Genomic DNA, 72,089 nt, shown 5'->3' on the forward strand with positions numbered 1-72,089 from the left:
CAAAGTATCATATTGGCTTTGCGTGGTTTAGTGAAGTATTTACGACCTTTTTTACATGAAACATAGATTTTAAAATAATTTTGTTAACTTATAAATCACAGAACGGCTCAGCACCAGAATACATGAAAGACTTATCATTGGATCAACCTTCCAGACCGCTCAGGTCTTCTGGTTCTAGTCTAATCTGCATTCCCAGAACCAGAACCAAACATGAAGAAGCAGTGTTTAGCGGCTTCTTATAAATTATGGAGTACTTATTCTTACAACAGGAGCATCTAGTTTATCTATTCAGGAATTACAACAAACTTAGAATCCAGAGAAATTCATACGAGCTTATCCAGAGAAACTGCTCATTACCTTAGATCAACATTATCAGAGCAAAAATCCAGTAATAGTTCATAAATCACAGACTACTTATTCTTAAACATGGGGTTTCCTCTTTCCTTTGGTTTGTTGTATTTCCTTCCAACTCGTGTAAAGCACTTTGAATTGCCTTGTTGCTGTAAAATGTGCTAATAATAAATATACAATAAATAATATAATGCTGACGGAAAAGAGATGTACTCTAGCAAGCCTTCAGAAACTGGTACATAAAATCCTCACTGCTCGCCTCCCAGTCAAACTTCAGTAGTAGGAGTTTAGTCTTTCTTAACCCTCATTCTGCTATTTTAGTTACTTAATATTTAGGTCAACATTAGCTGAGTCAATGAGGAAAGAAATCAATAGCATGACTGGACAGAAAGCTAGAGAGTCTTCTATGATGTGCGGTGGGTGGCCCTCAACCAGCCATTAGCCTCTGGGTGGATCTATGTCTGTACATGCGAGCATAACAGGTCCTTTTATGTGGAGGAAGCCACTGATTATGACAGATTAAAATTTGTACGGCAGAACTGTTGGAGAACTCAGTGCACTTACGTTTGAGATCATGTTGTCCGCATACGCGCAGAAACGGTTTGCTCTCTCACGTAAAATAAATGTCGATTTTGAAGTGTGGTCATTTTTTTTGACCCACCTCCCCTCCCATTGACAGACCAACTAAATAAAAAGCCTGAAGGGGGAAAGTAAAACATGTAGCGCATAAATATGAAATCCTAATTCTTTCAAAATGTTGTCTTAAGCGACTTATCATGGGCCTTAGGTGAACATGTGTTACCAATATAGAGCAGAGGTTCACTCTTCTCAGTAGGCAGCAGAGAAAATCTATTTTTCTCTCACATTTCCTGGTCTGCTTCACAGGCAGTAGCCGTCGGCCTCATTCATAGAACTCCTTTTCAGGCGACTGTCTCCTCCCACAGGGTCAGTAAACTGACCTGTCTTTGTGGACTGTGCCCTCGCTATTTCCACTGACCGCAGATTCGAGCTAACAGGAATTGTGAAAATAATTTTTAAACATTTTTGCTTAATTTGACAAAAATCTGCTTAATGGGAACGCGCTTTTCGATAAAAGGTTTTTGCACTAGGATGAGGTGGTTTTCCGGCTGTATCGAAATGACTGTAGTCCGAAAAACCGCAATGGAAACAATTTTATCTGCATCACATGAGTTATGTAAACAACCGGTGGAAAAGACAAAGAAAGTGACAGGAAGTGATACAAAAATGATGGCGGGGCATGCTCTTTAATGGCTTGTCGTGTGAACAAACGTCCTGAGCTGTGATTTTAACTGCATTTGTTAATTAATAGAAACACAGCAATTGCAAAATTTTGTATTTTTTTTCTACCTTAGTTGAATATCAAAGTTTTGCGCACGTTTGTAATGAATACTAAAGCCACTATGGTGCCAAGTTACAACCCACAACTGCAGTATTTCTCAAGACTTTTGAGATGGACCAACAAAAAGAAGGATCTAAATCGTGAAGTGGAAACAGCTGCGGTTTCAAAAGTCTGTAAAGGTTGGCGTATTGTATGAATTCAGCCCCCTTTTATTCTGACACCCCTAAATAAAATCCAGTACAACTAATGTGATCAGAAGTTGCCTACCTGCTAGACTTCGGTGACATAATCTCAGAACAGCTTGATTTATTCTGTGAAGACCTCAGAGGTTTATTAGAGAATGTTAGAGATTCAAACGGTATCATGAAGGCAAAGTAACACCGGATAGGTCAGCAGTAAAGTTCTGGGGAAGATGAACCCTTCTGTCGGCGACGCTCAGGAGGAACGCTGAAAATGCCACAGTCGAACAGAAAAAGCCGGGCGTTAGGGGGAGGTGTGTGTGTGTGTGTGTCCCATCACACCGTCAGTTCCCAAAATCACACACACAGGATACAAAAAATAAAAAAACTTGTAAAAGCGCAAGTGGGGTCAGTGTGGCCCCGCTGGACTGCACACAGAGAAAAAAAAAAAACAACTTGCGGGGTCCAAATGAGGGTTAAAAGCAGAATTAGGTTATAAAACATCCCAAGCTTTGATCTCACAAAAGGACTGTTTTAAACCATCATCCGAGATGCGTCTGTCCATCTAAATTGTTGAACTTCCAAGAATCCCCAGGTAACTGGAGTAACAGAAGAAATCCACAGCTTAGGAGAATCCAATACCTTCGTGGTGGCACCAATAATAAAAAATTGTTTTTAAATGTAGTGGTTGAGTTGGATCATATTTGGGTAAGAGAAGTGTGTTAATGGATTCTTGTACATTTACCCTACTTGTAAGCAGATACAAAAAGAGAGTGTCACCTGCACAGTGCTTTTCAGCTTAAAACTTTCACAAAAAGTAAAAAAAAACAACAAAACTGAGCTTCAAGTGTGGTCCGCTGCAACTGATTAAGTTGGGTGACTTACACGGTTCTGAAAGCTAATGCTTTATTTGCTCATGCTCTCCCACAGTCTTAGCAGAAGGAGCACAGCAAATGACACAAACAATTGGGCAGCGGGAAGAGTGGGTGGGGTTGTACCGCTAGTCCCTGAAACCACACAAATAAAACTCGTAAAAGTGCATAAAAAGCTTGTAAGGTCCAATGGACCTGGTCTCTTACAAACAAAAGAGGGTAAAAAGTAGTATAGTTGAAATAATTTCACCCGAATTCTTAAAAACAAATGATACAAAGGATTAAGCAGCATTCTTCTTTTTACTTAATACAAAATTAAAGGGAAAGTACTACGTATTTGTGAGGCCATTTTATAGCACAATCAAGTAACCAAGTTGCTTAAATGCCCTATATGTCAAACATACCTTAAAAGAAACAATGCTGTTCCTTCAGGTTATTCGTGAGAACGCTGGACTGAGAAGTAGTTGAAAAGCTCAGCAGACTCACAGTTCCACATAGAAATAAACAGAGCATGGCAAGGCCTAAAGAACAAAACAAACAATACGAAAATGGTCAAAACAGACAAATAAAAACCGAAACGCAAACGGCCAAGGAATTTAAGAGCTGTGGCATTCTTGGCGGTGTCAAAATGAAGACAATCTCAAAAGTCAGCGTCAAAACAAAACTTGTTCGCTGAAGTTCCGTCAGCAGCTTTGTGAATGCAGAAACTGGGTTATCGTTTAAACGCCAAAGGTTCGCCGCATTGACTACCTGTTAGCTTGTTTACAGGGCACTTCTGAATCTGGTCGACCACAAATGGGGGAAAATTAGATATTCTTAGGTGGTTGCAAGAAGGTAAAATACAAACAAAGTTACTCCAACTTACTCTCAAAGCCTTGGTTGCTTTTATTTGCCTTCTTGTGGTTCTGCATCAACAAGCACAGCTGTACATAATAAATGCATGTCCGTGTCGTCGGCGTTTCCCCGCAATTGGTCATCTTGTTTGACACAGATGGGTAAGTTTTCTTTCTTCGTTTTTTGTTTTTTTTTCAGGGACAATAATTAGCAGAAAAATAAAGTCTTAGTCATAACTGACCATTCATAGCCCCTCTAACCACTGGCAAACCAGACAAAAAATATTTAGTTGAACTTACTGCAGTGGTCAAGAAAATATGGAGCCCCTGAAAATGAACTACGGTGACCATGAGAAAACAATTTCTGTGTCATAGCTCAAACGTTTCTACTTTTTCCTCTTACATGGAGCATTTTCTAGGATTCTTCAGTAATATAACAATTTAGAAAATGGAGATTACAAACACTTTGGCAGGTTTTGATTTAAAAATTGTTGGACAATATAACCATTAAAGGCTGTGTCTCATGTATAGATGCAGAATTCGCGTTCCAATTAGGACACTAAAAGTGGTGTCCTAATTGGACACTAATTAGGACACTACTACTTCCGCACCAGAATAGTCCAGGGTGCTCAGTTCAGTTGGGCAGACAATGCAGAAATTTCACATCCGCCTTCGCAGAGCACCTTTAAAAGCAAACCAATCTGCCTGAAGGTCATGTAGTTAAGCAGCTGTTTGGGACGGAATCACAAGACATTGCTCTTTATGAGCAGCAGGTGAGGCAGCAGCATATCCAGCATGCAACTTCACAGAAAACAAAAAAAACACAGAGAGCAAGAAACTGGGATGTTCTGCTGCGAATTCATTGATGCAGAAGATTTGCACATTTTCAGATCACAGTACATTTACGCTATATTGGAAAAAAAAACAACATACAGTGAATAGAAAAGCTTCTGCAGATCATCAACATTGGCTTTGCTTATTGTGTAACAAATAGGCGTTAGGAGGCAGCGAAGTGTTCCAGGTCAGAATCCATTTTAACACACAGTTGTTCTCACATTGTTCTTTTGCAGCCATGTGTTTGCAATAGAACTTGTTTTTTATTCCCAGCTTAATTGGGAAGGGAAAAAATAGTTAGTGTTATTTATTTATTTATTTTTATTTTTATTTTATTTTATTTTATTTCCTGCTTTGCCAAAAAGCACCGATAACGTGGAGATTCATTGTCGCTGCGGTTTCTACAAGGTGCAAACTTTCCCCGATTTGGAGTTGCATGACTGATCCTCACTCGGCCGAAGAGTGATGGATGAGACTGACATTTTAAGCTTCAACAAAGACGTGAAGTCGAGTTTTTGGGGCTCCGACTCCGAATGTTGCAAAAATCGTTCGTGCCTGCGACGATAGTTTGTTTTTGCCAGCATTAGAGCGTGAACAAAACCAAAAAATAGTACTTATGGTGACCAATTGCTGATCAAAAAGCAGAATACACGGAACCGTCACGTGTGCAGAAAACGATGACCTCAGCTCTGAGTCTGAGCATCTGCCTTTTGAGAAGCTGCGAGACTTTGCCTGGAATCTATTAAAGTTGCGAATGGTCTCCGTATGTGCTCTCTTTTCTCACCAGTGCCATCCAACTCTCAGATGGCAGACTGTACGCTCTCTGAAAACAATGCCATGTCGAGTTTTCTCTGCTTTCATTCAGACATGAGATCAACCTGAAAGAGTCGTCTTCCTCGGGGGGCAAGTCTCAGAACGTTTGTGGTCATGTCAGCGTCCCATAAGGTATTGTTGTCGTGCGCAAGGTTGTTATCACAGAGAGAGCAGTTGTGTCATTATCGAGCAAAAGAATAGAAACTGCTACAAGCACACAGCTGTCTTTAGGTCCTCTTAAAAAGGAAAAATGACCTTCAAAGGGCTGAAAATCTCTCCCAGGGAGTATAATTTCGGCTGGAGGAAAAAGTCGGGGTTGCCGGCTGTAATCCAGCTGTGTGCCTTCTTTCACCATGTGGTCCAGTCAGGCTCTGGGTGGTGCCCCTGCATTAAGGACATAATTAAGAGTTTAGAGAGGGCAGTCTAGCTACACCGGCGGATCGTGATGATGTGGGGAGACAAAATATGCCACAGCAGAATACAGGATGCAGGACTATTTGGAGGATTTTGAATGTGAGATCCTTTGAGTGTAAATAGAACAGGTGGGTCCTTGTATACAGTTTGGTTCCTCTGAAAACAGTGAAACTATAAGTTTAGAAGTTTGGTGCTACTGCAGCGTCGAGAACCAGTGGTTACTGGTACTTTGTTTTGTCTGACAGAGCATAAGATGTTTGCCACCAAGCAAAGCTTTGTCCTGCTCAAAGAAAGGCTAAAAAAAATGCCCATTACCATCCTGAAAGTGTCCAGTAGAGAATCATATTCGTCTTGTATGGCTGAATAACTTTGAGGAAAACCATTAAACCCCATGGGGGTCAAATCCCTGGAAAATTACACGAAATTAATCTTGAAATTTTTGTGTTTTTTTTTTCTCTCTCAATTTTTTACATTTGGAGCTCAAAACTGTTTACGTTTTTTGTAAAAAATATTGAAAATGTTTTACTTTTGGAGCTCAAAAATTGCTGAGTTTTTTTTAGAACATTTCTGAGATTAATATCCTATATATATATACTGTACAGTATGTGTGTATATATATATATATATATATATATATATATATATATATATATATACAGTACAGACCAAAAGTTTGGACACGCCTTTTAATTCAATGAGTTTCCTTTATTTTCATGACTATTGACATTGTAGATTCACACTGAAGGCATCAAAACTATGAATAACACATCATGTAGAAATATGCACTAAACAAAAAAGTGTAAAACAACTGAAAATACCCCTTATATTCTAGTTTCTTCAAAGTAGCAACCTTTTGCTGTGATTACTGCTTTGCACACACTCTGCATTTTCTTGATGAGCTTCAAGAGGTAGTCACCTGAAATGGTTTTCACTTCATAGGTGTGCCCTGTCAGGTTAATAAGTGGGATTTCTTGCCTTATAAATAGTCGTGAAAATAAAGAAAACCCATTGAATTAGAAGCTGTGTCCAAACTTTTGGTCTGTACTGTATATATACGTATATATATATACTGTATATATGTATATACAATGACATTAAATACACCATATATATATATATATATATATATATATATATATATATATATATATATATATATATATATACTGTATGTATATATAAAATCTCCTGGTGTCCTTTTGAACTCTCAATCAACTTTAGTAAGTGCATGTCTGGGTTGATTGTGAACCTACCTATCTCAAGATAAACTCTGCCATTTCCTCAACATCACATGTTATCAAATGCTTCTTGTAAAATGCTAATCAAACAAAGACCGACACTGGTCATATTATTTGCCTCTTTGTAGACTCCGATCACCTGCAGTGGTTAGTGGTTAGCTCAGAGCCTGCGATCCTGCATAGCACCGTTATTACAACCCACGTAAACAGAGTGGGCATCCTGACTTTATCTCTCCTCGTTGAGCACTGCTTAGACATTAGCACAAAACGTGCATTTAATTTCAGTCCGCCAAAGCTGCCTGTTTAATGCAAACTGACTGTGCGCATACGACAGGAGACATAAAAAAAAAACCATGTGCTGTAAGTAATTTCTTTTTTGGAATCCAGCAATAACATTTATTGCATAATAACATAACGTGATGCATCTGTTGTCCACTTGAGAATAGGTTTAGCTTTTCAGTTCCTTAATTCATTGCACCTGTCGACAAGATAGCCGGGGATCAACTGATTTAAGCACCATGTCTTGTCTGCTGTGGCTGACTGATAGATGATTGATTTCTTCAGCGATTTCGGAAACACCGACTGGATCTCTGGAACAGTATAGCCATTAATTTGACATTTGTTTACAATTCAAAAGTGTTGCTCATAGTGTTTGACAAAACCAGTATTTCTGAGGAGCTGGCCTAGCCAGACTAATCTGTTGAGCAATACGTTTTCTTAAACGTTGGACCACTATAAAGGCTGCTTTTATAGTGATCTGAAAGGACATGCTGCTACTTATGGAACTCTTTTTTTTGTGTGTGGAGTGTAGTCAAATAAAAATTGGTTTAAAAAAATTGTAAAGTCATAAATTCAACCCAGTTTTTCAACCCATAATTCTGCCAGCACAATGGTGGCTTAATCCACGCTGTGTTTTTCCAAGACGTTTCCATGTGGGCTAATGGAAATCCATGCCATCCCAGCACAGAGGGGCCCCCATTCATTGCCTGTATCAAAGAGTCCATTTATAGCTCTGGAAAGCTGGACATGACCCGAGTTTACTGTCTGAGGTGTATCAGCCTCCCATCAGCATTCAATCGGGGAAGTCCAGTGGTAATCCAGAGCTGATAGCGCTTGCGGGAGTCTTATTGGAGTACAGAAGCTCTGGAGATTATTTAGTGTACTGGATTCAAATGCAGAAATGCAGCTACGACAGCCCTGAAGAGGCTTATTTTGCTCCTGAATACCACTATCTTGTTGACAGGTGCAATTAAACCACAATTTAAAAATTAAATAATGCCAGGTTGTTTATGGAGTGTAAGGTCAGTTGAGTCAAAAACCTTGGCAAACCACTTCAGTCTTTCACACAAAATCCAGACCCCAGATCTGTTGCAACCTGAGTAATGAACCCAATGACATCAACATGGAAGTTCTGTGCACTCACTCCAAACAGTTCAGGTCTTGAACCATCCAGAAGACCCTGAAGAGACAATCCACATTCTAAAAGAATCAGGGAATGTTGCTGCTTCTCTTGTTCAAAACTTGCATCTCTTTGAGGCCTTCATCCAAAGGTCTTACTTAGGGCTGCCTGCTTAAAAATTGTGCAGTTTAAGAAAGCTGCTTTTCCTTTGTTCCAAAGGAGCTAGAGGGCTTACATTAGGCAAGCAAGGTCCACAGGGAGATATTCTAGAGTAGTAAAGCTGGCACCTACTGGGATACCTTTCAGTTGGTTCTTTTGAGAAAACACTAAAAGTGCTATGTCTGACACCAGAAGCAAAATGATGCCAAGCACACAGTCACAACACAGGTTACTAAGCACCTCTTCTGTATTTTTGCTCAAATTATGATCACACCACTTCTTCTTTCGTCATATAGATAAATGTACATAACTGCGTAAGATTTACATAGCAGCACCTAAGACAACACACATTTGTTCGTCACATGGTAAATGGTCTGTATTTGTGGAAAAAACTTGATCTATTCCAGAAGACCCAAAGGTACTTCACACGTCATTCAGTCATTCACACACTGAATCATGTGGTTTCTACCTTGAAGCCTCAGCTGCCCTGGGGCCGTGCACCGGCACCATGCGCCCCCTCTGACCACCACCAGCAGGCAAGGTGGGTGAAGTGTCTTGCCCAAAGACAAGTAGAGACATTTTAAAGCCAGTTCTTCCTTTTAGAGCTTAAAAAATTGTCAAAATAAATCATTAAAAGCCTAAAAATTACCAGCATTGGTTGATGTAAAAATTCTGACTGACTCTAGCGGTCTCAAGATGAGAGCCTCATGGCAAACATCTCCTTCAGTGGCAGCTTTGCACTTTAGAGTGTCTTGTTGACTGAAGCAGACGCCTTACTTGGAAGTTATTAGGACAGCTTGCTTACATATAGAGGTACAAATGCATTAACAAACCTTAATCAAATTTTTTGGAATGTTTTTTTTTTTTTTTTTTTTACATCTCTTTCATTAAAAGTCTTTTTATCTTTTTAACCATTCCAGCTGGAAACACATTTAATCTACAAAAAACGACAGGGAACTAACTGACTTTGTGTCTCCTCCGCTCTGTTAAACATCATGTTTATTTCTGTGTAATATCTCATTCCTTTTACAATATAATATCACTTTTTACTGGTGAGCATCCCTCTCTGGGTGAGACCGGGGGAAGACGAGAAGGAGGGTCGAGTGCCCGCCGTTCCTCCCATCACCTGTGAAATTTCAGAGCCAGGCCGCGGTGAAAGAGGGCTTTGTGTCGCCCTGCGGAGGAATGCCCTCGCATTGCTCGTCTAAGAAAGGGCTTCATCTGGGCTGGAATTTGGAGGCATCTCGAGAACCGTAAGGGAGACTTTCCCCGGGGGGGTTGGGGAGGGTGTGAGGGTCAAAAGACGGCCATGATTTTTGAGTGGACAGGAAAAGCAGAGCTTTTCTGTAACCGTTGCATTTAGATTTTGGTAATAATATCATCTAATATCTAAGTGCCAAGAAGCGGACAATTTCTTCTAACTTTGGGGACATCTTTATCTGTGTATCCAATGAATATATAAACTAATTATAATTGAATTCAACTGTAGCGGGCATGATTCAGTACTAATGAAATTGTTTACTTTAGCTCACTTAAGACTTCTAGCAACAAATTGTGGATGGATCCCTGTTGAATGAATGCTTCAGGTCATCGTACTGTATTTCTGCTGCAGAAACATTCATTATTTCAATATGGTTAGGGTGACATCTGCTGGGGGGGGAAGAGCATTGGTAGCTGGTTGTTCAGTGTAGAAATAAGACATTTTGAATAACAAAATATGAACATGACCTGAAACGGGTCTACATTTAGAATTAAAATATCTCCAATTGCTATATACGCCAAAGAATGTGACTTCTTTGCCCTTTTATTCAACATTCTTTTACGTAACAACTACAGCAGGCAGGTGACATTGGAAGTTATCTCACATTTACAAGAAAACCGTGTGATGGTCACAACACAGCAAATTTATCAGAGTACCACACAAAGTACCATTTATTTGGCTGTTTTATTATACGAACCGTAGTGGGTGGAAAGTGGGAGGTTGGGTGTAATGATCTTATGCACTGAGTCATTATTTGGCCTTGTTGGCACCAGATGGAGGAGAATGATGGAGAGAGAGGACGAATCAGTGATGGTTGTTCCACTGGAGAAGTGAGGATGTGACGCTGGTGTTTGTGTCGAAAATTGTGGGCGATGACTTGGTGAATAAAATGACTGATTTGCTTCACTGCGTGAGAGGAATAAACATGGCAGTGGAAGATATATTTTCAGCATAATGCCTGTCAAATTTGGTGACTGAGATAAGATCTGAGGACTTCCTTTTAATCTAACGGAAGCCTTTCCTAAAGTTAGGAAAATAATCAAGTGTTCACCAATCAAATGTTCTCTAAAGATTATTCAAATGTTAATTGATAGTGCAACGTGGTGGGAGCTATCAAGGAATGTTCTCCATGGCCTCCTAAAGTTTATCTGTAACCTCCATTGCTTAACCTTCACAGAATCTTAAAAAGAATGTTCCCAAAGTTTATGTGTAGGTATCAAAGTTCCCCAATGTTCCCATTGGGGAACTTTCAGAAAACATTCCCTAACACTTCCCTCAACATTATCCGCAACTTTTACCATGGAACCGTTGGAGAACTTTCAAGAACAATTCCTCAACGTTTCCTGTAAACTACAACCTTCTCAATGTAGTCCCGAGAGATCCTCAAGAAAAGGTTTTATAATGGTTCAATGTAGGATGTCTGCACCTTTTACACCAAAACATTTGATCAAACTTATGGAACGAGTCCTTGGGGTTCCCTGAAGATCATTAATAATTTTTGTGGGAACTTTTCCCAAAGGGCTGCTGAAGGTCTATTACTTTCATGCTGTAACACTTACCAAAAATTCAGGAAGTGTTCCTTAAAAATGTATCTACAATGTTCACAGTGTAAATTATTGGGAATCATCCCCAAAGGTTTGAATATAACTGTTAAAGAATGTCCAAGGAGTTTTGTTTCCCAATGAAAGTGTTTTCTAACCTTTTAAACATTCTTTAAAGTTTTCTGAGAGTCATTCTCAATACGGAAAGTGCAATTTTCTGAAACCTGCTGGGGAATGTTTCCAAAACGTTCACAACAACTTTCAACAATGGCTTTTTGTAACTTTTTATAATAAAAATTCTTGTGGAAGAGAAATTTCAGAGTTAAAACCAAAAACATAAAACTGGATAACGTTTAAACAATAGCTACAATTTTTTTCACCAGTGTACTGTTTTTGTAAGCTATAGTTCACTGGTTGAGAAAACATCTAAAAAAGACCGGGGAAAATTGTAAACTTGGTAAACAAATGTGATCACAAAGTTCGGCGTGAGAGACGTAGTGACGTTCTGCCACAGGGAGGCAGTATGTCTCTGAAATGCGCGTCGACTGGCGGAATGAAAAAGAAGAAGATTTTCCCGGAAGTCTGCTTGTAGCTTTAGGAGGCAAGTATGAAATCTGTTCAATGGAAATGACAATTCTTCGCGTTGTTAGAGCTCTTTTCTTAGCTGAATTCAGTCGTTTTTTTAACGGCGCCTTGTCGTTAAATAACCTTATAGAATAGGTTTATAAAAATACACTTTAAACCTGGTCGGTAGTAGCAGTAGCATTAAGCTAGCTTAACCTGAGAAGAGATTTCGTAAAGAGGAATGGCTTTTTCACCTTATATTGCTTATGGAGAATTCGTCTCTCTGTTTTCAATGCTACTGAATATACTCAACTACTTGGCATGCTTTGTTATTTAATTCGGGTTAGTTTATTACAAAGTTCTCTAAGAGAGAGGGTAATTTATAGATGTTTCTTACCCCTGTTCATAGGGCATAGCAGAGAAGTTGAGACGAGTCTGTTCTGTTTGTAATACAGTCACTCCGTGAGCACTAAGCATTAACCTCTATTTCTTATGTTTTTGCTTTTTTTTTTGTCACGTTTAATTTTTACATTTTAATATTAGGGTAACATACCCAGAGTAAGTAGGAGATGTCATTCTCCAGCTGTTTATTTTATTAAAGAGAAAAACATGTATACAAACCCAACCAGTTCCAATGTGAATTGGAGCCTCAACCTGAGTTTGTGCCACCAATGACTGCAACAGATGACATCATTTTCTGATAGAGAGCAGAATTCGTGGTTGAGGTGCAACAAGTTTCTCTCAAGTCCTGCAGAAGGAAGGACAGCTTCAGACATTCCTACTGCCACCTTTATGTTGGAGTGTCATGTTCTCTTGCTGAAATCCTGTTTGTTCTGTTTCATCTGGAATAAAACTAACGCTTTCCAAAACATTTACAAATTTTCAACTCAGTCCATAAAATACATTTCTAATAGTCTTGAGAATCATTATGGGGTTTTTTTTGGAAATGTGTTAACCTTCCTTGGAAATCTTTTAGGGACGCCATTTCCCCCCTAGTTTGTCTTTCTCATTGTTGAGTCATGATCATGGACCTTAACTGAGGCCTGGTGTGCTTTTGAGGCTGCTGTGAGTTCATTTATGAGTTTCTGGATGAATTATTTAAAGTTATTTTGGTTGACTAGTCACTCCAAATAAGGATCATCACGCTCCAAATCTCAGAAATGGTTTTTGTGACCCTTCCCAAGTTGAGTAATGTCTTGGTTTGGCAGTAAACTGGCAACTATGCCTCAACAGGCTGGCAGGGTGGCTTGCATAGTTATTTTCCCTAAAACAAACTAAAGCATTTGGTTGCATTTTCTATCTTTTCAGGTGACATTCTGTTATCGTAGATGATATTTCAATTCTACTTGTATTTGACAGTAAATTTGAAGTATGAGCCTAACTGAAAGTTAAGGCAGGTGTGAGTTATTCAGAGGTCTTTGTGGACCAACCTTTACGTTTTTTCGCCTTCTGCTTAGCAAGGAAATGGAGAAAAATGAAGACTCATCCAAAAGCAACGGCAGCAGAACGCTGCTTGTCCGCCACTTACCGGCTGAGCTCAATACGGACGAGAAGGAAGGCCTCCTGACGTATTTTGGTGCCGAGTCGGTTCGAGTCTTTTCAAACCGGGGACGTTTGGTAGGTCTTTTGACCCCTTTGCATCCAAAAATCTGACTTTTATGTCCTTGATAAATTTATTTATTTTTCCTTTTTAACAGAAACATGCGGCTTTTGCGACATTTAAAAGTGAGAATATGGCAGCAAAAGTGAGTGTCTTGTGTCCAAAAACCACTAAATATTTTTTGCTTTGCATTTAAAGACGTAATTATGTTTTCTATGAGTTTGTGGTGCATGATGGTACTCACCCTCCCATCTTATTTCTTGTAGGCCCTCAGTAGGCTCCATCAGTTACAGATTCTGGACCAGACCCTTATTGTGGAGTTTGCGCAAGGCCAAGATAATTTAACAGTTTTAAAGGACCCCCCGGTGTCAGATGGGTATGGTTTTCTGTAGTACATCGCCCTCGCCTTCCCATTCAACATGTCTTTTCCACTTTTTATTGTTGCACTGATTTCCTTTGTGAAGACTCTCGGAAGTTTTGGGTTTAATCTCTTCTCTTTTCTACACAGTCATGTCAAAGAAAAGCAGAAGACACAGGAGTTCAAACAGCCAAAAATCCCAATCATAGAGACTGGCGTTTCTCCTAACCTCGGGTAAGAAGGACTACATGACGTAAACAAAAGGGTTACTGAATTATTTTTGAGTTTCGACCACATCTTATGAGCTATAAAAGAAACTACATACTAGACCTTTTAGGGGGCCCTCCTTACCTGAAGTTTGTAAAGCCTGCAGCCTCCCCTCAAAACTACCTTGGACACTTCAGTGTGCTCGCATGACGTGATCCTTAACAGTTGTCAAGGTGTCATCAGTTCGCTCTGCAGAAACCGCCTGGAGGCGAGCCGACAGTGAACCTGGAAGAGAATCTGGGAGGCATATTTGGGAGCTGTCAGACGGCTTGTGTCCAATTAGATAGCCGGGCTGCCACTGAGCTCCTGACAGGCAGCCTGGCCTGCCAGTTGACGGGCCCAGGTGCTCTTTGATACCTTTCGCTACAGTAACAGCACACTCTCTCGTTGCTGCAACTTTTATCTTAAGCCAACTTCCAATTTTTATTTTATTTTTTTAATCTTTTGCAACCTTAATGGTACCAGGAAGATTTCTTTCCATTATATCTCAAAGCTGCTTGCTGAAAAGTAAATGGAAATAGAATCACAATTCTCTTTACCCCTTTCCTAAAATGTATAATATCTTTTGCATTGTGTTGTTTCAAAAATTATGGCGGGATGGAGGGAGTTTCTAAATCACACACAAATTAGGAACAAGAAATCCCAAATTTATGCAAAAATAAAAGTTTGTATAAATTAACCTGTATAAAATTCACAGGTTAATTTGCTGGTTCAACACGATTGACCAGATTAAAATGTAGAAATCCCATCTTTTCCCATTCAGTCAATGTGGCATAGCCAACTGCTACCAGGTTGCTCTGACAGCAACATTCTTTGGTGTGGAAGTTGTTACTAAGTAAATAATGCTCTTTTCAGTCCCTCCAGGGTGTTGCAATAAATTTTTAAAAAAAATGTATTGTTGTGGCCTAACTTACTGATTTTGCAGCACTTTTCAAAAAGCTTTAAAAGCGTCATTTTTGCCAGAACATGGTATTACTAAAAAAGTGGAAGTTTTGAGATATTTAATACTTAAAGTGTCCATAACAATTTCAAGTACCTTTGTGAAATGGCAACCTTAATTCAAATGAAGTCATGTTCTGAGGTGTTGTTAAAGTGACAAAGAATAATTCCATTTTGGTCAGTCAAGTTAACATGAACTGTATACACAATATAAGCAAATCTACAGAACATCTCAAAATGTGATTTGCAAAAAAAGGACGCAAATGTTCCCCTTAAGTGTAATACTCACAAGATATAATTGCTTGAAGGCTAAAAACAACCATTATTTTTTATCTCTAAACATATAACCGATAGCATTGCACGTCTGTATAAAAGTGCAGAGTTAGATTTATGGAAGCAAATTTTCGATCAGGCTTTTACGGGTCCATGCTGAGGTCTGATCTGCCGCCTTTCATTTTTTATTTATTTTTTTTCCCAAGAACTTGAACAGATTCTAACTCATCTGTGTGAATCTTAAATTCCCGTCTTCGAGGATCGGTGTCCTGCCACGTTTAGATGTCTCTCTGCTTTAACACAGCTGGCTCTTAGTGTTACTACTTTCTTAGTGTTACTTCATCTACCAAAAATTGCATCATTGTCTTTGTTGATGCACTGGCAGACCCACAAGGCAACAAATGATCTGGAAGAAGAAAAAGAAAACCAGAAAAGAAAATCTGATTTTTCTCCTGATTCGACCTTCTAATCATCAGTTAGAACCAGTAGTAGTTGATCTCTGATTGGTGGATGACTCGTTATGCTTGGTGTTCACGTTCCCTCTCCTCTTTTCGAACCCTTTAGGATGAGATTTCATTCAAATCCCACGCTGAAATATTTATACCCACCGCCCTCCAACGGCGTCCTCACAAACATAACGCATGCCCTCATCGCTGTGCCAAAGTTTTACGTCCAAGTGAGTAAACGCCGCCTCTCCTCCGATCCCTTTATTTTTCATCCAACAGCATGATATGCAGATGTGTAGCATCTCCATGTCTTTGTGCTGCATTATATTCCTTTCTGGAATCTGTGTTTTCCCCAAAACAAATGTGACGGAAACAAAAGGCATGCAGTCTTCAGATTCTGATTGTGAAATAGAAACATGAATCAGGAATAAGTGTGCCCGAGGTTTCTGAGCACCGTCCAAGCTCTTACGGATCAAACGGCAAGCGTTTGGCTTTTAAAACCCAATTCAGGGAGCAAGTATTAATAATAAACCGTAAGTGGGAAGCATGAGTTATGGGTTTAGCTTTTCCCTGGGAGCCGAGCTGCATCCCGTGTTGGCGTCTAGGTGGTGCTAGTGCGCCAGCCAAACGGCTCTGCTGCACCCCAGGTATCTCTCTTCTGCTTCAATCCCACCTTGATCCTCGTATTTGTATGCAGAAGTTCGTTGCACATCCAGTCTGTTTTACATACGGAGCCTGCGTTCCAGGCTGCCTGTTTGTGGAGCCGCAGTGTGTTTATGCAACCAGCTTGTGTTAGGATTCCTCACACACACATTCTGCTGTCCCTGTTTTAAATGCGTACATATCTCACATCGAAACAGGTGCTTCATTTGATGAACAAGATGAATCTGCCGTGCCCGTTTGGTCCCATCACAGCAAGACCGCCCATGGTAAGATTCCGGACGTGGTTCCTGAATACAGAACTGGTGTAACTGGTTATACTGGGTCTCGCAAAAGCATTGAAAAAAATTGAACTCACCAGTTTGAGACAACAGGAGGTGGGCTTCCCATAAAATAATCTGCACATATCTGTCCAAGCAGATATATTGCACATCTCCACTTCTTCCTCTGAATCTTACATCATTAGAACATTTTTCCTTTGACCCTCACAAATGTGATACATTTATTAGGGATGGGCAATATGGCCATAAAGTTTTATCACAATATTTTGTGGTATTGTTGCGATAACAATAAAAGTGACTATAAGAATTACTTATTACTTTTGTTTTAGGTCATTGTTAGACTCGTGTAATTAGTGCCAAGTCTTTAACACATTAATTTAGATTAATTAATTACATAGGTTTTAGCACATAAAAACACAATTTATAAAATTTGTATTTTTTTTTTACATACTAAGGTTCCAGACGGAACCATATATTCACTTGTTTCTGGTACGCCAATGAATCCGACGCACAAGTGACATCTGCAGACAACACATGGATGACAAAGCCGCCTCTGTTGGCTCAGAGGGAGTTAATTTGTTCTTCAGAAAATGATCTGATGGGATGCTGGAAAATACTGTCATTGTGTGCAAGTTTTGCTAAAATAAGTTAGCCTTCTTTTGTAGCTACTCCAGCCTAAAATAGCATCTCAACGCTAAATATGATGCAGCAGCACAGACATTCCCAGCGCTAATTTCAGCATCCACAGAAGTATTTTTTTAAGAAGTTGTATAAATGATCAAGGGTTCCTGAAACACTTGAATGCTGAATGGCTATAGTAGCATTTGTGCCAATCTGATGGTTGAATAACCTAAAAAACAAGGTGTTTCAATGCTTTTGCGAGACCCAGTATAACCAGTTACACCAGTTCTGTTTACTGTTGAGCTCATATATTCAACAATTTAGCAGCAAAAGGGGTTTCCTGACTTGAAAATGTTGCTTATTTTGCTGGAATAAGCAACTTGAAAATGTTGCTTATGTTGAAAATGTTGCTTGAAAATGTCCTGACTTGAAAATATTGCTTATTTTGTTGATATACACTTTTCGATTAATTCAGTAGCGAGTTAATTCAATTAACTCGACTAAACATTCGAATCGAGTTCCACCGCAACCTTTGATGCGTGATTTGTTTTGTGTTTGTCGCAGTTCGAGCTCTTGCCTCCTGCTCCACCCTTCCCCATGCCTCCTCCTCCACCCACTGACTACCCACCTTTACCAGAGGAGGAGATGGAGAGGTCCAGCGAGGAAGAGTCGGAATATGAAAGCGGGGATGAAGAAGATAAAGAGAGGTGAGGAGAGGATGCAGGCATTGAATTAATATCCATAGATGTTATTTCATTGTGTTTTTAGATGTGGATTGTCTTTTTTTTATCTGTACATGTTAGTAATTTTTTTTTTCGCCCTTCCTCCCCTTGTTTTATTTGAGGATCGCACGTTTGATGGGTCTGGTCAACCAAGCGTGCAAGAGGCCCCTGAGACCAAAAACAGCTTCAAAAAGGAAGAAGCCCAAGATCAAGGACCTGCTCTACGCTCCAAAACCAGACTCTCAGAGGTACGTGGCAAGCACTCAAGCATGTCACAGTCCTCAAACATGATTTATCCGGATACCGTATTCATGGCTCAGTTAAAGCACAGGGCAAATAATAAAAAAAAAACCCCTCTCCAGACGATCCGTCTTCCTCCTGGAGACGGCCCCGTGTGGCTCAGCGACTTGTCCTTGTTCCACATTCTCACACACCTGCACACCGCCTCCCTCATGAACAGAGCGCAGAGTCTGCTTTCCGAATTATAAATACATCTCCTGGCCACGTGTTTATCCGACTGTGGAAGATCTCAGCTTTAGCAAAACACAAAGAAAACAGCTAAAACCAACCATACATCATCCAGGTTTGCTGTATATTCAGTTTTCCCCCTGTCTCTCTCCGATCCTGTTGGCCTCAGTGCTCCGGTGCTGCAGCCCTCCGACGTGTTTGAGAGCCCGAACCCCGCCGGGCCCAGGAAAATCGAGTTCCACATTTCGGTGCCAGAGGCGGCAGCCGCCGTGGAGGGAAGTGGCCTCGCCCGAGCCGATGTCGAAGTCGAAGGTAGGACTTTTTGACCCCCGAGCTTCACGTGGGTTAAAGAAAAAAAAAACCCAACACTGATTATGGTTGGAATTAACAGGAAAGTAAAGTTTGGTGACCTAGAGGGAAATTCAATATCCAGAGAGATTGAGTTTACTTTTACAACCAAGGAATTCACTTCATTAAAGTCGGGAGTCCTTGCATTTACCCTGAAATGAGACTGGTGAATTATTTATAGTTGTAGAAATGAGTGTGCAGTTCTAAAGGACAAACAGAGAATAGAATAAAGAGGAGGTGTTTGAGGAAAAGTACAGTGTCTTGAAAAAGTTTTTAAGGGGTGCAGTGTTATGTAAAGTTGATATTTATTTTAGCTTTACATCACGTTATAATGTTACTTCCTCACCAAAAGCATAGCTGGAATGTTGCTTTGATTCTTTCATGCATGTTTGAGAAATCCTTTAATTTCCCATGGCAACCATTCGGGTGTGCAAAACGCCATGGTGGACGTAGCAACGCTTTGGAGAAGTTCCTCCTCTGAGCTGCAAGTTTCCAAGCTTCTGAGTTGCCTCCACCACGGCTCCCCACCTCAGCTCCTTCAGACTAGCCAGCAGCAAATTAGCAAACACCTGGTGGAGCTGCACATCAGCTGAGCTCATTGTGCGAGCTACTTCTCAGTGTAATACAGCTAAAATGTTATTAAAGTGTTAATAGAGGAGCGATGTTGTGATGACTTCTTGAAGGCGGAGTTTCAGCAAGAGCTGGAGACAGAGGCCCAATTTCAAGGCCTTAAATAACGAAATCAAATTTCTTTTAAGTCCCATGTGATATATGCAACTGAAGGTACTATAATTACTTGATTATGCTACAAACTGGCACTGTGTAAAGGAAATTCATAATACTGTCTCTTTAAACCCTATAACTATGGTATTACAATCACAAACTCCAGATTATTTTATTGAGCTTTTAATGAAAGGCGAATAAAAAGTTGAACTAAGTCTAGGTAGGTATTTTTAAAAAAATGTAGCTGTCCTTCTGTCCTTCCTCACATGTCCCCTTCATTACTCACTTCTTTTTTTCTCTTCAATAATTTGAACATTATTGACTGAGAACTCTCGTCAACTAACTAGAAATGATTGATAATTTGAATAATGCGCAGCAGCCCTGTTTAAACTGAATGCTGCGCTTTAACTGTCTCAGTTTTGTGAGTAACCATGCTCACGGCCTGGAGAAACGCAGCGTCTTGTGATGAAACCTGTCTTGCAGATCGCTTCACTTGCTCAAGTCAAAAGCTCATAAAGACTCTGGCCTCTCATCAGTGGAGGAGAGAGAGCGAGGCTCCAGCTTCTCTTCCGTGTTTTTTTTTTATAAGAGATGATGATTTTTTTTAAGAGATGATTTGTCGGCCCTGTTGACACAAGTTCAAACCCCGACTAGAAGTGGAGTCGGAGCCGAGTGTTACACGGCTGCGCTTCAAAGCAGAAAGTTGCAGCAGAAAGGTTTTTTTTTTTTAAAGCTATTATCTACGTGAACAAACGCCTTTGAGGACACAGTCTGTGCCTCCTGTCATCTCCGGGGTTCCCTGCTTGCCTTATCTCCTCTCTCCTTGGCTTTAGCTTCACTCCTGAAAAAGTAAAACAGATCTCAAAGTCATGTACAAAGGATTTCCTAGAGGCAGGGGAAAGATAAACTCTGACAGGTGGCTTTTCTTCTTCTTCTTGGATTAGTCTTGTTTTGGCGGACGGGGCGAGGGAGGGCTGATAAACAAGCTGTTTAAATAAAAAAAAGGGGGGGGAGGTGGGCGACCGATAAGAAGGACTGTAAGTTCGGAAACGGCAATCTAGTGTTTATCAGAAAAGCTCCACGGCATTCTGCGCCTCAACACTCGCACACATACATCTCATTGATATGACAAACCATTTCCCCCCCTTTCTGTGGATTTGGACAGGCTCACTGCTCTTTTCCATCTGCAGCAAGTGCGCGCATTCACGCACTGCTGAAAGGATTTATCCCCGCTACCTTCTTTCAAGAAAAAAAAACAACTACTACTTCTTTCAGTTTTCCAATTATTGTTAATTTCTCACTTAAAAAAAAAAAAAAAAAGATTATACTACAACCACAGTGAGTACAGGAATTATTTGTTTGCAAACACAAACTTTCACTGGTTGCCATGGTTACCCACATCTTATCTTGCTGCTTTAACATTAGCTAGCATGTTGCCGGTGCACTACAACTATTCATCGTACCGTGATAAAATATGGTATGTTACAAATGGACATTAGTGAGTGTTTGGGTCATAAAGGATACGTCTTTATGACCCAAACACATTACAATGCAGGTGAGTGCATAAATGATGGGAAAAAATAGAGAACAATAGAATTGAATATCCTTTATTTATTCACAAGGGGAAATTGTTTATTTGTTGGAAAGCTACTCCATCCAAAGTGTTAAATATTAGTACAAATATAACCATAAGTGATATAAAATTTCTAAAAAAAAAAAAAGTAAACACAAGTGTGACATTGTAAATGATTCTAATATGACTAAAACCAGGAATTTTGAAGCAATTTTGTTCACGTTGAGATGCATCAAGTCCCTCTTAAATTAAGACAAGCGTATTCATGGTGACCAAGGGTGCAGGCGTTAAACCTTTCAATTTTCATAAATAAACGGAATTCATATTTATCTTGCAAAGGATAAATGATCATTTGTACCTACTTTGTCCACAAACAGTCATTTTGACTGCAGGGAATTTCGCTCTGTTCTTTTTTGAAATTTGTTAACATTTTTATTGAGAAAGCACATTACAATACAATTATATAATTACACCGATTACATTCACATTTTTACATGCTTCCTCTGTTTTCTAATTTAGACAAGAGAGAGAGAAAAAAGAAAAAAAAAAAAACAAACAAAAAACCAAAATTTGAATGGGAGCGGCGGGGCGGCCTGAGTACCAACCCATAATTGACATATCAAATTAGAGCATAAATCTGAATGACAGCAAGGTTTACGAAAAATCAGACACAACAGGTTTGACATATTCTGTCCACTTTGACCATATCTTGTAGAAAGTATCTCTCTGCACATTAATGGAAAAAGATAGTCTCTCCAGTACATAGATCTCTTTCACTACATTTATCCAGTCATCAGTTGTTGGAGGTTCCCGTTTAAGCCATTTCCTTGTAAGGGCCTTTTTGCTCCCGGCCAGTAAAATGAACAGAAGTTTTTGATCGTTGTGGTTCAGTTTGTCAACCGGTATGTTACATAAAAATATGCATTCAAAAGTTAAAGGAAAATTAGCAGTGAAGATGTTCTGTAAATGATTATGGATTTGAGACCAATATTGCTGGATGGTTTGGCAGTCCCAGAAAATATGGAAATGATTGGCATCATCCCTTCCACATCTCCAGCAGGTAAAACCCCTTCCCTGGTATCGTTTCTGCTTTGGGGTTATGAAAAATCTTATAATATTTTTCCAGCAGAATTCACGCCAAACCTTCGATCTTGTTGTTGTCCATGGTATCTTACAGATGTGGCCCCAATCATCTTCTGAGATTGTCAGGCTGGCTTCTTTTTCCCACTTCACTTTAATATAATCAGTGCTGTCTTTCTTACACCGCAGGATGGCGTCATATAACCTGGAAATAGTTTTACCTGGTTTTGATTTAGTTAGTAATATAAACGTTTCCACAAATCTCAAATTATGTAAATGTACTTTTAGCTCTTTATTAAAATAATTTCTGACCTGTAAAAATCTAAAAAAGTCATCTGCACATAAATCATGTTTTCTTTTCAGGGTTTCAAAACATTGGAACGTCCCTTTATGGACAAAAGAATAGTAATTAGTTAGGCCTTTTGAAATCCACTTCTTGAATCTATCGTCATGTTGATTTGGGAGGAAATCCGAATCATAAGCGCACCATCTTAAGAGTTTAGAGGCATTTTCTAAACCACATATTCTAATTGCTTCATTCCATGCAGATATCATTACTTGTGATATAGGTTCATCTGCCAAATTAATTTTACTCTGTAATTTTGTGTCAGCTATTATGGCTTTAATCGGCATTGTTTTGACCGTTTCCCCTTCCACATTTTTCCATCCTGCAGTGTAATCCGGACAGCACAAACATATCAAAGGTCTCAACTGAGCTGCACAAAAATATTCTCGTAAACATGGAAGCCCACAACCCCCTTTTTCCTTTTTTAATTGTAGAGTTTTGTATTTGACTCTGGCTTTTTTCCCTTTCCAAATGTATTTGGACAGCATCTTATCCCATTCTACAAATTGTTTTGACGGTACGGGAACTGGTAGGGATTGAAATAAATACAAAAATCGGGGGAGAATGTTTAATTTAACTGACTCAATCCTGGAGTGTAGGTCTAAGAAAGGTATGGCGTTCCATCTTTGGATATCTGACTTTATGGCTATGTTCAAGGGGGCATAATTGGCTTCAAACATTTCATTAGGGTCACGATGGATCACCACCCCCAGATACCTAATACTATCTGCCTCCCATTCCCATTTATAGCAATTTTTAATTTCAGCTGGTGGGTCATAATTCACCGTTAGTACCTGTGTTTTGTTCACATTAACCTTGTACCCTGAGTATAAACCGAAATCTGATAAGATTTTCATTAATTTGGGGAGAACCAGATTAGGATGAGACATAACAAGCAACAAGTCATCAGCAAATAATGCCAATTGTTGCTCGCCTCCTATGGTCCTTATTCCAATTATATCCCGCCTTTGTCTGATCCATTGGCTCAATGGTTCTATAAACAGGGCGAAGAGGAGTGGCGACAAACAGCAACCCTGTCGGGTACCTCGCTCGAGTATGAATGATTCAGTAAGGTCTCCATTAATTTTGATTTTGGCTGTTGGTTTATCATACAACCCAGATATAGTATTTATTATAGATTTATCAAATCCAAATCTCTCAAGAACCTGATATAAAAAGGACCATCTCACAGAATCAAATGCCTTTTCGGCGTCTAAACTTAGCACTAAAGTCTCTATTTTTTGTCTGTGAACCTGGTTCATAATATGTAAAACTTTCCTAATGTTATCTTGAGTTTGTCGATGTTTAATAAAGCCTGTTTGATCATTATGTATTAGTCCTGGTAGGATAGTTTCAAGTCTCTTAGAGATGATGGAAGTGAACAGCTTATAATCAATATTTAATACACTGATTGGGCGGTAGTTGCTACAATTTAGGTTATCTTTTCCTTCTTTCTTAATTATAGAGATTATTGCTTCTTTCCATGACGGGGGTACAATTTTTCCCTTCATTACCCAATTAAATGTTTTCTGCAAGGTGGGAGTCAAATGATCCTGCATTATTTTATACCATTCTGGTCCAAATCCATCTGACCCTGCCATTTTACCCCCTTTTAGTCTTTTAATTGCCGAGTGAATTTCTTCACTGGTTATTGTGGATACTAACAATTTATTTTGTTCCTCCGTCACTGTTGGTAGCTCCAATTTAGACAGAAAAGTATTAACTTCTTGATTATTATCTACATGGGTTTGGGAGTAAAGTTTTCTGTAATAGTTCTGAAAACATTGTTGAATTTTCTCCTCTTCGGTTTCTAATTGGCCATCTAAAGGATTTCTTATTTTGTGTATAGTCCTCTCTGCTTGCTGCTTTCTGAGTTTATATGAAAGAAGTTTTAATGATTTCCCGCCAACATCACAATACTGCTGTTTGTTAAAAATTATTTTTTTCTGTACTTCAACCATGTTTAGGTCATCTAATTCTTTTTTAAATTTTACCATATCCGATTTAATGCTGTCGTTCATAGTCACAGAGTGTTCGTGTTGCAGTTTTAACAATTTATCTTCCAGGTATTTACGTTTTTGTATGTTTTCTTTTTTTAAGTGGGTGGATATACTAATTATTTTCCCTCTAATCACTGCCTTCATTGCATCCCATAATATTCCTGGTGACACCTCCTCATTATCATTTTGAGCTAAATAATTTTCTATTTCTTTTTTTAAATTCTCTTTAATGTTTGGGTAGTTTAAAATATTTGTGTTCATCCTCCATAATGTAGATCTATTTTTCCTGTTCAGACAAATATCAGCATAAACTGGATTATGGTCAGAGATTGTACATGGACCGATTTCACAGGTTTTAATTTTAGACAAATCATTCTTGAACGTAAGAATGTAATCTAACCTAGAATATAAGTTATGAGGGTGAGAGAAGTGGGTGTATTCTCTATTAGTTGGGTGATGTTCTCGCCATACATCAACTAATCCTAAATCGTCCATGAGGTGTCCCATCCTCCTACCAATATTTCGTCCATCGCCTTTCCCACTAGAAGAATCAAATTTGGTGTTTAGTAAAATATTGAAGTCACCACCGCATATTAAAGTTCCCTGACTCTTCGTTGTTGCAATTTCGAGAACCTGTCTATACAGGGACCAATCACTGCCCGGTGGAATGTATATATTCAGGATGGTGGTCATGGTACCATCAATCCTGCCCGTAATCATTATGTAGCGACCTTCTTTATCTTTGTACTCCGATATGTGTTCATAGTTAAGATTTCCAGATAACAAAATTGCCACTCCCCTTCGCCTCCCAGAACTGTGGGAAGAAAAAAACACATGTTTAAAACCCATCTTGTTTAATTTAACATGCTCGCTATCCGGTAGATGTGTTTCCTGCAATAAAACAATTTGGGTTTTGTCTCTCTTAAATTTAGATAGGACTTTCTGCCTTTTTACTGGACTATGTAAACCATTAATGTTGTTTGACACCAATTTTATCAACCTGCTACTCATCTAACTTATATTTCTTAATTATATCACAAAGATTATTGGGCTCCCCGCTCACTCTTAAAAACACTGAACATAGAACATATAAAAAAGTTAACATTAAGAACAAACAAAACTCAAACTGAACTCTTGACTTCCAAGGTGGGGGTCTCCAAAGAGAACCCTGCTTCACCTCCAGAGGCAGCTTCTTCATCAGTTAGTGAAGGGGCCCTTGGTGGCTATGGCCTCAGTGTAAAGAGCACCGCGAGAAACCTGCCTTATTTACTTATTGTACTTCATAAACCAAATACAAGTCTTGATTATTAGTAACAGAGTGGATAAACCTTAATTTTCCTTGTGCGTGGGAGAAGACCTCTTGAAGGCTCTAAGTTTTTCTTTGTAGCCGGCTGCGGGGTCCCGCCTCTTGTTTGCTGGCCCACTCCCCTGTCCGCCGCGTACTCTGCTCCAGGTCAGCTGCTTCAGATGTTCCAGGGCCGTTTCTGGTGACTTAACGACCCGCACAGCGTAGCCTCTACTGGACATGTCTTCAGTAGCTTCCACCACTGTATTGTAGATCTTTGTTTCATCTCCATATTTCACCCTCAGCCGGGCAGGAAAGAGAGTCTGAAAGGGGATTTGCTGCTCCTTCAGAATCTTGCGCACGTCTGCGTATTCTCTTCGTTTTTTCAAAATCAGAGGGGGATAGTCATGGTTCAAATTCACTTGCTTGCCGTTCCAGGTAAATCCTCTTTTCTGCCATGCCTTGCGAAGGAGAAGTTCTTTGGTTTTAAAACTGAGGAATTTCACAACAATAGATCGCGGGGGAGCGTCGCTTGGAGGCGGAGGGCCTAGAGAGCGGTGAGCCCGTTCAATGTGTATGTCGAGCTCGTCTTGGGACAGCGCCAAGCCCTCACGGAGCAACTTCTCCACAAAGTCACCCATTGATGCCGAGTCCCGTTCTGCCGCCTCGGGTACGCCATAAATGCGTATGTTCTCTCTTCGTGTACGGCTTTCTAGGTCCATTAGTTTATCCTCCAGCTTTATCTGTAGCTTTATTATTTCCGTGACGGCGTCCTCCGTGGTTAAAATCCTCTCCTCCGCTTTTTCAATCCGGTCCTCAGCCTCATCTAGTCTGGTGTTCATCTTTCGAATTTCTTCCTTTATTTCCCCCAAATGCGCCTTATTTTCCTGTCGGAAGCCTCTTAATTCCTGCAATACCGTCTCCCATTCAGCCATAGTATCACTGTTGTTTGTTTAGTTCAAGTCAAAAAGTGTAGCGGTAATTTTCCACACCGGAGGTTTGAGATGAATAGCAGTTGGCATTAGCTAAAATGCTAGCAATATTTTCTCGACTTTAAACGTCCGCTTATTGGCGTTATAAAGCATCGGTTTTGAAGTATTTCGCTCACCCCAGTTCTTTTCCACCTTTATAGGTATGTTTTCGTCGTTTAAGTGGGGTTGGGTTTTCAATTTCTTAGGTTCTCTCGGGAGCCCGTTCACAGCGCGGCCATCACGATGACGTTCAAACCGGAAGTCTCGCTCTGTTCTTTCTCAGTTTTGCTTCCCAGGCAAAATTAATAGGTGATCGTTTTTAAAGAGTATAGTTTAATAGTTTAAGTAGTCCGAATAATATGATCTTGCTTTCTGTCTGCAGGTGACATGCGCAGTACAGTGGGTGCAGACGCAGCGTGACGTCGACTGATAATCACTCTCTGTCCACTGTCTGAAAACATGGAACTGATTGACGGGGGTTTTTCCTCTCTTAGCAGATGAGAGCAAGAGCGCCCCCAGCAGCAGCTCTCAGGAAGTGACGGTGACTGAAGGTTTTGGGAAGCTCTACCCCAGCGCCCAGACCAACCAGCAGCAGGACGAGCGCAGCGACGACGAAGAGGATCTGGTGTCAGACGTCATCTCCAGGAAGGAGCTGGAGAAAGGCCGGCTGTCCAGAGACGGTAAGTAGTTGCCGAATAATCCACGGAACGTTTTCACATTATGGATGCAAACTTTGCTGTACAGTTGAAACCAGATGTTTACATACAGTGAATAAAAAAAACACACATTTACCAGTCATTTTTTTCTGTCTTTTTCTGAAGTAAAAATATTGTGAAAATCAGACCAAACTTCTCTTGTTTTTGGTTGCCACAATAATAAGAAAAATAATATGTCAGAGATTTATTTATTGTTTTCGCCAAGATCAGAAGTTTACATACATTTCCTACTATTTACTAGCTTTTCCTTTGAACTGTCTGACTTAGGTCAAACATTTGTAGGTTTCCATCGTCAATCTTCTTAACAGTTTGTTGGAGTTCTGGTACCAGTATTGTCTTTTTGAAAGACCAATCTGTGTCCAAGCTTTAACTTCCTGTCTGATGTCTTCATATGTTGCTTCAATATGTTCTTTCCTCATGTTGCCATCTATTTTATAAAGCGCACCAGTCCCTCCTGCAGCAAGCAGCCCCACAACTAGGTCTGTCACAATATCAAGTTTTGCTTTCCGATAAATTGTCCCCGTAGTTATTGCAACAAACAATAATATTGTTGTTTTCAGACCATTCTCAAGTAATATAATGCTCATTGCCAAGTCTTTATTGTAAAAAAAAAAACAAAAAAAAAATCTTACTAATTCACCTGGGTAAATAAAAGGAAAACATTTTCAAAGATCAATAAACTTTGAAATAAATAAGCAAAACAACATATAAAATGAATTACGAATGATCTGTAAACAAAATTATCCGTCAATAAAAGGATAATTTAGGATTGATTGATTGAGACAGGCCTACCCATAACCTGCGCCCATACTTCATAGTTAGGATGGTACAAGCATCCCAGTTTTTCCACCAATTGTAGCGATGGTCATTATGGCCAAACAGTCACGCTTAAATTTCATCAGACAACTGGTTCTTACAAACTGCATTTTGGCTTTTTATCGTTCTTTTGAAGTAACTGCTTCTTCCTTGCTGAGTGGCTTTTCAGCCCATGGCGGTACAACGCAGAACCCGTGTTCTGCCGACATTCCCATCGTGTCTAAACTTGAGTTAGAGTTGTTTGAGCAAACGAACGTGACGTCTTCAAGCATCTGGAAAATCCTCCCAAGCATGAACCAGACTCGGGAACAAACACAGTTGTATAATATACTTCCGGTGAAATGCAGAAACGTGGAAACATAGCGCAGTGAGTTTAATTTTCAGCCGAACTCATCGGCAACACCATTGACGAGAGACAAAGAACAAACAGCCTGCAAAATTCTGTAAAGTCTACAAACATTAAAACACCTCGGAGGGACGCGTTTCGACTCGCGTACGTGCTCCCCATGACAACATTCCTCCTTTCATGTAGGTATTGCAGAACAGCTGTAACGCTCTAATTTCCTCCTCGCACACTTCTGTCGAGAGGTGATGCAACAAGCGCGGGATGCCATAGTTCGTTTGAAATGCATATTAGGATAAACCGGGAGTTATTCGGATAGACGTCACGGCTAAACAGAAAAAAGAAAAGAAGAAATAATTTGCAAACTGTGGGAAAATCAAACCTGAAACCAGAGACTAGATGAATTCCTCAATGAAAGAGGAGCTGCTGGTGACAGTTTAACCTCAGCTTGAACTTTTTTTTTACCCCAAAGGTCTAAGATTTTTATTTGCATTTGATGCAAGATGCTTATTGTGAACGTCGTTTAACAAATGGCGAGTACAAATCGACAAAGCGTCACCTGCGTTGAAACATTGTATTTGGAAAACATTTCCAGAAAAGGTGACGAATGAAATCAACCGAACCTCCAATGGATTCAGACACTGGAGCACAGAAATGGCTCTCTCTACCTGTGTTGTTTTTTTTGTTTTTTTTTTCACTTTTTTATTCCTCTCACATCAATTTCTTTCCTCACTCTCTCCCCTCTTTTTAAAACAGAGATAAAAAGGATGTCTGTTTTTAAAAGTTATGAAGCCGGCGAGCCGACTTGCAGACTGTACGTGAAAAACATCGCAAAGCAGGTGGAGGAGAAGGTAGGTCCAGCTGTTGCACGTGACCCACTTTCATCCATCCTTCCTGATCTGTTTTTTTGTTTGTGTTTTGTCCCAAACACTCACCTGTATCAGCACAGGATTCTTTCTTCAACTTTTCCACTTTTATCAGAGTCAAACTGTAAATCTGAATCTGTGTTTCATGTGGAGTAACGTATAACTTAAAGGATTTAAATAAGGATTTATGTTGTTACAAATGCAAATCTGAAAAGTGTGGCCCGCTTCTTTATTAATTGTTGTTTTTAATGTGACAAAAGGACAAAAAAAAATGTTCAAAGAAATTTCATGGTTTCATTAATTATCTTTAATGTGTTCCAGGACCTGAGGTACATTTATGGGCGATACATTAAGCCGTCGTCAGAAGCCGAGAGAAACATGTACGTAAACAGAAATCTTGTTTAACTTTGCGTCGCATTTTTCTCCTGTTTTTGGGCTATTTTTGGCCCCAGCAATTATTCCGCTCCTCCCGAGAGCTTCCAGTAATTTGTGCTGACTGTGCCTGGCATTTTTTAATAAGTATCCACAATAATACTGAGATCATGAGGGACATTAAGATGCTGGTGCATCAGCACTCCCTCAAATAGGCCTGGGCCAGACTCCTGTGAGAGACAGGAAAGAGAGAATCTCTGCCTGGGGCTCCGGCTGGCCTTTACCCACCTGTGGCTTCATCTTCTCTGTATATTTCATTTAGTATGGAAGACCAAACACGGCAATAAATAAATCATTAAATAATTACTGACAGGTGTAACCGCATTTTGTAATCTTTCAAAAAAAACAAAAAAAAAACTGAATTATATCATTAACTAAAAATTTCATTGTTCCTTTGTTACTGTGTTTGATTAAATAATTTAAAATGTGGCTCTTTACATGGACTCTGATTGGCTAATCTGCACAGCTAGTTAGCTTGCAAACCCCTCTTTGCAACAGAATTGTTGACGCTGGTTTGTCCTTTAAAAACGCTCTAAATTCACAATTAAATGACTAAATTACTTAACTTGTGAATAAGTAGCTAAATATTTAAATAAAGATACAGTTGAGTTTTGAAAATTGTCACCTTCCTAAAATAATGGTCTAAGTCATTTTCTTTAACCAAATCTTTTGCCTAAAATATCTTTTGGCAAAAAATGACCCAGGCTTTGATCTTTAGTAAGGTAACAATATCCTGGTTTTAATTTTCTCTTTTACTTGATTTTACTTGCTTCCTTTTAAATTTTTTTTTTAAATTGAGTAATTTTTAGTTGTTTTTTTGACACTTTTGACCCTCTGCATATTACATCATAGCTCTGACTTTTAATTTGGGAGAGCACAGTCTGCAGTCCTCATCTATTCTGACAGAAATGATCCAAAATATGATGCTTCCTGAAGCAGATGGGCCACAGTGTTGCTGCAGAGTGCTTATTTTATCGAAGGTTGTTGTCATCTGTGCTGTCCAGGATTTGCTGAAGTGGGGATGTGTTTTATGAACTGCTTCCAGAGGGAGAAAAAGGCTTTACGGACACATGCCCATCAGCGGCAGATCCTGCCCCGAATGCCGAATAAACTTTTAAAGCCTCCTGTTGCTTGTCTTCGGCAAAAATCAATTGGCGGGATTTAGAGCCCGCAGGTCGTTGGGCTTTGCCGACCCATTCGGTTTTATGTGCTCACAGGAGCAGATAACGTTTCCCCGTGTCACGCCGAACGGAGCGTGGTGTAGCGTTTGAGCTGGACGGGCCACAGGCGTACAGCGATAATGATGTGTCCCCGCTTTTTCTTTGCTCCCCAGGTTCGACGTCGTGTTAATGAAGGAGGGGCGGATGAAAGGGCAGGCCTTCATAGGACTCCCGAACGAGCGCAGCGCCGAAAAAGCCCTGCGGGAAACCAACGGCTTCGTTCTCCACGACAAACCCCTCGTCGTCGTATCCTTTTATGCCCCACCCCACCCCTCTCCCCGCGCTCCTTCTCGCTGGATGAAACGAGAACAAGGCTTTTAAAAGGAGGGTAACTGCAGACTTTGTTGGGGTTTAATTAACTTTTGCTGTGAAGGCACCCAAACATGCCAAGATGTAAAATTGGGTTTGGTGTGAAAATGTTTGTTTGCAGTCCAAATCAGGACCTTTTTCCAACATCACTGATTGAAAAAATAAGCAAGCCAGAACACATTTTACCTGTGACTAAAGTAAAAAGAAAACCGTTAATCATAGGCAGGGTGTGTATTAAAGCGATGCAGGAAACAGGCGAAGTAGTTTTGGTTTATTAAGTGAACCCTCCCCTCCACAGATGTTTTGTTGGCTGTGCCCCTCAGTGCTTTCAGGAGGATGAGGACTAATTTCTGGCAGCTTTGAACCACCACCTGCTCTTCCTTCTTTCTCTAAGCTAATTATGCATCAACTTTTGAACCTGTCACAGGGAGCAAGGCTTCTGATTTTGACGCTGTTTTAATGTGCATTTCGCGGCGAGTTAGCTTGAAGACAGCATTGTAATGTGCTCAGCTTAGAATTTAACATGCTGCATCTGAAAACAGCGCTGTTAGAACTCGATAGCACGGCTGACATCGGTTTGCTTTGCTGCTGAATTTATTTAAAGAAAGCACAAGCAGTGAACCAGTATAAATTCATAGTTTGTTAAAGGCTTGCCCTGCAACTAACCACTCAGTCTGCTAGAAAAAAACAAAACAACCTTCCTGATGTTTTGGCAGATTAAAACAGGAGGTTTATCATCGGTGAAAATCTTTTGATAAATCACATCCACGCTTTTTATTTATCCTATCATCGAGGTGGCAGCTTTATTAATCCGTGCTATTTTCGAAGCTGTCGCAGCTCAACCGAGGCAGTTAGAAAAAAAAACAAAAAAACAAGGCGCCCAGTCTCTCATAAGGTCAGTTTTGGCCAGTGGTCTGCTGACCTTCCGAGGAAACAGCTGCGACCTTTCCTCAAATGAAATTTATACGAGGCAGAGAGCGTCGCTAGGGAAAAACGCTCAGAGCTGCATCGTGCAGAGCTTCGGCTAGAACCTGACGAGTTCTGTGTCCCGTGCGAAAAACAGACCTGCTCCTGGACAGCAACTGCTGGGTACGCTTAGAAACGGAGGTTGCTTTTCAGCGAAGCCGCGTAACTCTAAAAGCACATTTGTCGAAGCAGAAAGAGTCATTTGCTTCTGAAAACCACTAAAAGCACCTTAACTGTAAAACCCCCAGCAATTCGCGAGATCCGCAAGACCGAAACCAGACAGCACAAACGGCAAGAAGGGCCCAAAGCAGCGGTGAAACCAGCAGGTGAGAAACTCTCCAAAGCCTTTGAACTCTTATTTTTTTCTTTTTCTCTGGAGAACAATCGCTCACATATCCCCATTATGCACCCATCTGTTTGTGTAACACAAAACGTGTCATTGAAATACTTACAGTTGTGTTTACACTTTATCTATTTAAGATACCAAGGCTGGAAAACCATTTGTATCCTTATGTTGACATATCCTTTGGAGGAGCAAAACCTCTGCATTTTAATTACAGTCACTATCGTACAGATAAAGCTTGAAACTTGTCTTGTAGTTTGCTGAGCATTATTTTTTTTTCTTGCTTTTTTGTTTGTTTATTCCTACTGATTATTTTCCTTGTTTGACTGAATAGGTGCTGGTCATCAGAGGCTGTCTTCTTCTTTTCTCACATTAATAAAGAGAAAATATTTTCTGAGTGTCTGCTGTCATGTTTTTTTCATTTTTTTCCCCCCTCTGATTACCGCCTCAGACACACGTCAGCCAAAAGCATCATTAGTCCCAAAACTTAAAGTCTTGTCAGGCGAGTAAATACAGAGTGGGGGAAAGGTATGCGAGATCTAAACGGGGCTCAGCAGCAGATGGTAGGCTGTCAAAACAGTGTGTGGAGGGGGAAAAAAAAAGGAAGAGAAAAGAAAAGCACTCCCGAATAGACGGCAAGCAAAACAAGCAGACTGCAGTCTGTTTGGAAATTGTTGGGACTTGATAAGCTTCCCTTTACAGTCCTTGGCCCCATTTCTCTGATTACAGAGCACAGATTTGGACAAATAAAACCACAGGTGTGCCGTTTCTTGCAAATGCATTCATACCGGATGAAATTTGTCATATTTCGACACTTGTTGTTGACCTCGAACTCCGACGGAATTCAATTAGGATTTCACGTCTGCAATTATGCGCACTAACTTTTGCAAAATTTGTGACGTTGAAAGACTTTTCAGAACTGGGTTTTGCTGCATTATAGCTGCAGGTGTCTCTCAGCTAGATTGAATGGAGGGGATCTATGAACGTGAGCTTTCAAATCTTGATACAGATCCTGAATTGGTTTAGGTCTGGACTTTGACTGGGCCATTGAAACACATTTCCTTGCCTTGAGCTAATTTGTTTTACATTTATTTGTATGTTTACCTCTTTCCTTTTATCAATTACTTTTTGTCTTTGAGGTCTTATTTTCTCATTTAAACAAGTAGATCAACTGGAAGTAAAAGAAGGTGCAAGATTTTTTGCATATGTCCATAATCTTGATTATTATTATTATTTTTTGTATTAATCTTTGTAAAGTACATGCTGTTGGTTGATGATATGTAGACTGGAAATAGAGGGAGTCTCCAAAATGTAATGCATCTACTTAGTCGGACAAATATATACATTAGGATTTTACCAGCCATTCAAGGGAAAATTGGCCTTAGGTGTAACAGTGACATTTATTTTGATCCTCTAAATTTTGTTTCGGTGGTTATTGTGCCAAGTGTATCCGTTATATTTGTTTGTTCTTTGTAGTGCACTAAACACATAAAACAAGCTGAGAAAAGCTAATTAATTGGCCAGGCTATCTACAACTGTCAGCTGCTTATAGATGAGAAACTGCTTTGTTGCTGAAATGTGTTATTTGAATCAAATTGGCTCCATTCTCCTTTCCTCTGGCCTTTCATTAAAGGGGAGGTATTGTGTGTTTTGCCACTGCCATTTTTGCAGCGCGACCAAGTAACTATGCTGACTTTTAATTTAAGGCCTTGAAATTCGCCCTGTGTCTCTTTAAAAGCTCCCCGCCCTTCAGGAAGTCAACGCCACATTCCTGCTCTATTAATCCTTTAACAGCGTTTTTAGCGGCACTTCACTGAGCGGCAGCTCATACAACGAGCTTGGCAGATGCGCCGTTCCACCAGGTGTTCGCTAATTGCTGCTGGTGAGTAGAAAGGGCTACTAGTGAGGCGGAAGCTCCGAGGACCAACTGCATCTGAAGGCCCCTCAGTCCACAGAGGCTTTTTGTTTTCTTTCTTCTTCTTCTTTTGCACAGCTGAATGATTGCATAAACAATCGAAGCTGCACTCCAGGTATGTTTTTTGATAATGGAATAACATAACATGATGTAAAAGAAGAAAAGTTGACTTTACATAACACTGCCCCTTTAAATGAAACTCGATATGAAAAAAACATGAACCGACAATAAATGTTAAAGCTATATACACTGCTCAAAAAAAAAAATAAAGGGAACACTTAAACAACACAATATAACTCCAAGTAAATCAAACTTCTGTGAAATCAAACTGTCCACTTAGGAAGCAACACTGATTGACAATCAATTTCACCTGCTGTTGTGCAAATGGAACTTTGTACAGAACAAAGTATTCAATGAGAATATTTCTTTCATTCAGATCTAGGATGTGTTATTTGAGTGTTCCCTTTATTTTTTTGAGCAGTGTATTTGATGCTATATTTACAGGTGGTATAAGAAACTCAATTTAGGAATAATTAATTTCTTTAACTGCTATTTAACATCACAAAGTGGGCAACTATCCCGACCCCACTGTGGACAAGGGTGTTAGAAAATGGACGGATGGATGGATGGAAGTAGGCGACTGCGTTTTAAATTGTACTAATCATTTGTTGACTTTAAATGAGTTGTTTGATTTAAAGTAGAAAAACAATTTCAAAACGAGGCTTATGAGAGCTTAAAAAAACAAAAAAACAATCAAAGTACGGAACAGTTTTGTGGAACTTTATTTTGTATCCATGTTTAATGTCTCATTCAGCGCAGTTCATTAGGTCCCAGCCCCGGCTGTGAGCCCAGCCCGCCTCCGGTTCAAACCCAGACACTCTTGGCCTTATCAATCACATGTGCTCGTCTGCTCCGACCCCGCAGCTCATTCCTCAACGCCACCGTCAGGGGAGAAGTTCCCATCTGTGCCCTACTTTGCCCGCCATCCCAACGATGACAAATGTGGCCCCCCGCCGTGGAAATATTGAGAGTTACCAGGACATTTATCAGGTGGCGTTTGAGCAATATGAAGGATAACCTTTTGTAAGTGGACGCAGATAAAGATGTATGCTCTTGCCTTGGCTTTTGTGCGGGCTTCATTTCAGCCCAATACACCGCCACTCAGCCCGGGAGTAATATCACGGTGATGTGTTTCGTGTTTCGGATTCAACCAGGTGTGCAGTCTGTTAGCCAGGCGGACTCTTAGCTGTTGGAACTGCTGAATACATATGCTCACTTTTTCATACTAGTTCAGGTCTTTTTTTTTTATAAATATCAGCCTTCAGTTTTCATATTGCTTACTACTTTTTTTTTTGGTGAAAGCTGAGTGACATGTTTACTAAACTGGAGACATCAACGAGCCTCGGGCCAAAAGTCTTCTCATGATACTCCTGAAGACACCGTTTGTGTCTTTCTCAACCCATGGGGAGGGTTCTTCTGGGAAATGACGATTTTAAGAAATAACTTTCTAAGTTTTGCAATTTCACTGCTGATATATATATATATATATATATATTTAAAGCACTCCCTTAATCACTGTAGCAGGGCATTGTGTCACAACACTGTACACCACAACTCATTTAAAGGGTTTTAATATAAGTAAGATTCTCTTACACAAAGAAAATGATAAAAAATAAAGCTCAACAAACCCGAGTCACCTCCAGAACTGAAGAACGTGGGACATCCCGATTGGATAAATGGGGATTGATTGAATTGTTTTGCTTTTAAAATGTCGTCGATCAAAATTGGCTAATTTCCTGATGACCAGTTCTGACCGGTGATCGGGAGGTTAAAACTCAATGAAAACAAAGTTAGAAAAACACTCAAAGAAAGCAAATGAATTTAAACTATCAGGTAAAAAAAAAACAAACAAACAAATAAATAAATCCCAGCAAATGTTAAAATATTGCAGGAAAGTTAACGTAGTTTGCATATTTTGTGCTTTTAAATCCCACCGGAGCAGTGCTGTTGTGACATCTCACTTGGCATATTTCCAAACAAACAAAAAAAAAAAACTTGATTTCTGCAAATGCTAGTAATTTGACCAACCATCTGCACAGTTCCTTATGATAGTAGGAAAGCATTAAATCAAAATAAAAAAATTCCCCTAAAGGGAATCACTGCATAAGTGCTGAGCAAATCTGGCGTTCTCATTTGCCTTGTACATAATTCTTTTGAGTTTTTTGGGTTTTTTAATCATTATGTATTTTCTAGTTGCAATCATGGGCCATACAACTGTAGTGAGCTACAAAAGAAATGATGATGCACCCTTTTTATTTAATCTTATTTTATTCCCATTAGATGTCATTTTCTTCTTTTTGTATTTTCTACCATCAACTTTTTATTTTTGACTAAAGGATTTTAGTTGTGTGCCTCAAAGTTTCACCTGTTTTACATTTCTATCCATTTACCAGTGTGTCACCTAAGTAATTCCTAAAAGGGATAAGTGACTGGTGAAGATGTCGTCTATATCCATGAGACAACGGGCGAGATCGGGTTAGGCGTTGCCAGTCCATCCCAGTTTACGCTCACATAAAATGCTAAGCAAATGTTGTAAAACATCCAGACCCTTTGGACTCTATTACTGCAAACATCCATTATAAAAAAAGACCACAAGGTCAGCGTTCAGCTCTAAACAAACAAGCAAGTCCTTCTCAAAGGAGTCTGAATATGAACAAAACTTTTATTATGTTTTGAGTCCTGAACAATATTGATAGGCAAGACACGACATTTGCCGGTGGCGAGACTTTTAACAGCTTTCGAAGTGGCTTCTCGTTTTCACCTGCTGCTATTTTCTGAAACCGCAGCGCTTGTTCTCCCCTCACAAATTCAATTAAATAAGAAATAGGGAGCAAAATCTCTGTCGAAACATACCGGAACCTAGAAAACACACGAGCTCTCTCTGACGTAGTCGATTTGTACCCCTTGATGACCTCTTTCTGAACTGGAAACCTTATAAACAATTGATGTGAACCATTGAATTTTTCTCCCTGCTGGGAGCGACTTCACTGTGCCTCCTCTGCTGACTTCGTAGGTGCAAATAGTGGGGATGACATGCACTGCTTAGTCAACTCTAAAGTCTGCTCATGTGGACGGCCGTACAAGTCTCGCGGAGAGTGACTGTGTCAACTCTAATGTATGCTTATTCATTATGGAGGGAGTGATGGCTTGATCATGCATATTTTATGCTTTTAAATCTTGCAAGTTTCATGAAGTTGTCCGAATGAGTAGGATTTAAAGCCGAACTAAAGTAATGCGGCTGAATAATTAATCCGTAATGTCTTTAAGAACTACGCCCAAGGTCACCAGCTCTGGTTAAACCAAAAATGTTTGTTTACTCGTCCTGATTGTGGATTTCATTTGTTAATCTCGAATGCCCGATATACTGGATTTATTCATTTGCAGCGTGGCAGAAAACCGAATCCTGCCGCCAGACCTGAGCTCGTAGGAAGTCTCGTCATCGAAAGGCGTGTAGACTTTTTCCACTGGAAAGATTATGTAGGTACGTTTAAAAATAGACGTGCAAAGGTACAAAATGCTCATCGCCAATGCAGGTCCCTCCCTTCGCTTTTCCGCTGCCGCCGCCACTCGTTTCTCATCTCTCTGCCCCACGCTGTCCGAGTTGCCAACTAAATCTCCGCCTCATCTTGTCCGCCGTAACCTTGTTTATTCCCAACAGTAGCATTACCGGAGCTGTAAAAGTATTTATGGGGGTACGAATGTGGGACAGCCAATCTGAGGCAAATCTATAAATCCTGGCGGTTGATTTCTCAGGGCCAGGAGTAGCAGGCTGGTGATCAGTAGTGTTAGAAAGTATTCCCCGGGCGGTTCTGTGTGACTAACGCGCAGAGGCCGAGCGGCATGCCAAACAGACGCGCGGCGATGCCGTTGTGCCTTTTTAATATGGCTAAGCTGGCCTTCACCTCCAAAGAGAGGCACCGCCTGGCAATCCATCTAGCACGAGTCGCTATCATTAGCCAACACCCAACAGGGACCTGGGCTGAGGAAACGGTGTGCTTGTGTGTGGTCAGTGGTTTGTCGTGGTTGAGAATTTGTGGGTAGAAAAACGTGGAGTAAGCAAAACTCTCACTGTGTTACTTAACCGTAAATAGGACATAAATGTTCAAACTTTTTGGGGCCAACAATATGAAAGCAAGCTGACAATAAATCAATTGGAATTTTAGAAATCAGAGCCAAGGGGAAAGTGTCTTTTTACTGTTCATCCTATATCGAGTATATCCTCTCGGTACTGGGCCTGGGCTCCTTTTGCATGAATTTCTGCATCAGTAAAGTGTTTCATCAAGGCGATCGGCCTGCATCTCTGCTGAGCTGGTAAAGAACCTTATGCTGCTTTAATAGTGGCATGAAGCTCTTCTGCAATTTTTGCTCTGGTGCTAATCATCTTCTAGAGAGTGGTCCATATAGATCATCTTTAAAGTGTATTTCAGCCCCTGAGTTAACTTTTTTTGGTTTTTGCTAAACTGTAAATAGGTTATTTAGGGTTTTATCTTTATGTTCCGGTGCGAATTTTGACATTTTCGTGTAAATGTGTTTAATTCTGCAATTATTTTGCGTAAAACCGTCTGGGTGAATATTCCATTCAGTCACATTTTGCAACTTGCCATGAAGGCTACATTAATTTCTCTTACTGCTATATCAGCCTGCATGAGCTGGAAACATGTAAGTTTGATGTTTTTTTTCCCCACATAATGGAGACATAACAATCAGTCAAGGAGTGCAACGTAAGCATGATCCAAAGGTTTTGTACCAGACACTTCTCTTAGTGTTTTAGCTAGTAAAACCTACTTTCTCTTCCTTTTGTTTTTATTTTGTCCAAACCTTTTGGGAAACAAAATTGTTGCTGTACCAGAAATGAATTGACGCCAAAATCTTCCAGAAGGATGAACAATTTTGAGCTTCTCTGTAGATGCAACTATTATTTTCCTTGAAACCACTGCAGTCTTTTTGTCTTTTAGAAACATTTAGCTATCTTATTTTTAGTTGGTTTTTTTTGCATGTACATAAGTTTACAGCGGGAGTAAGTAAGGCGCATCATCTTTTTCAGCGTCTGTACTAGTCAACTAGTCATGTCTTCCTTTAACCTTGTGCTCATCTCGCTGCCGGGAGCTTCAGCTTCCATCTCTAATAAGATTTACAGAGAGTACAGCCGAGAGAGCCGGGCGATAAGTCTTGAGAGCTTCCCCCCAACCTCAATATTGGCAAGGAAATCAATGCGGCGAGCAAACCGACCGGCACATTCTGCAGTCAGCTCCTACACTACAAAGTAATCAGTGAGTTGAACTAATCCTGGAAGGTTTCCCCTTCTGTCGCAAAGTTAATAACAAAAGAGTCATCCCAACCTATGTGTTGACTTAGGAATTAATCCTTGTACCAAGAGTAATTACCAGGAAGGGGCATGACCTTGCAGAAGAAGTTTGCGGTTGTTCGTCTCGACATTCAACAGGTGCCTCGCTCTATACGCAGCGCTACGCATAGGGACAATGCCGTTTATCCCTGCTTAATGGTTGTTGTTTTTTTTCCCCCCCCTTCACTCCTTGAGAACAGTGAACCCCAGAGGGCGGGAACCTCATCATCCGCAATTTCTCACTTGTTTACATTAATCCCGTCTAGATACTCCCTCACTCCCATGGCAGCTCTTTGTAATTCCGCTCTATTGTCTCGGTTTTGATAGACAGCCAGACAACACTCGCTAATTAGCTTTGTGCGGGCTTGGAAATTCTCCGCTAATGCTCATTAACGGGAGTCAGGTCACCGATTTAATACTTTCCTGAAAGGTCTCATGTGGACGCGCTCCCTTGGAGCTTTCACGGAAACCCAAAGACCGAGTCGTTTTTGTTATTTCGGGAGCCGAACTAGTCGCACGTGGACGCCAGGGATGCCGCAAGCTGTCTTCTGTCATTTGTTGGCCCTCTGTTATTTGGCGGGGAGGGCACAGATAAGGCATACTCTTTGGTGAAGTCTGTCTGCCAGCCAGCTGTCAGACATCATTTAAGTTTAGGACGGGTCAAGTGGAGTCATGTTTGGCTGAATCACACGCCGGTCCGTCCAGCCTCTCTGAAGGAAATTGCCATTTATTTAGAAAATGCTGAAAGGTAAACACACTTTTCTGCAGAGTCCACTTTTATGAAACACTAAAGCTCCCCTGTTTCAGCCGGACTGTGGCTTTCATTAGTGCAGCTGCCTCAGCCTGTAGAGAGGAAGGAAAAATGTTCTTCACACATAGAAAGAAAAAACAAACTATTGACGAATATCTGTTTTATTAGTTTCCTGGACGCCTACATTGTTTACACTTTTAGCCCACTGTGCTTCGGAAAAGTATTCGTACTGCTTAAACATTTTGAAATGTTGTCACTTTACAGACAAAAACTACAGCATATTTAATTTAAATTTTACATAAAAGTAGTGAAAGAGAATATGTTAAATGGTGAAAACTAATCTAAAAGTGTCCATTGTGAGTTTGTATTTATTTCCCTTTATTCTTGTACTCCTAATTATAGCCCCATACCACCAGTTGCCTTTCGAGTGCATGTAATTAGTAAATCTTGTCTTTTATGTATCATTTTTATTTTTATTTTTTTTTACCAAAGATTAATAAGCAAACGACATCATGAAGTGAAGGAACAAAGCAGTCTGGTTAGGGGAATATATCAAAAAGTTTAAAATAAAAATGGTTCACTCCAGCTTTTCGCATTTGTATTTGTAAAATGTTCGAAAACCAAATATTTCTGTCCTTCCAATCCCGACTTTATGTGCCACTATCTGTTGGTCCGTCGTATAAAATACCAATAAAACAGAAGTTAGTGGTTGTAGTGAGACAAAATATTTAAAAGTTTGAGGCATGTGAACAGACCAACTGTATATCACACCTAGATACATAAAACCCTACAGTTGCAGGTTGCCGTGTTTAATCTCGTAAATGGGAGATGGATTTTTTTCAACGTCCTCCAGGTTTAAAGTCGGATCATGTTTCGACGTCAGAGCTCTACAAATTTGAGATTGCTTTTCTCCAAGTAGTCAGCAGTGCATAGCTGGGTATTTCAGAGCACTAGTTTGTAAAAGTAATTCTTTAAAGGGGAAGTATTCTGTGTTTTTCAAGGCACAATGGGCCGTTTTATACCACAATCAAGTGACTATGTTAACTTCAGTTGTTATGAAAATGCTGCATAAATAAAATATAACTTCAAATAAGTTTCACTTTGTAATTTAATACATCAAAATTGGGCCTCTGTCGTTTTAAAAACTCCTGTTCTTTCTGAATCTTCGTCTGCAGGAAGTCATTGCAACATGGCTTCTTAATTAACCCTTTAACAATGTTTTTACCAGCGATACAGTGAGAAGTAGCTCATATAATGAGCTCAGCAGACAGGCAGTTCCACCTGGTGTTTACTAATTGCTGCTGGCTAGTCTGAAGGAACTGAATGGGGGCAGTCAAGTGGGGAGGTGGTGCTTTGTGAGGCGGAGGCTCCGAAGCTTGAAAACTGCACCTCAAAGGCGGGGCTAGGTTCCACCCAGGCGTTTTACACAGCTGAATTGTTGCCATGGGAGATTAAAAGATTTCTCAAACATGCATGAAAGAATCAATTCAACACTTCAAGTTTGTTTCTAATGAGGGAAGAGCAATATGACATTATGTCAAAAAGGTTGATTTTACATAATATAGTCCCTTAAATATAGTTATTTTAAAGCTAGTCTGGCTCTAGACTGATCGAGATTTCTGTGAGGCTCGTGACTGAACAGCACACTGAGACCAGTTATTATACTTTTAGTAATTATTGGCATATCCAATCGGTTTGGCATGTTTGTTCATGTGTGAAAAAAAAAAAAAGAAACAAGCACTGTGCAGGGGTGAGGCTTTCAGGCCTTGATCTCGGTGTGTGGTTCTCAGTGAGGCTGGAGTGTTGTGTGTACAGAAATGACCCGTCAGAAATGTATGCCTTTGAAAACCGGGGATAATCCACTGGGGCCATCTGACTAAATGAATCCTAACTGGAGTCAAGCCGATCCCCCATGTGGCGACTGAAAATCGTAGTCCATTCCTGTGGTCTTTTATCAAATCCTGAAAGCACAGAACAGATAACACTCTTGACTTGCAGAAGAGGATTCTATTTTTGAAGGTATTGTGTGCGTGTGTATGTGCGCGCGTTTGTTTGTAATACCTTGTGGGGACCAGTTTCCTGACACATACTACGTTTTGGGGACCCACTGCTCCTTGTGGGGACTGAAATCTGGTCCCCACAAGGGGAACCTTTGTTTTTGGGTCAGGGGTTAGATTTAGGAGTAAAGTGTGAATTGAGTTTTGGTTAGGGTTAGGTACGTAAAGGATAGGGTTAGGATAGGGTTAGGCTGTAGAAATGAATGGAAGTCAATGAAAAGTCCTCACATAGATAGCCACGCAACCTTGGGCGTGTGTGTGTATTCCTCTGTACATAAGTACGTATACATTCTGAAATTATTTCTATTTTCTAAATACAGCAAAGCTTTGCAAGAACATTTTTTTTTGTAGATTTTCTTTTGTAAATATCTCAGAATTCAGATGTTTAGAGAATGATTGCCATTTCTTTAAACAATGAGGGAAAGCTCAGATTATGATGTCATGGCTTTGGAAACCTCTGATAGGTTAACTGACATATTTGAGTTAATTACTATAAAACTGACCAGATAAATGGCTGGATGGATTATACAACAATGAAACCACTTGGAAATAGTTGTCGTTCTTGTCTTCTTCTGAATTTAGAAAATAGGTGGTAAATTTCATGAGCAGGCGCTCCAGCGCCCCCGAATGGCTGCCAGGGGGAGAATTCATGCATATGAAGGAATAAATTTAATGTATGTGTTTGATGAAGTAATGACATTATAACATGATATAAGGCTCATAAAGTCAATTTTGTATAAGACCCCTCCTTAGGTTCAGAGAAAGCTACATACCTTTTGCACCAGCTGAAATCAAGAAGAAACCGGCTGTGTTGCTTCTGTGGAAAATTGTTTGGCCATATTTATTATCACTTGTCACGATTAAAATTCTTAATTTTCTTATTTACCGATTTACTTTGCAATTTAAATTACAAAGTAATTTTGTTAGTTTTGTATGTTTTGAAGTAAGTAATTTGTTTTACGTAATATACGACATTTTAATAAATTCTTATTTTACAGGGTAATTCAACAAGAAAGTATCGGGGAATATGTCGTTTTAAGTTGATCCAGGCAATCCAAATTCTTCAAGTCATTTATTCTTCTTTCCAAACTCGGTGGCAAATCCTTTTAACGAATCACTTTTTTTAATCGAGTGGAAAAATTTAGTCCGCTTTTTTGCATCATAAAACAGTGCTTCTTTAAAAAAAAACAAAAAAACAAAACTATGTCTTAAGCTACTGTTGATGTAGAACTTGTCTCTAGTAGCAAGAAACCTTTTAATACAGCTCTGGAAAAAATTAAGAGACCAGTTAAAATGATCAGTTTCTCAGATCTTTACTTTTTATAGATATATGTTTCAGTAAAATGAACATTGTTCTTTTATTCCATGAACTACTGACATGTGTCCAAAATTCCAAGCAGAAATTTTACATTTATTTGCAGAAAATGAGAAATGGTCAAAAATAACAAAAAGATGCAGTGCTTTCAGACCTCAAAGAATGCAAAGAAAACAAGTTTATATATTCATTTAGAAACAACAATGTTTTAACTCAGGAAGAGTTCAGAAATCAATATTTCGTGGAATTACCATGAGGGTTCAATGGGGTTTGGTGCAGTGGTCTATTAATTTTTTCCAGCGCTTTATGCGTCTGGAGCTATCATGTCTCAGAATTATCAAAATGTTTTTTGTTTTTTTTTTATCCTAGTTTTGATTGCTGACATATTACTTAAGGTAAGCTGAAATGTAATTGTTTTATCCCACTAACACTGCTATTACAAAGTAGACTGTTCTGACTCAGGTGATGAGACTTCATACATCATGTACAAACTTCACCAATAATCACAGTTATTCCAGTGCAATAGGAAAGAAAAAAAAAAAAACTCGTAACAGCTGGGCTCTTTACCTTGGACCTCAGTGCTGTGTTGCAGATTGCTTGTGAAGTTTGCTTTTGGCCTCGTTCGTGCATCTGACAGCCGCAGTAAGTAGCAGTAACAGTGGGGAAGAAAATGAACAGAATTATCTTTTACAGTTTTTGTCGATAAACATCACCGAGCCACTCTACAGACAACCTCTGCTAAAAATACTCATCTCTTCAAATGACAAGATTCAACTTGCAGGAAAAAAAACCCAAAAACCGATTCCAGCTGTCTTCACAACTTTATATTAAAACCTTGGAGTTCAAGTAGATCAAATTCAGATGTTTTCCAGGTTTATGTATGCATCTTGGCAGCTATGGCTCAAGACATTTTGAAAATAATAATGATAATAAACAATCACATGGGATCGTAGAGTGAGAATGTTAAAAAAGTTCTCCTTTTGTTTTTATTTTAGACTAGAAATGCAGAGAAGGAAAGATTCCTGTGCTACCTTATTATTCATCTGGTACAATGCTGGCAAAAAAAAAAAGAAATTAAATTTTGTTCCTTCAAATATGGGGCTGGACAATAAATCAGTAATATATATTATGATAGACACGTTATCAATAGATAATACATATGGTAGAATATTTAGTTCTTAATATATAGAATATTCACTGAACTCCGGTCCAGAACCGCACGGCATTCTGGGTGATGCAAGTGGAGGAAAGGCTTCAGCTGCTCAACACCTCATGGCTAGCTAAGCTAGTGGAGTGGCATCAACTAAAACTCCTAGCAATCTAGCGACTCACTCGCTCTTTGGTTACCTAGCAACAACCTGTTCAGTAACTTGGGCAACTTCTCAAAAATAAAAAAAAACGCCGTGAGAAAACCGTGGCTAAAACAGTATTTCAGATATTTAAAACAAAACACGAATCCATGATTATTCATAGATAATTATTGATATGAAAATCTTGTATCGTGACAAGTTTTTCAGCCACATCGTCCATCTCTATTCAAATATCTTATGTTGTATCCTTTCAAACACTGAAAGTCAACAATAGCGTTTGGTCAAGGATTCTTCTGGACTTTGAGGCTCAAAGTGAAAGAAAATGCCAATTTCTCTTTTAACGGCTTTCAATCAATCGATCGGAAGAATTTTATTTGTATAGCACCTTTCAGCAAAAAGGCATTTTGCGCAAAGTTCGGTAGATGAAGTCTTCAAGGCACTCATCACTATCACAGGTGCTAAATGTGCGCTCCTGTCACAAATAAGCGACTTTAAATCAGGAACCCCGGTGTGCCAAAATGACTTTTTGATAAAGCTCCCCCAGCCTGTACGCAACTCCACATAGCACTGAGCGTAATCGAACTTAAAACTGTTGGTATTCAAATAGGCAAACATTTTGATCTGCTCTCCTTAGTCGTGATTGTCAGACTCGGTAATATAGCCGTCGCCCCAGAAGGTGAAAAGCCTCCGCTGCCAGGATGGAAGACCAAATCGTCAGGGGGATTGACAAGGGTTGATGCAACAGGCTAGAAGTGAGTTAAAAAGTCCACACACACACACAGCGACACACTCGGCGTCTTCTCAGCGCTCGTCCTCGCTCGCTCCCCCGAGAGGGTATTTTTCATGCTTTCAAACCACCCGGCAGTGACAGGCCTCTGACAACCCCTGCTTACCCTGACACCTTTGTGGGTCCAGAGGAGGTCTCAGCCACAATGCTTCCTTTGATGGGCATTCTTGGGAGAAAACACACATCATTCTGCCATAATAGCCAATCTGATTGATTGGCACCGTCAAACTTTTAGAAGGGGAAGAAGAAGAAGACGATGACGAAGAGTTTGCAGGGACACTGAATCTTATTCCAGCTCCGCACGACTTTTCACATTGCTTACAGAAGTTAGACTCAATATCAAGTTAGTAAAGGATAATATATAGACTTGCATGTTATTATTTTGTCTGTAATATTTTTGTCAGTATATTGAGAAAATATTAGAAGGAAAAACTGCTAAACTTTTCCGCATTCCCAGTTGTTGTTTTTTTTTACCTGTTATCTCCTCTTTCAGCAGCTAAAGCATCCTTAACATTTTAATGGTTATTTTTAAGCACTGACCGCATGTGGTAAGTGGGAGGAAAGGGCTTAGTCTGAGCATTTATCATCCTAGGCAGACTGTAAGACGGTTCTAAGGAGCCCCTCCCCATCCCAACCTCCCAGGGGGAGAATGTAATCATTAAGATCCTCGAAAGCGTTCCCCCGCTCTGGCTCTTTCGGGGTGTTCAGAGCCAATTGCACGACCGCTTTGAAAATCTCCAGCATAGCAAAACGGGGCAGTAATGAGGAGCTGGTGTTTGTTCAAAGGGACATCAAGTAGGGATATATTCAAATTATGAAGCCGCTGCGTTGCATCAGGATAGTTCTGGTCTGGATTTTTACCGCAAACGTTGATCCACGACATTTAAGGAAGACATCAAGTGGTGATATCGAGTGTCAGTCTTGATTGTTTCTCACATTACAACTACAAACCTGAATGTGTTTTATTGCATTATATAGGATAGACCAACACATAGCAGTGGGCAATTGTGAAGTTAATTGAAAAATTGGCAGCATATCAGTAGTAATGCAAGAATGCATGGTTCTCTCTTTTTTTTTTTTTTTTTCCCCAATCAAATTCTGAAAACTCGGCTATGTGTTTTTATCAGCCCATACTCTAACTTACTCTAACGCCCATAAATAAAGTTTGATGCAGCAGACTCCTTTCATGAGAAGTAGGCTACGTTTAGAAGACAGTAGAATCCACCTGTGTGAGATTTCCTCTCCGTTTGAAAAACAGAAATTGAGTTTGGAGTGACGCGAGAAAGGAAACTATGAAACAAAAAAGCCATATTACAGTACTGTACAAAGTTGCTCATACCACATTCATTTTCTTTTACATTTTGTTACTTTATGACCACGTTTTATATGAACAGAGGGGAAAATATCATTTCAAATGCAAAAAAAGAATCTGAAAAGTGTGGTGTGCATTTAAATTCAGCCTCTTTTTACTTCCCTCTAAGTAAAGTCCAATGCTACCAGCTGCCTTCAGATGACGCCAAAATAGAGGTGATCTGTGTTGTATGTCCTGGAGTCAATCTAAATTGATCCGTTAACGATGTGAATATGCTATTCAGCTAACAGAAGAGCTGCTAATGGTGGCTATTGACAGTGCCTTAAACACGTAAACAGGCCTAGTCAAAGCTTCCTGCAAGTTGTTTAGGCAGATGGTGCAGACCTGAAAGAAGTGAAACTTTACAACGGAAAACTAGTAGTGCACATCAATGTGGAAACTTCCAAAACATACTGAAACACGGTGGTGGCAGTATCATTCTGTAGTGATGCCTGGCAAGGAAATGAAAGCTAGTTAGAGTTGGTGGGAAAACAGGTGAAGGTAAACAATGGGTGATTCTGTTAAAGACGTCAAAAGACTTAAGATTGGAGATGAGATACATTTTCGAGGTCGTCAACCTCAAACCTACAGTCAGAACTCCAACTGATTATTGGTAGCAAAAGCTGAACGTCGATGATGACAGAAAATGTGAAAAATGTCAGTCAAAAAATGTAGAAGAAAGCGAAACTTAAGCTGATTTGGAGGAACGTCCTGTTTTCCTTTAAAGGTTAAATAGCTAAAGGTTACAACCCACCTTCATACTCTCTAAGGTGGGTATTAAATCCCACCTTAAAGGGTATTTGGGTGAAACTCACCTGCTCTAAAGGCACTCCTGCTCCACTTTTGTGCATTAAGCTGTTTTAAACCTTCTTATATATATTTTTTTTTCCCCGTCTGAGCTTTTGTTTGCCCGCTCTTTCCTGAGCCTCCTGGGCCCTTCGTCTTCGAGCCCCTTAACTAATTTGCCGGCACACGCAGACCTCGGGCGCACCCTCGGGTGGACGCTTTGTGTGTCAGAGGGCGCCGCTTTGCTTTCACAGAGAGGCCTCGTCGGTTTCAGTTCACTGCTGCTGTGGCACTCGCCATGTGTGGCTGAGAGACTGCTTACCTGCTTCAGCTGTGTCCATCCCTCCCTCTGTTCTGTCTTTGCTCAGGGATGGTCTCTCAAGGTCAGCCAACCTGCCGCACACACACACACCCCCCCACACACACACACACACAAAGCACAACCCTATAAGCACCGTGACTGGTTACCACTGGCAATCTTTTCCGTGAAATCGGAAATCGGTATGACCGGAACTCCGTCGTGCGCACGAGCCGAGATGAGGGTGAAACGCCGGCATGACGTCCCAATTTGTCGTCCTAGCAACCTGATGAGAAGCCGGTCAGCAAGCAGACAAAAACTTAAACACGAAATGCTTTAAAATACAAGCGGTCAGATTTACAGAGGGTTCTCGGCTAAAGAAAGAAGGAGGAAGATGCTGACAGCCAATGCCTTCTGGGTAATCAAGTGGAAACGAGCATGTTCCTGGAACCCACAGTTGCCAGCGAGTTGCTTTGAAATTTCCCCTCATACTAGAAGAATCCAGTAGAGTATTACCTCAAGAAAAGAACACTGCAGATGTTTTTCTTTCTTTCTTTCTTTTTTTTTGGTCACACCTCCCCACTCTTTCCACAGCCACACTTGCCTCAACACGTTGCACCTGTTCAATTATTCAGCTGCTACTCTGCGGTCGGGTCCTGAGCCGCGGTGAAAGCTGTACCTGCCGATTAGAGCAGGGCTTGTCACCGGAGCCGGCCAGATAACTCCTCCACGTCTTCAGAGAGCCGGCGATGCCTTCGGCCACATTACGCGGGAGGGCCGGTGGAGGAGGACGGGGGAGGGAGGGGACGCCATTACCTCATTGCAGGCTTGTCATTTCCAGACTCCGTTCTCCTGGGGACGGGCACGGATTTTTATTTTTTTTTGTTGCAAGAGAGTGTGTGCATCTGACTGAAAACCTGAAATGCAGTAGGTCTGCACAGTAATTACACTTTTATAGATTGCGGATTTAGTAAGTCAGTTCAAAACCTAAAAGAAATTCTGATAGTTTGACATTACCCAGAAAGTAGTCAACTAGTTTGAGAAGAAGATGTTACAAATTTAGCATTTTTATGTACTATAAATATTTGGGGGGGGTTTCCAACATGGGACCACACAAGGGGAAAATAAATAGCTGCAATTATGAAAAACTGAATTTACACAGCCCTTTTTCTGTCTTTGCTGGGTAGCAAAAGAGCTAGTGGATGTTTAATTTGACATTATCTCCAGAGTTCAATAATCTGATGGAAAATCAGACAGAAAAATGTCTGAAAATGTGACGAACCTTTTAATGTTCGCCACTAGGGGGCACTCTTGAAGCAAACACAAGCCTTTAACACTTCTCCCTGCCTTCACTGTGCAAGGGATGGTTTAATCAGAGCTTGCTTTCCTTTTACCGGGAGCTGCTGGACCTCTTTTTATCTTCTATATATTTCACAGGTGCAAGGGTTGTTAAAAAAAAAAAAAAAAGTAAATGAGAAGGAGAGTTAGAAAGTGTGTATGCAAGAATTTACAGTTTACTGTAAGAATCTTCCACATTTGCTCACAGTCTCCCAGCCCCTTGTCCAGTCGTCATACCCACGTTCCAGTCGCTTGCTTGACTGTGTTTACTACATCCACGACTGTCCTCAATTTCAGGCACAGATATGCAAATCACACCGTAGTTATTAATCGGAGTGTCACAGGGATTATGCAAATGACCAGGAAAGAGTGGCGAGCGACAGAAAAGGCAAGAGCGTGCAAGTCTGCAAACTTGCCTTGGCATTCACCAGAGGGAGATAGTTTTGTTGGAAAGGTTCAGATCCTTGTTCTGACCCCACGCAGACAGTCCCGCTGAAAAGGTCGTCTTTATTTTGGGAGACGCCGCGCGTTGAAGGAGTTTGGGCCTGTCCGGATAATGATGAGCCTGTCTTCTCAAAGGAGATAGCCAAATTGCATGCTAAAATTGGAATTTCTTAGAATTAGCGATGGTTTTAATATGCAATACCTGGACAGAGTTTAAGACAAATTTGCATTGTGCTGCTAAATCCATAAAAAAAAACAAAAAAAACCCATAATCCTGAAAAAGCTTTAAATGGTATGGTATAGAATTTCAAAACAAACGTGGATTGAAAACAATACCATGCAAACTGATAGGCTGCCAAAGTGGGCAGATGCTGATATCAGACTCTCAATATGGTCTTTATGTATTTAAGCAAATTCCTAGCTTGTTGTTCCTCTTCTCCTTAACACTATTACTATGCTATTCCTATCACTAGTTACGGACCCATTGAAAAACAAAGATTATCTAATATTTTTAGAATAACAAAACATATTAAACACAAGCAAAGTAATCCAAAGTAGCTTCATATCAACAGGAAGAATGATGCGATTTACTGTCACGTTAGCTTTTTCATATAGCTGGTCAGCTAACTGGGCAATTAGCTGAGATGCTAACAAGATAATCAAAAGTGAAAACATAAGTAGCTTCATACTAACAGGAAAAAGGATGTGGTTTACTATCAAGTTTACTTTTTGAAATAGTCAGCTAGTTAGACAACTAGCTTGGATGCTAAAAGCCAAGTCACTTGAATGCTAGCTAGCTAAGCAGTTAGCTAAGTGATATTACATTTGAATTAAGAAGCCCAGGATTTCCAAAGAAATTGGACCCCTTTCGAAGAACGAAGTTCAATTTAAAAAAGTTCCATTAACTCTGACTTCTGAATCCTAGATGGCTTCCCTGCCAGCAAACAACAGTGATTTCTGCAGTAATGCATTATTGATTTACATTTCAGAGAAGTAGATATAGATAGATTAGGTGTAAAATAAATTGAAAGGGAGGATGTAAACATGTTAATGTTTAATAAAGTTAAGTTTACTTGTAGATTACATTTCATCAAAACTATGAAACAGTGATACAAATTACATTTTGTCAAATATCATCATTAAAGTCAAGCAAATGTACATCAAAAATATTGATCAATGTTCCACTTCAAATTAAATTAAAATAAAATGCTGGTTTATTTATTGACAGAGATCACATTCACATTTTCCTGTGGTAATAGAAAAGTAACATGTGTGGTGTTAAGTCGTTTTATTTTATTGCAAACCAAAAGGCCATTTTCACGTGATGAACATGACTCTGACTCTGAACCTCTGCACACTTAAAGAGGACGTGCGTTTTGTCACAGGTGCCACAGGGTCCCGGCCGTCAAAGCGCGCCGCTGCTTCTCAAAGCCTGCTTCCACTTGTCCCTAATCTACCTGTGCGACATTACAGATTGGAAAGAGATCACATGTAGAAAGCTCGGTTACCCGCAGTTATTCTCCCCACCCCGCTCCCTCGGTCCCGTCGGCCGATTATTGGCAGGTTTTGGGGGCCTGCCGCGAAGGGTGAACAAATGCATTTCTGCAGATGACTGCGAGGCAAGGAAAGATTGAATTCTCACACTCTTCCGTCTGTGTGTGTGGTGGTGGGGGAAACGGGTGAGTCTCCTAGAAATAGGCAGTGATAGATGAGGTACATGGAAGAAGACAGCTACCCCTGCTCTCCAGCCTGGCTGAATCAGGAAACTGTCTGCCAACTAAATGCCTCCCTCCCTCTCTCACACTCTCATTATAATTTTCTCCGTCTCCTCTTGGCCTCCTCTCTTCCACTGCTTGCGAATCAATCGTTTTGTTAGTGCTTACCAGACAACAGATCTTTAGTCATTATGAGATTGCGCTTTATATTACTGCTTAATGAGCACTGCAGCCGTTGCAAGCATTCCAGGCAGCAGCTAATGGTTAAAATAGCTTCCTTTTGCATTCCTTTTTTTTTTTCTGTATGTGGTAGGAAAATACCACTTTACTTCATTAAAATGTTTTTTTTAAAAATATTTTTACATAACATTTTTGTCTTAAATTAATATAATTTGAACAGGGCTAAATGATTTCTCCCAACTAAGCAAAAAGAGTGTCAATGTGCTTTTGCTGTCCACCGGCGTTAAAAAAGACCGAGTCTGTTTAGTCTCTCGGGTGAACGGTCAAGAGTCCAAGGTCTACTGAGCCAAACGAGTCCAGCTAATGACCAAACCTGAACTATCTGTAAACTTTCACCTTCTAAAGAATTTGTCCCTCTTTGAAACACACATAGCCAAACCAAATAATTTCCGTTTTTTCCGCCTTTTACCGTAGCCTCGGGGCGCTTCGTTATTCGTTGCTTGGATAAATGTACGTGACCCTTTAAAATAACACCAGTTGCCCTGAAGGGCACACTTGAGCGATGTGACATTCCAGCTAACCTAAGATGACTTTTAAAGGATGGATAACTGAAGGACGGCAGGAAGGTGGGCGGAAAACATGGAGGACAAATGGACAAAATCAAATCAGCGCGAGCAGATAAGTAACATAGAAAAGGTTATACAACCGTAGGAGTAAAAAAAAAATAAAATAAATTGGCAGCATGTAAAACATCAGGTTTTTTTCTATCTTGTAGGGCGGGATATTTTTGACGTCTTTGTTTGACAGCCTCTCACTTGGTCTGGAGCAACAATTGTTTGGTTTCATTACACACGCAATGTTCCGTCTTCATTCTTAAGCCCCCAAACGCAGCAGGTTGAGCTTGTCCGCCGAGGTGGGTTCGACAAAGCAGTCGTCAAGGAGTTGAAGTTTAGACAGAGGAAGGTAAAGCTACACAAACAGTCTCTCTGGAATTATAAGCATAATTCATAATTAGACTATAGCTCAGCCATAATCACTTCAGAAATAAATTAAGCTGGAGGTATTTCAGCGGGCTAATGACCTGCGTTGGTCCTCACAGCCACACTGCTTCCTCCCACTAAGCTGTCATGAATGACTAGCACTTCCTTTGTTCCGAACCTCTCTGGGCTCTGTGGGGGAATGAAATACATTGTGTGGGTGTGTGTGCACCTGCGCGTTCTTTTAACAACTAAGGCTCTTGTAATTGTTTAGCCAATTTTGGCGTTTCCTCGGCTTGATTCAGGCCTGAAAATATCAACAACTTGCAACATGGCGGCGCTGACGTTGACAAGAAAGAACTGCAAAAGTGAAAGTTGGATTTTGAAATGAAGCGTGAGAACAGAAATCACGTTCACCGAGGTTCCAGGGGTAATCAGGGATGCATCTAAAGCTTTGGCCTGAGCTCAGTGACTTTGAGGGCTTCACTTCCCAGAAAGCCTCCTCCCTCGACTTAGTTTGCTGTTCGCTCATACACCAGACAGCCTCACGGTCGAATGCTTTGATTAGTCAGAAGTTGGATTGTAGTTTAGGCCTGTGCCTGGCAGTGACTATAGGGTCTAAAATGACCAAGATGATTCACAGTTTCCACAAAATAAAAAAAAAAAAAGAGTTGATAACGGTAAAACTCAGGTCTTCTGATAAATAGGCTAATATCAGTTCTTTGATTTTGTATGGTAACCCTACTTCACAAAAAACTGTATGAGCAGAAAATGTTGAGGTCTGTCTCATTGGTAGATTTGGCACAACAGGATGAAATGCTTTCTCTGATTCATTCTTTTAAACTTAGTCATGTAAATTGAACCTATTTTCAGGTAAGGAATAGGTGAAATTACTACAGTCAGCATTGCCAAGCATCACTGGACCTGTCCAAGAAATCCAGATACTCCCCAGTCGCTAATGTCAGCGCACTACTAACCCATGGTTAATCTAAATGGTAACCAATAATTTCACTGGCCTGTAGGTGGCAGTAGTGTCCACAATATTACCCACAGTGTCTGTTTGCCTGAAAATTATTCAGTTGTCCTTTGAGCAAATGAAAGTTCGCTGCCTTCACACCAGTTCATACACAGGGGTTCAAAGATGTTGCTGTACAGCCAAAAAACAAAAAATCACTTGTTCTTCCAGTTGTAAGTAATCGATCCGGTTACCCAAATAATGGGCGATAGATTGATAAATCTCAAACAACACAACACTTGATCAGTTTACTCAGTTGTCCATCTCCTTAGCATTTGGTCATGTAGTTTCTCTATAAAAAGCCATTGATGCTCTTCCGTGCAACTCTTTCTGGGGGGAAAAAAACTGGAAAAAAAGCTCATGTTGCCATTCAAATCCTGGTGTCATAGGTCCAGTGGGCATTTATAACGTAATAGATAATTGAAGTTGAAACTCTTTTAAGCAACTTTTATGATTCTTGCGCTTATGTTGAACAACTGAAACTGTAGAGATATTGGTTGATAGGATGGATGTTTGGATATGGAGTGTTGGATGTGGAGTTGCATGGATGGACGGTTTGTTGGATCGTTCCCACTAAGGCACAGGTGAAAACTCTGGAAACACAGTTATTTCTATATACTATTTTTTTTTTTTTTTCACATTTAACCAGACCTTCAAATATCTAAAACAAAAGAAAAATCTCCATACCTTTCCATAATGTGTTGGAATCTTACCTGACTGTAAGTAATTTCATTCAGACAGACAAAAAAAGAAAAGAAAAAAAAAACTCTTCAAATTATGATTGGCTTACATGTCTCTGATTGATTTACACTAAAAACATGTGACTTGTAAGAAACAAATAAAATGTAATAACTACATTTAACTCATTGTGGATCGGTTAACGAGACGGATCAGTTTCCGTCTTGCGTCTCTGTCCCAGCGCTGCAAGAAATACGACGAAATATGAACGACTTCTCCTTCTCAAGTCACTTCTCATTCTGCGAACCCTTCATTTCCCACAGCGGTTGCATAAAAAGATTATGTAATTTTACACGAAGGATTTTTTTTTTTATCAGCTCCTGCCTCTAACCGACTCTACCATTATGGTGCTAATGATAATCAATCTAAGATCAATTAGGCAGTAATTGCTGAGTCAATGGGGGAGGCTGGTTAAATATTGATAAGTGTCTAAAAGGCCCATCAGGCTCTATTGACAGCTCAGGGAGACAGACAGCTTCGTTTGGGCAGAGACTGGAGGAGAGGGAGAGATGGAGAGAGGAATGGAGGAGTGATGGAGCGCTTGCTTCAGGGGCTCGGGTCATATTCTCAGCTGAAGCTGCTGTGGTAATCAATGCAAAGCCGTCTCTCTCTGGCCATAACCTTGATATCACTGTTGCAAGCACATACTTTGCCGTTATGAACTTGTTAAGACCTTAACATTTATAAGAGAAACCTCTGGCAGAGGTGAGCCAACTCTTTTTTATTTTTATTATGAATGTATTAGATGATTTTTTTTAAAACGCATATAAGTCGAGTGCTGAATACATTTCATTAGGAATTCAGCTAACGATTATTTTAGTAATTGATTTTTCTTTAGATTATCCTGACGATTAGTCGGACTTAAAAAAATTAGCTAATTGTGGAGATTTTTCATTTAACCACCTAAGTTTTTTAAAAATATATAATTATGTATATATATAAATATATATACAAAATTCTACATTTTGTATTAATGTAATTATAATTACATGCATCTGAACAAATTCATAGATAAAGACTTTATTTTTGGAATCTGGGTACGCCAGGTAGTGATTAATCGTTTACTAAATTAGTTGACGATTATTTCAAGGCTTGATTTATCGCGATTAATCCAATTAATAATTTCCGCCATATATTTGGTCATAGGAGCAACACATATTTTTCTTCTTCAAATTTACCACATTGAGCAGAATGTGTTTTGTAAAGGACTTCCTAAAAGTTGCCACTTCAGTTTCTTGCAAAAATAAAGTCTAAAATGTGGCATTAACGCCTTTTAAACACCAGAAAAAGTTTCACGTTTGATTTAAACATGCTTGCGAGAATTTGACAGCAGTCTCATTGTGTTAGCCCAGAATACACGGTTAACATCCAAATGCACCACATTGCTCACGTTCAGAGCCTTTCACAACTCTATTGTATGTGCCCTATGGAGGGTCACTTACACTGAGTGTGATGCTTAAGTGGGAAAATGAACAAGAACCCAGTCCTAATTATCATGCTGGCTGAACGCGCTGTGTCAGTTAAATGAAGTTTGCAACAGGCGCAACCTCTGGCTGCTTAAAGCAGCTACTTCCTGACACTCCCAATCAGCTTGATTGATTGGATCCCAAGTCACTCCCTAACTTTGATTGGCAGCTTAATGACAAAAGGGAAGAGGACAGCTAAAATAGAGCGAACCTTTTGTGGCTAATTTAAAACAAGTTTCTCCCCCCGCCCCCACGATGTGTGTGTTTTAAAGTGCCTGGATTGTTGATGAGCAATAAATGTGGTTTAAAGACAAAACAAAGAAATAATCATCCATTTTAATCGGCTTGGAGCCTTTGCTTTAGCTCCCCTTCTCCCAAACCCCGTCCCATCTATCAAGATTAGATGGTGGAGTCCAATCCTCCTTTGAAATGAATCAATCTCGCTGAACGGCTGAAACAACTGCTGCTGACTGTGCCTGTGACATGTGGTATAACTATCTGTGACAAATGTAAAAAGCTCATATCAAACAGATGATTGGACTGCTAAATGACCCATCTACGGCTAACAACACACACAAGATCAGGCAGCACAGAGCATCCATCTGCATTTGGGTCCTGGAGGCAGTTATAGCATTAGCCTTTTCAGAGGGACTAATGTTTACCTATAAATGCCTGGTTTTCTTTCTAATTGTAAATCAAAATGGAGCTGTTTCAAAACAGCGTGCTTTACTTTCATATATATATTCCAACATATTTGGAGCAGCTGAATATTTATCATTTTAATCTAAGATCACCACACAATTCAATTCTCCATCTGGAGGTTATTTTTGTCCACCACAACCAGCCATCACCGGTTATTTTATTTTTTTCCAACCGTTCACTGTACATTTGGGAAATGGATGTGTGACTCCATGCAGATTTAATACCTGTGTACAGAAGCAATTAAACTATTGTACCTAATAAATTGGCCAGTTGAGGGTTGTCAAGTCTGTCACATAGATGAAGTATAGAGTTTGTACTAAGTAAATGAGTCGCATTTAATCTTGGAAAGATTGTAACGTCTTGCAGACTGATTGTGTGTGGAGGGTTGCTGGTCTCTACAGTAGTAGTAAACCATTACTGTAGTGGAGACTGTCTTCACCCACTGGCAAGCACCGCAGTTGGTTACCAAGGAGACTCGAAGCTCAAAAGAGAATATACATTGGTGACTAAAGGCTCCCACATACTCGGACGTTCTGTGCGTATTCTCTCCGCGAACTGTTGAGATTTCATAGGCAGGAGTACCGATTGCCTACATTTCTCCTGACAAATTCCTTCATTTCCCACAATCCGAGTGGATACTAGCAAGTGTGATGAGCCAGTTTGGCGCCTAGGCCTGTTTCTTCTCCACCAGAGTAGTCCCTACACAACTGATAAGGGGCAACCTGGTTGTTGCGTATCTTTGCCTCTAGTTGTGCCAACTCTCAAACCTTAACAGCTCGGTGTCATGTACAGAACAGTTCAGTCTGAACTCTGTTTCCCACTAAGCAGTTTACTGACCAGTTGTAAAAATGTTCCTTTTCGTGGAAATGTCCAGGGAACATCCGAATTGGGTTCACTTCGAGTACAGACCTCTGCGAAGTGAAGTACGCCCAAGTATGTGAATAGTTTGGACAACTTTTCTTGCTGCTTGCGCATCAGGTGGCATCCCTCTACGTAAAGGAAGATTCAGTTTCATTTATATCTTTTGGATAAAAAGCCCCTTTTGTTTCATTTCCATCTATTGCATATCTGGACATTTTAAAAACGACAAATACCTGTTGAAGCATTTTCTAGTTATCACTGACAGAGCATGTTTATTTCGCCATTTGGTCCAATGCTAATGAAATCACTAAATTTCCATGTGCCTGTGGTTTGTCACTCACACCAGCATACTTGGCCGAGGACACCAGCTAAGAAGAATTTAATCAATGTGATGGAAAACATTTGTCTTTACACGTCTCCAGGCAATTCCCATGTCAACTATTCAAGACTACACTACTTTTCTTTCCAAACGTTCCGGGTTTCTATCTGCTGGCGACTGATAAGGTAAAGCAGAACCCAAAGGCGGTGGAGGAACTCGAGCCAAAGCTATAACTAAGGGGCAAAGCGGAGGGGTACTAAAAAGATTAAAAAGTAAAAAAATACCACAGTGAGGTATCTTGCAAACTTGCTTCCCAATTAACTTCAAAAATAAAGTGCTAGATAAAGCAGAGTTTTTGTCTGCATTAAAGTATTTAGTCATGAAAGAGTCAAGATGTTGATGCTTGCAGGCGGCATCATCAAGCAGACGGAGTCAGTGATGTTTTATGACTGCTACTAGAAGCATTATTTCCCACAAGAAATACAATAATACAAACTTTTAGGCACACAACATCCTCTTTGATACAGTTTCAAAAGATACAACAAGTAAAGGCTCCATTTCCTTATCACAAAGGGTATTAGTATGGCTGTTCTGTGACCACCTTCTCCACGAAGATGTACCCAGTTGCTAACTTATGTAATGTGCCTGTTTGACGCTATGAAGCTCACCGTAAATTGCCTGCGCTGTTAAACAACCATCCTCCACTATGAAGAGACAAATGGCGACCAGAACAAGATGGTTGTTAACGTTAGTTTAATATTTGGAAGTGTGACTGAATGGCTTCATCCACTTCCTCCGCTAAAATCGGTAAGACTACAGGCAGGCTACATTTCTAAAACGGCGTAGAAAATCGGCGTCATCGTTCACGACTTCTCCTTGTGTTCGCTGATTGGCCCGGTAGAGAATCTGCCAAAGACAAGAAAATCTTTCGAGCGGAGTTGCACAGAAAGGCAATGACCAAGCTAAAAAAAAAAACAACAACTAGAACTTCTGGAATAATGTTCTTTAAAGAGATGAGACTAATTAGAGAAATTATTTGGACGCCAGAGCAGAGCACGTGTTTAAAAGACATACTGCGTTCCAGTATATAACACTCTTACCACTTGTATTTTAATTCAGAAATGGAATAGCTTTATTGGCCAAAATTGTGTGCATAAACAAGGAATTTGACTTTTTTTTTTTTTCAAACGCTCACAGAGTAATATATAACACTGTACCCATTAGATGAAATAAAGAGGGTCAACGTTAGATGTATTTGTAACCTTTTATTTATTATAAAAGAGAAAAAAAGCACAAAATGCTTCTGTTTATGTCGACTCCTCACAGTGTCGGGTTTTCATTGTGTTCATTGTGGACACTCTCTCTGGCGGATGGTTTTTGTGAATAGTGCTCTGTAGCAAACTGACCTGAAAGTAAAAGTCCAAACATTTTGTGTCCAGGATGTGTGGGGTCTGCAGAGATGTTGCCACGGGAGATTAATGGGCTTCTCAGACATGCATGAAAGAATCAAAGCAACACTCCAGGCATGTTTTTGATGAGAAAATAACATTACGACATGATGTACAACAAAAATTGTTCTAATGAAGTACTTGATGTTTTCTCATGACGCTAAATGCATCTCGGGTGAAATCAAATCTTGAACTTGAAGAAAGTGCAGTTGTTTGTACTTTCGCCATATGTAATAAAACGGATCAGTAACCAGCCTAACGCAGACACAGTGGGGTGCGGGATGGTGTGTGGATCATTTCATCTCATCTCATAGAGTGAGCTCGCCAGGTTACCTCATGCCGCATCAATATGCAGCATGAAAGCTGATCTGTGGCCCATATGCACGCCCCATGTGTGCAGTGGTTTAATCAAAACACACCTCCAGCTGTTGCCCACCAGGTGAACTGTGCCTTCTACTACCACAACATGCCAATGAAAAGCAGCAGACGGCTTCTTCCACCTAATACTGCTGATAATATAATACTGTGTAACCATGGGGACGCAAATATTTATTTCTTTTTTTCCATGAGTTTGCTCATGCCTTCATTTAAGCAACACTACTAGCTTGATTTTTTTTTTTTAAGTTAAATTTTCTTAAAAGAAGTACTCAAAATAATTCTTTAAATGTTGCCATTGCCTCTAAATGGGAAAAAAAAAATAAATAAAAAATTTAGGCAACTAAAGAAAGATTTGAAACGGCTCCGATGTGCTCAAGTTTTCCTTCCTGACGTTCAGAGGAAACACTTCAGTCGTAACACAAATCTAAGATTTTACAAGAAATAACACAGCAGGAACGCGCACGTCGGAAATGAATATTGATATTTGCATATGTAGTTAGTCCGGCGTTGTCGTCTGAGGGAACAACAGTGTGACTGACAGCCAGATGGCAGTGGTGCACCAATCAGTCGGGCACTTGAATGAGTGATTTTCCCAACGCCATATGCTGGCGACGTGCGAGACGCCGAGCCGTCTCGCGGCGCAGCGCAGCCACTCTGCATGTTTTAGCGTTTTAATTTGAGGGACCACCAAGTGAGACCAAACGGATGCACGGGCAAAAAAAAAAAAAAAAAAGGGCTGAATATTCAGTGAAAATGTTAATGCATCATGTTATGGAAATTAGGCAGCAGGCCAAGAGACAGCAGATTTATGAACACCTGTTTACTTTTGATGTTTAGCCACAAATTTGCCAGCATTTCAATCTGCAAAACAAAAAAACTGTGTGCGTCAGGGACACGAAGGGGTAGAGAACATATTACGGGGAATAAAAGATTAGAATGAATTCGTCTCAGACTCTATTGAAACTTATTTCCTAGAGATCAATGGGCACATTAAAGGAAGGCGGAAATAATGAACTGAGTTATATATTAGAAGTTTTCTAGAAGCAGAAGCTGGAATTCTTTTTTTTCTCACTATGAGAAATATGAAGCCAGATTCCATAAAATATTCACAAAAAATTTTTTTTTTTTGCCTGGGATCCTAATTCATCATCTATATATAGACCCTTTTATCAGCCATCCTGGATCATAGAAGATTCCTGATTCTTGTGATTTTTTTCCCCTCTGGACTTGTGTGAGACAGAGGGGATGGTAGATGTGGTAATTATTCAGCTGCCTACTTAGTCATTAGGTAGGGATCTCATGTAAGTAGATGGAAATAACCATTGTATGATGGCTAAATATAGCTCAGACTGAGCTGCAAAGCTAAACTGAGCTAAGGTACTTTAAGATGTGGGTGGATATCCAACTTAAGTTGAAGCCTGAACTGATTAAATCTAGCAGAGGTTAAAGAAGTTTAGATGGAAAATTCAGGCAACCAACCTGGGGGGGGCGCTGTTCCTGTAAGGGAGGCGCAGTAATGTGTGTATGTGTTGCATATATTCATTGATATAAAAAAGTATTAACACCCCACCAATGGTTTAGATAGTTTAATCATCAGGCTGGCCTTGTTAAAATCCAGGCCAGGCGTGCCGGGGTGGCGTAGGGGATAGCGCAACCCATGTTTGGAGGCAATAATTTAAATATTTTGGCACAGCATGACACAATGCCAATGACAATTGATAACCTTGATTAAAAACACCACGTAATTAGGATGCCGATAATGCAAGGGCATTCTGGGTAATTGAAACCAACACAAATGAGTCTAATGCTAGTGGGAGAAATGGCTTGGCTTTTTTTCACCAAGAGAAAGCGAAATCCTACAACCGCTGAAATCTCATGAAACTCCGTATTTGCTTACATTTTGTGAAGAAGGAAGTTGCGTTCAGTGTCTTCTTCTGAGGTTTTTGTGTTGCAGTGAAAACACCAAGTGACGAGTATTGGGAGCGCTTGGGATTGGTGCTGGTTAGTTTTTATGGAGAAGTCATCTGGAATCTGAACTGGCGGGTCAGAAAACTTAGATAATGCTACTGGCATTATCCAGACAACTAACATGCATGTCAGTTAGTAATTAAATTGACCATTGGACAACTTTCCCAGTCTCAGTAGAGGCTGCTTGGAGATTCTCAATATAAAATTCATCCTGCAGCAAGGTGACTTTCTCACTTGCAGGGTCAATTCATCTGAAGTAATAACCCATGCTGCTCAGCTGAAAAGCTTTAAGCATGTTTAAAGTAAAGTTTCAGGAACTGATATGAATCGCTGGAGTAAATACAAAGCTTTTCAACATATTTTTGCTGCATTATCCTTTTCACATTTTGTCACATTAGAACCCCAAACATCTTTGTAGTTTATTAGTTTTTTCTTGTAATGAGCCAACATCAAGTAACACAGAGTTGGGTAATGATTTTCAAAATCCTTTACAAATCAAAGTCTGTGATCTGTGAAAATCTGTTTGTGCAATGCCTTTTCACTTTATTTATTGCTATTTTGTCCCTGTATGTTTCAATAATTTTACATTGGAGCCTACACATATAATATGTATAATCAGTCCCAAAATTATTCATACATAGATTCAGATTCTAAATTGTCCCTCAAAATATCATAAACAATGTAAAATAAGTCTCAGTTTTGAAAGTATGACAGTATATTTTCAAAATCTGCATTGGCAGTAAAGCAATAGAACCATTTTTATATTTGTTGAAATATTTTTTTGCATTCGTCCATTGGTATTGTGAGTTAACTCCAAGTTGTTTAGGGGGAAAGGCCATGTAAAGCATGTTTTATATGCGTTTAAAAACATGTGAAGCAACTGTTATACTTTTAAGTAAGTTTGACTGTTATGAATTAACACCTTCTGCTTACAACAATATTACCTACAGCCCTAGTTGATCCAGTTCAAATTGACAACCTTTTAATGCAGAAACAAATCCAGATAGAAATGTCTGGCTATGCTATTTAAAAAAAAAAAAAAAAAAAGGAAACAGATGGTTGAGGTTTTCACTACTTGTAATATAATGTCATAAGTTTATCTTTACAGATAGGTAATTCTATGAAAATTTACCCATAGCAATGACTTGCAGAACTTTCTGAAATGAGAGCTGAAAAAAACTGTAGTTCTGCCGAAAATTTCCCTGCAGACTCTCAATGCAATGTAACACTCCTCTACTATTTAATTGCATCTTACAGTGAAGAGTCATTTTCTCAGATCCATGAAGACTCTTCAGTCTTGATTTGCTTTTAACAACCCCTCAGACCACCACAATATTCAGACAAGGCCACATTAAAGTTTAATTAATTTTGTGGCTAGCAATACTCTAAGGTAACAGTGATGCACACATGCAACTCACAGCTCCAATCTGCAGCACTGGAGTCAATTGCATGACCTGAGTGTAGATTGAGGGTTTGGAATGGGATGCTGTAGGAGTCTGCGTGAAAAGAAATGCAAGATTTCAATGCAATGGGCAATGAGAGGTCGGATCAACAACTAAATGCTAGAGAAGAACAGTTCATTTTAGTAATATGTTTTTCACAGGAATAATCTAGATTTTCAGGTTTATTTTTAGTATGTTTGCACAAACTCGAAACCTTTCTTCTTATGTTCTCAATTTTGCAAGCCCAGCGTTTTGTTTTTAATTACTTTTTTGTGTTCATTGTTTGCAATAAACCTGTGTTTAAACAAATTAAACTAAAGCTCTCCAATCACCGGACGAGCCCCCATCAATCTATTGTTATTGGACAACAGAGCATTTGCTACATATATGAAGTTATGTCCACAACATTGACTAAAAACAATAAGTATACCTTTAGATCTGCTGGTGTGACTTCATCAAGCCTGCTGTTTGTTCACCAGCTTGTAATGCCAGTAAAAGTTTTAAGGCCCCATCTTGGTCAGTCAGACACCCAGTCAGTCACAGTGACGGCCAGTTAATGCAACATTAAGAATAAATTCTCACAAAGGTTATTTATTTCGTATTCAGCAGATTATTTAATAAAACATTGTTTTATCTTCACTTCTACTATGCATTGTGAACCGATTGTTTGAACAAATACCATTTATTGTTCGCAACTCGATTAGTTCAAAGCTAATTTAACCTCATTCATAGTCCCTCATTGAAGCAGTGTTGTATAAAGTACTGAAATCTCAGAGTCAAGTAAAAGTACAAGTACCTCTCCAAAATACGACTTTGGTAAAAGTCGAAGTCACTGACTGAAATGTTACTTGAGTAAAAGTCTTAAAGTATCTGAAACGTCTTGTACTTAAGTATGGAAATTACTGTAAAAATGGATGTACTCAAGTAATGTAATGAAAAGTACAAGTAAAAAGTAAAACAAGGCAAGTGTGAATGACATTTCTTATATTTTGGTAAACTTGTCAAATAAACTTAAAATAATGTACCCAACCAAGTGCAGACAAAATTAAACCTGCTAATAAATTGTTCCAGTTTTAAAGAGTAGCACATGTTAATGGTTTGTGGTTTTGAACTTGCATGCCTTTCCTATATTCGTTAAATTTAGTCTAAATTGCTATCGCTATGGCTTCTGTCCCCCATTGAACTAGGGTGACCAGACGTCCTCTTTTTCCCGGACATGTCCTACTTTTCAGACCTAAAAAGATGTCCGGGGGGAATTTAAAAATTGTCCGGGATTTTGGTCAACTGCCTCAAACACATTACATAGCTTACAGTGCATTATAGGGCACGGCGCTGCGTGTCACGTAATCCCTGAGCCGCGTCAGTGCGGGCAGCACTCTTCTGTGTTCGTCCCTCCCTCCCACCCGCTGTACGGTGTTCTGATTTCCCCAACAATGGGAGAAGCGAAACAGGTGTATCCTATTGGAGGTGATGAACAAGCCCAGGCAAGCAGGCTACGGACTTTGTTCGGTAGCCTACTTGCTAATCAGTAGGTGGGGTCAAAACACTTTGTTTCTCTCTCTCGCTTTTTTGTAACGAGTAACTAAACCACACATTGAAAATGTATCGGAGTAAAAGTACGCAATTAAGTTCGGAAATGTAGTGAAGTAAAAGTGAAAGTCATCAAAAATTTTCATACTCGAGGAAAGTATGAAGTACTCCAAAATATACTTAAGTAAAGTAGTGAAGTATTTTTACTTCGTTACTATACAACACTGCATTGAAGGGCTGCACAAGAAAACCTGCACTAGTTTTGCCACCCTGAATTGAACCAAAATGTAAAATTGTGGCCTGTGGCCCATGGACTATTCCGTTCAGATTGTTTCTGATATATACTGAAAATTTATGAATTCAACATTACATTTTCTAATATTCCGGCACACAATAAAAAATGATAATACTTGTATATTGACGGAGATTATGGGCCGTTTTAATACTTTCCTGCGAGGATCTCAGGCAGCTGGACACCGCCTCAGTGCACGCTGAAGGTCAGGGGAATGTTTAGGATCAGCACCGCCGACAGACTTACACAGGACACTACAGGGTGTAATCAGAACGGATTAAACTGGAACACATTTTGATTCACCTTCATCGTCGTAGCATCTGCAAATAGCGTTTCGGAACACGCCGAGTTCTCCAGCTGAGGACACCGCTTGCGTCCTGCACCCACTTTGCGATTCTTCTCTGAAAAATTAAAACGGCTCGCCACGTAAACACCGGGGCCTTACATAAGCATTACATATGCGATTCCTTGCATGCATGCATGCATCCGCATGCAGACGCCAACTCACCTAACCCTGCTGAGGATGGTTTTTTTGCTGCTGCAAAGATAGTGTTATTGATGTGATGGGTCACATAGCAATTTAGAAGCAATTAAAAGGTAATGAATGTGCCCAAATGAAACCTGTGTCTGCAGGGCATCTGCAGTGTATGGTAGATAATGATATATTTGTGCGTGGGCGTGTACGTGTGTGTGCTGTGCTCAGCATTTCATACAGATATGAGTCAGGTTAAAAAGATAAATCAAGAAGAGAGGTCTTTAGACATGACAGCGGTTATAATACTCGTCTAGCTTATTGTTGTGGCACCATTTAATTCAGCCTAGCGTACAATTTCCGCAAATTCCACTGAATTCTCACTGATGCAAATCCTTCAGCAGATATACTTCAACTCTTGTATGACACATTCATTTCCCCCTCCTTTCATCCAATTAAAAAAAAGGTAGAACTGGCATGAAGCTAAATGCCTACGCAGCCCAAGAGTAACTGACCCTTCTTTTGCTTTCCTCTTGACACGCACGGAGGATTAAACCCTGTGTGACAAATTCATTCCCACCAAATTATCTTTTCAACTTGAACAGTTTTTGGCACTCAACTATCAATTAAGGAGTCGCAGAAATACGCATCGCTCTTGACACATGGGAATCATTTTGAGGTCAACAAAAGACCTATTCACTTGCATGTCATTATGGGGATAATTGCAAATGCTTGTTGAGGTGGTTTCGCCAATGAAAGATGCAACTGCTAAATGTATCCCAGTGCTATGCTTGAGTAATTGATTACCCCCCCCCCCCCCCCCACCTCCCGCCTCCAATCCCGACTCCTGAAAATATCACACAATGGCCATTAGCAATGCTAGAAGTTCTACGGTGTGAATTTGTATGCCTTTTTAGTGAGGTTTTGTGCTATGCTATCATCATTCGTTCTCTAACCTGTTATTATTTTATAAAACTTATTATTTGCGCTTTTTGACGTTTGTGGAGAGGCGAAGAAATCCTCTGAGCAGATAAAGGCTAAATGCTAGCCAAACAAGGGCATTTAGATAAAGGCTAAATGCTAGCCAAACAAGGGCATTTAGATAAAGGCTAAATGCTAGCCAAACAAGCCCTTGTTTTACCTGATTTTTAGCACTTTAACTGAAAATGTTCCTATCTATCTGATAAAGTATTACATAACTGGATATTTAACACAAAACACAGCTAATTTTGTTGCTGTTTTCTCAGCTGAACAACATTAATTTAGCTACGCTAGTATTCCTCAAGTTGGGGAGTAGCAGTGACTCATCATTTCTGCAACCGCAGATAGTCCATGGCTGTTCATAACGCTTACCTGTTGTTGCATGTTCAATCATTTCTGCTGCTTGTGTCGTCGCTGGTGTCTTAATTCAAGGACATTGTATCTCCAAGGTAATCAGTGGTAACCCTGAGTTAAGATACCCTGGTGAAACTAAAGATAAAGAGGTCACTTGTATATTACAAACATTTTGTTGCTAATTCAAGACATAACAAGAATAGAAATGTATTCTTTTAATTAATTGAATTAGGTTAACAAATATATTATTAAGTACCCTTTCTCTGTATCTATGCACAATTAAAAAGTGATTTAAAAAAAAAAATTTTAAAGTTGGAGTGAAAATACTTATCATGCTTGAAGGATAATTGCCACTGAGTATTTTGAACTATGCCATCACTGTAAATTCATCTCGGATGCCTAACAACCTAACTTAACACAAGGAGAAAAATGCATTCAGCATGCACAGATTTGCTTCCCCCCAAAAAAATACCAGCCACCACAAAGGCAGGACTTAACTGGAACTTGCAGCAATATTTCTCATTTTCAAGTTCATTAGATCCTCCTAACCCCGCAAACCTACCCAGGTATTACTGCCTAACTGCTCTCCGAGGCGTTTTTAATTAGAGAAGAATCCTTGTTATGTGAGGCAGATGGCACAATCCTCTGTCTTTTGTTAAAGTCACACTAATTAGGATTCTCAGAGAAGATGCGTCCATCCAGAATCCCTAATAAGAAAGCCTGCTTATCCAAGTAATAAGAAGCCTGATGTCTCCTCGACAGCGGTACTCGCGCTGAAAGTCACAAATACGCCCAGACAGGTTTTTCAGCACACATCGGTGTGTTTAGTTGAACAGGTTTGTGAAGAGCAATTTCTGTAAATGTAATAGTGTTTTAATTGGAATGGGGTTTTTTTCCATAGACCTAAACAAATCTCCTTTTTGACATTTTTACTCAATAGTGGTGCAAAATGATCCCACAAAAGGTAGGTAATAGCAGAAGGAGCTAACAAAATGCTCTCTATAGTGCAAAAAGTATTCACTCATCTACCCTTACTCACGGATGTGGCATCCCATTGTTAGTTAGTAAGGTTTAAATATAACAACTTCAGCTTTTCTTAGGAGTGTGTGTTTGGAGATTTTTCCATCATTCTTTCAGAAGAACATTTGTAAGTACAGACACTGATGATGGACAAGAAGTCCTGGCTTGCAGACTCTGTGCTAAATTATCCTAAAGGTGTTTCTCTTGGGTTGAGGTCAGGATTCAGCGCAAGCCAGTCACCTTCTCTCACACACCAAACTCCACAAACTCTCACATTTTTAAGCCAAAATGACCAAAAATGTCTTGGTATGCTGAGCATTTAGCATACCAAGCATACCTAACACACCAAGAACCCCCATTGCTAAAGCGTTAGGGGTTAATTTCACCTGACATAAACACCACACTGAGAAAGTGGCCCACACCATAAATGCCTTTTACTCCAAATCTTACTCTAGTCATCTTCTTCTAGTCCAGGCCTGTGTATCATGTTGTGGTAAATCCCAAGTCTTTTTGATTGAAAGACTAACTAGAGATGATTCATAATTTCAGAGAACATTCCAGCACTGTCCTACAGTCCAAAAGCAGCAAGCTTTACACCAGCCAGATGCAGCTGCTTGCCCATAAAATCCCGTTTGATGAAGATCTCTATCGACTGCTCTTGAGCTAATTTGAAGGGTACTTCAGAAAGATGGCAACTGCTTTGCAACATGCTCTTTGCATTTGCTGACCCTGCTCTGTGATTTTACATGGGCTATTACTATCTTTGCTGAGGAGAACCCTTAAAAAATGTAAGATTCCTGTAGAGACTGAGAACAAAAAGCCCATTGCAACACCTCCTCCTCATCTTTCGTGTTTTTATAGTCGGTTGAAATCATTGAAGTCTCCTTCCAGGACAAACTTATGGCCTGCTCTGTATAGACGTACACTGTAGGGTTCTAGAACAACCCTGAACATGGAGTGATTCAACATGTTACCTAATCCTGGGAATGTTCTTCAGACGATGGAAGACCGTCTTCGTAATTGTCTTTATGTGTGTCTGAAGGTTCAGTTCTGAGTCCTGCTCTACACCTATATTTTTGGCCTTATCAGTAGTTTCTAGCTGTAACATCTGAAACTGTGTGATGGCTCTAGATCACTCCTCTTTAGATCCAGAGACAATAACTTCAGTTTTGTTTCTGTTCGGCGGGTGAACGTCAGGCCACTTCCACTCATTGATTTGTTTTAAGCATCTTCAGTTGCTTGGATGGGTTCAGAGTCACCTTGTGACATCGTAATGCAGAGTTGCGTATCATCTGCGTAGTCATGGCAACGAGTCTCATTTCTGCACGCCATCTCTTAAACACTGCACTAGAACATAACTCATTCCCTCTTTGCCTGTTTTTATACATCAGCACATCAGATGTGCTGCTGCATGCATGAATGTTGTTGTCATTCCATTTTAATGAGCGTAGTAGTGTTCAGTTATGGTTAGGTTTTGTTATACCACACAGAGGCTTGTTGCAAGTAGACGTTTGTACCTGTATATGTTGGTATACTAGAATGAATGAGGTAAACATTATTAACCCTTCAGCATTCCTTCAAATTAAGGAGCATAAGGAATGCAAGAATGTGCTGTGCTGTTTTTTAATCTTTATGCACGGCTGTACAGCGTCTTGTAAATATAAACTTTTTATTACATTGCAGCCACAACCTTCAAGTAGACTATTACTGTGAAGTTTAAGGAAAACTGCCAGACTTGAAGAAACAACGAAAAAAAAAGTTAAGAATTCAGCATTTCCCAGACTCATTGGTTGCTTACCTTGGAGAAGAACAATATCTATGAATCACTAGACTTTCTAAGAGTGCAATCAATAATGGTTCAATAACTCCTCATCTCCCCTGTGTACTAATGGCCAAAGCTGGCTTCACAAAAACAAACACGACGGAGTTTAGAGACACAGCTCTATGCTCTGTGACTCTTTCTTCAATTATGCACTGTAACTCACTCTACAATGACTTAGGAGAGCAAAAACGGACTCTTTTTTCTTTTTCTTTTACCCCCTCCCTCCATTTGGTCCAGTTTTGAGGTGCTTTGTGTTTGGTCTCCCTTCTCGAATTCGATATCGGTTGCTTTTCTTCTTTTCAGAGGCAGTACGGACATCACAATTAGGGAGAATAATGCACCACTTAATTCAATTTGCTTTTAAGACAGAATTTATAATGGAACGGGTGAACGGAATTTGCTACTTGAATCATTTTCATAAATTTTTATAATTAAGTTCACTCCTCCGTTGGCTCTAAATGTCATACCTTTAGCTCAGAAACATGCCGCCTTACTCTTAAACCAATTAATCTTTAGGATGAACTTTTTCTCTTCTTCAGTAACATATTCTCAAGTAGTCAGTCATTTCTGGACACAGTTTTATTGCTTTGACTATGATATTATCTTTATCGCTGAAGATTATATCTATTATCTCTTCCTGTGCTGCACACATAAAAAAAAAAATAGCTTAAGTGAAAGGAAGAGGAACAAGTATTTTTAAGCCCTTAGTTCATTTAATCTGCCGGAACATAATGGTAACGCTGCAAACATACCTACTTAAATTGCTTATTATGGCAGATATAACCTCAATGTGGTCCAAAAAACAAACAAAACACTTTCAACTTAACTGACAGCTTTTATTAGAAGATTTTCAGAATGCATTTATTATTAATTGGTTATTAAGAAAAGATCTTCTATAAAATATTATCTTTGGTTGCTTTAATTTTCTTAGAAATAAGGCAAAGAGTTGATCCAACTATAGCAATATGATTTTAATTCATTAGTTTTAAGAGTAGGATCAAATGACCCTTTAGAGAATGATGAGAGACCAAACTGTTTTACAGCTGCACTGCCGCAAATTAGGTTTTAAAAAGCTAATCAAAAGGAAGTGGTGTTTTCTTTTTCGGCCTGTTTTTAAGGATTCAGCTTTGTGGGGAAGTTTCACTCATTTTCCATTTAGTGGTTTTGCAGTTTTGCTTATTTTGTGCAAAATAAGCACAAAATTATTGTGCTTATTATTTGACAAAAAAAAAACTGAGGTGGGTGTGACTTGAATTGTCAAGTCACACCCACCTCAGTTTTTTTTTTTTTTTGTCAAATTAGCAAAGAGGAGTATTGACCGGGAGCCATTTTCAGTAGACAATAGAAAAGTCAAAGGATTCCAAAAAATTTATTCACTTGATCAGCATCATTGGATATTTTACTCAATGTACTACTGTGTCCTGGTATGTCCATTAGTACAGAAATTCATGAAATTAGTACTTTATATTCTAGTTTTAGAGCTTAAATGTGGTACTTTCTAAATCTGTTGGCATAGATTAATGTTATTTCCAGAAACATAAAGACTAAGCTGTATTCTTACTTTTTCATTGGGAATGAGTAACTCTGGGCAAGCTTTTCTCCCCTGTACAAAACTATTTGAAGAAGTAGACTCAAGAAAAAGATTGATATGACGTTAATCACTGCAGTTCTTTCTGCTGAATGCTAAATCTTTTGTGCGAACACTGCGTCAAACCCGAATAGCCCATTTATCAAGCATTTGGAATTACTGTGGAAAGATTTTGCTGACTTGAGCCAACAGAGTGTTTGTATTATCCCAAATAAACGTTGATACTCCTTAGCTGAACGAACATGGCCAATACAAATTCATGGAGGACAGAAAAA

The 72,089-nt window shown here is 39.8% G+C and overlaps 2 protein-coding genes and 1 long non-coding RNA gene across 6 annotated transcripts; 2 read left to right on the forward strand and 1 right to left on the reverse strand.

Annotated features, from left to right (window-relative positions):
• The first annotated feature begins 354 nt into the window (after positions 1–354).
• LOC116711650 (uncharacterized) lies at positions 355–6,891 on the forward strand. Its single transcript, XR_004337297.1, has 3 exons — positions 355–394; positions 4,997–4,999; positions 6,882–6,891. It is a non-coding gene; the product is annotated as an uncharacterized LOC116711650 (long non-coding RNA).
• Positions 6,892–11,783: 4,892 nt separating this feature from the next.
• On the forward strand, positions 11,784–33,188 carry rnpc3 (RNA-binding region (RNP1, RRM) containing 3). Of its 4 annotated transcripts, none has more exons than XM_032551610.1 (16): positions 11,784–11,855; positions 13,276–13,435; positions 13,516–13,563; positions 13,685–13,794; positions 13,927–14,010; positions 15,820–15,931; positions 16,562–16,630; positions 17,828–17,970; positions 18,102–18,233; positions 18,623–18,765; positions 27,274–27,459; positions 29,411–29,505; positions 29,842–29,900; positions 31,286–31,418; positions 32,696–32,773; positions 32,928–33,188. In XM_032551610.1, the coding sequence occupies exons 2-15, from the start codon at positions 13,283–13,285 to the stop codon at positions 32,762–32,764; spliced, it is 1,536 nt and encodes a 511-aa protein (XP_032407501.1). In that variant the 5' UTR covers positions 11,784–11,855; positions 13,276–13,282; the 3' UTR covers positions 32,765–32,773; positions 32,928–33,188. The 4 variants fall into 4 exon arrangements, with proteins under 4 accessions (XP_032407501.1, XP_032407502.1, XP_032407503.1 ...); XM_032551611.1 differs by having other exon boundaries at positions 33,125–33,188; XM_032551612.1 differs by having other exon boundaries at positions 27,277–27,459.
• LOC116711960 (uncharacterized) lies at positions 23,768–55,378 on the reverse strand. Its single transcript, XM_032551614.1, has 2 exons — positions 55,080–55,378; positions 23,768–27,042 (listed from the first exon to the last, which is right to left on the reverse strand). The coding sequence occupies exon 2, from the start codon at positions 26,741–26,743 to the stop codon at positions 25,853–25,855; it is 891 nt and encodes a 296-aa protein (XP_032407505.1). The 5' UTR covers positions 26,744–27,042; positions 55,080–55,378; the 3' UTR covers positions 23,768–25,852.
• Between the last annotated feature and the right edge of the window lie 16,711 nt (positions 55,379–72,089).

The sequence above is a fragment of the Xiphophorus hellerii genome, chromosome 21, assembly GCF_003331165.1.
Source record: "Xiphophorus hellerii strain 12219 chromosome 21, Xiphophorus_hellerii-4.1, whole genome shotgun sequence".
Classification (NCBI taxonomy): Eukaryota; Metazoa; Chordata; class Actinopteri; order Cyprinodontiformes; family Poeciliidae; genus Xiphophorus; species Xiphophorus hellerii.

Bases quoted from the DNA above. Each gene is read 5' to 3' on its own strand.
- rnpc3 (XM_032551610.1), top strand. From the start codon at position 13,283: ATGGAGAAAAATGAAGACTCATCCAAAAGCAACGGCAGCAGAACGCTG. The intron at 27,460-29,410 runs GTAAGTAGTTGC...TTTTTAAAACAG, and splicing joins AGGCCGGCTGTCCAGAGACG to AGATAAAAAGGATGTCTGTT. The intron at 29,901-31,285 runs GTACGTAAACAG...TTTGCTCCCCAG, and splicing joins TCAGAAGCCGAGAGAAACAT to GTTCGACGTCGTGTTAATGA.
- LOC116711960 (XM_032551614.1), bottom strand. From the start codon at position 26,743: ATGGCTGAATGGGAGACGGTATTGCAGGAATTAAGAGGCTTCCGACAG.